Raw genomic sequence first — 72,089 nt, 5'->3', positions numbered from 1 at the left:
ACTCAATCAGAAATAAGTCCAGTGCTTGGCGTAGTGGTACATGCTTGTAATCCCAGTACTTGGAAGGCTGAGACAGGAGGATCACAGATTTGTGGCCAGCCTCAGCTACCTAGTGAGATGGCCTAGTGAGGCCATCTGCAATTTAGTAAGACCCTATTTCCAAATAGAAAATTAAAAAATAGGTCTGGGGTGTAGCCCAGACGTAGAGTGCCTCTAGGTTCCATCCCTAGTACCACAAAAAGAAAGAAAAGAATGAAGAAAAGCAAGCAAGCAAGCAAGCAAAGTGACCTCTCCCACCATACCCATTCAACACTCTACTGGAAGTCCTAGCTAATGTAGTAAGACAAGAAGTGATAAAAGAAAGGAAGGCTGGGAAGGAAGAAACATAACTGTTTCTGGTCACAGATGACTTAACTATCTATACAAAATACAAAAAGATCCAGGCATGGTGGTGCACACTTATAATCCCAGCATTTGGGAGGCTGAGATAGGAGGATCGCAGTTCACAGACAGCCTCAGCTATTTAGTGAAGCTCTCCGCAACTTACTGAGACCCTGTTTCAAAATAAGGAATAAAAAACAGGGCTGGAGGTGTAGCTCATAGGTAGGATGTCCCAGGGTTCCATCCCCAGTACCACACACACACAAACACACACACACACAAACAAATACAAAAAGAATTTCTAAAACTTCTGGAACAAATAATTACAATAAGGATACAAGATACAACATAATATAAAAGTTAGCTATTTTCCTATGTATAAGCAATAATCAGAATCTGAAATTAAAACACAATACCATTTACATTAATACCATAAAAAGAAAGTTCTTAGGAATAAATCTAACAAAATCTGCATAAGATCTGTATGAGGAAAATAAAAACTCTAATAAAATAAAGGCGGTCTAAATAAATGAAAAGATATTCCATGTCCATACACGGGAAGACTGAACACTGTTAACATTTCTGACACACTTGACTTATAGTCTCATGATCTCAACAAAAATTCTAGTAATTTATTTTGTGGATATTGATAAACTGATTCTAAAATATACATGAAAAGACAAAAGACCCAAGAAATACAACACAGAAGAACAAAGTCAGGAGACTAACACACCCAACTTCAGAACTTATTATAGCCGGGAGCAGTGGCATATGTTTCTAATTCCAGCACTTGGAAGGCTGAGACAGGAGGATCACAAGTTCTTGGCCAACCTCAGCTACTTAGTGAGGCCCTCCGCAACTTAGTCAGACCCTGTTTCAAAATAAAGAATAAAAAATGAGGTTGTGGGTGTACCTCAGAGGTAGAATGGCTGGGTTCAATCCCCTGTACTGCAAAATAAAAACTTACTATAAAGTTACAATAATCAAGACAATATAGTATTGGTGTTATGGTAAATATAGAAGTAGATGGAATCAAAATAGAGCCTGAAAATAGAGGCACATAAACATAGTCAACTGATCTTTGAAAATTAACAAAGTCAATTAAATAGAGAAAGAAAGCCAGGCGTGGTGGCACATGCTTGTAATCCCAGCATTCGGGAGGCTGAGACAGGAGGATCACGGTTCGTGGACAGCCTCAGCTAGTTAGTGAGGCCCTCCATAACTTAGTGAGACCCTGTTTCAAAATAAAGAATAATAAAATAGGGCAAGGGGTATAGCTCAGAGGTTGAATGGCCCTGGGTTCCATCCCCAGACCTGAAAAAAAAAATGGAGAAAGAAGAGAAAATAGTCCTGGAACAATTGGACATCTTCCTGCTAAAAAAATAAAATAAATCAACCTAAACCATTGGCCTTACACCTTTTCCAAAAGTTATTTAAAAATTGAACACATTATTGCGTGAGTGGGCAGTCAGGGTCAGGCAGTTTGAATGAAGACAGAACTAGAGCTGGAGCAGGCAGTGGATGCGGTTCCAGAGAACCAAAAATGGCACTGAATATATATTCTCGACATCAGTCATCAGCAATGACCTAAGTCGACATGACATGCTGACCTGGATCAATGAATCTCTGCAGCCGAATCTGACAAAGATTGAACAGTTGTGCTCAGGGGCTGCCTATTCTCAGTTTATGGACATGCTGTTCCCTGGTTCCACTGCCTTGAAGAAAGTGAAATTCCAAGCTAAACAAGAACATGAATATATCCAGAACTTCAAAATACTACAAGCAGGTTTTAAGAGAATGGGAGTTGACAAAATAACTCCTGTGGATAAATTAGTAAATGGAAACTTTCAGGACAATTTTCAATTTGTTCAGTGGTTCAAATAATTTCCTGATGCAAACTATAATGGAAAAGAATATGACCCAGTAGCTGCCAGACAAGATCAAGAAACTGCAGTGGCTCCCCCCCTTGTTGTTCCAGCTCTGAATACACTGAAGAAACCTCTCAGCTCTAGCAGTGCAGCTCCAGAGACCCATTTCAATACAGAGAACTACTGTGACTCCTCAAGCTGGCCCAGGAGTAGCACAGAAGAATCCTGATGTGGGCAATGCGGAGGATGAAGCCCGGAATTGATGCAGAAGGTCAACGTATTGAAACTCACTGTTGAAGACTTGGAGAAAGAGAGATATTTCTACTTCGGAAAACTAAGGAACATTGAATTGATTTGCCAGGAGACCAAGGGGGAAAACAACCCTGTATTGCAGAGGATTGTAGACATTCTCTATGCCGCAAAGGTTTTGTGATACCTGATGAGGTGGGCCCACAGGAGAAAGAAGAAGAATATAAACAGCCTGGACCACTAGAGCAGCATCTGAAATCTTCACTCCAAATCATGGGCTTAACTGTAAAATACTCCCTTCCATTATTCTTAGAGGATTTACTGGTTTCTTTTCATAAGCAAAAAGTACCTCTTCTTAAAAGTGCACTTTGTAGACCAGGCGTGGTGGCGCACGCTTGTAATCCCCGCGCTTGGGAGGCGGAGACAGGAGGATAGCGCAGGTTCGAAGCCAGCCACACTGGCTTAAGAGACCCTGTTTCCAAAAATAAAAAAGTGTAAAATAGGTCTGGGAGTGTAGTCCGGAGGTAGAAGGGCTTCCAGGAACCCCAGTACCACCACCACCACCACCCCCAAAAAAGTGCACTTTGTAGAAGTTTCATTGGTTTTCCAATAACTTTGAGTTAGGAGCTTTTACCATATAGCAGAGCAGTATTAGCATCTAGTTGGTTCACCTGGGGAACAAAGAGGCTGACAATGGGCCTTACCAGGTGGTGCTGGTTACACTGAGAGCTGGAGGAGATGTTTTTATGTGATGCACTGAGGTGGCAACCTCAGTAGAGAAATGTAAAGACTGAATTGAATTTTAAGCTGATGTGAAATCTTGGCAGAGAACATTTTAATAAATAAATGCCTTAAGAGTATTTAAAATATGCTTCCATATTTCAAAATATAGAATGTAATGTGACAGGAGATCTTATGTCTCTGACACTGTGTCTGGGAAGGAAGGGCCAGACTTTGGAACATCTGGAACCTGCTGTCACAGGCCAGCGGGGCTGCTTGAATCCTCCCAGGCCTAAAAGGAAACTTTAAGAAGTTGCTCTGTAAAGCCATTTGTTATCATTCATCAACTGCTCCCTACCAAAAGCAAGGTTGCCTCAATAAACAGAGGGGTATTTCAGCCCTGAGATATTTGAGATAACGTTTCATTAAACATTTCTCTGAAGATTTTTTCGTTTATTCCTGAAAATTCTTTTCTGAAATTTTCAATGTATTGTGTTTTGGGGAGAAATGAGGTGTGTCCAGTTTTTTAATCTAACAATTACTTGGGGGAATTTGTCCACGTCTCTGGGATTCAAATAGAGATTGTGTCCCATTTTGCTGTTTGTATTTACATTAATGTATTTCTCTTCTCTGCTCCCCTTGCCCACTGGAGACCCTCTTTGGCTGTTTAAGTTTGCTGCTTAGCAATGGAATAAACAGCAGGTGGATGACCATGCTGCACGTTTTTGCTGGACCTCTAGTAAAGGGAGTTACCAGTGAAGGCCACTGTGACCTTATCATCTGTGAGGCTGGGGTGTTTTCAGCATCTGCTGTCCACAGCTCCACTCTTAACAGAATACTTTTCCAGTGCACTAAATGTTCAATTTCTTTTGCAGAAAATATAGTACCATGTCTGAATTAATTATTAATATTTAAAATATTTCATTCCTTCACTCTCATTTGTGTTGACCATGGCCTATGTAGTTCCTTTGTTTGGCAGAATTCTGCAAAATGTATGTTACCCACTACTGAGATTGTTCAGCCCTGATATGTTTGTATTGATTTGTTTACAGTGGTAACTTGTCCTAAAATGTGTGTCGAAAATAGGTATTTTATGATAAAATTGCTGTGTAGTGCTTGTTTTGTGTGGGATTCAGGGGAAAACACAGATTCATTGATTAACGATCCCATAAAATGCAAGTAATTAGCCATTGTTTAAATGACAGTGGTGCTATTTCTCTTTTGTGGCCTTTTAGACTTTTGTTACCCTAAAATTCCATTTTATTAGGAACCCATTTTCCACCTGGTCTTTCTTTTAATTTTTTTAATTTTTTTATTGGTATATTGTATTTATACATCATAATGAAGCAAAAAACTTGTGTACACATAAATGCACACATCACCCAACCAACCCTCACCCAGTCCCCACCCTACTCCCTCTCCATCCCTCCCTCTCATGCTTGGCTTAGTGGCTGACTATGATATGAATAAGTACATTGTGCGCTTTAAAGAGTTTCCTTCTCCCCCCTCCCATCCCCACAGTTAGGTTGCCTTATTTGCTCTATAGGATCTCCTTTTTCACCTCGAGTTCCTCCTATGACCCCTTTCACCTTAGCTTTCACATATTAGGGAAAGCATCCAATTCCTTACTTTATGCGACTAACTAATCTCGCTTAGCATAATAATGTCCTCAAGATCCATCCATTTCCCTGTAAATGCTGCAATTGTGTTTTTTTTAATGGCTGAGTAAAATTCCATTTTGTGCATATCCCACAGTTTTATAATCCATTCTTTTTTTTTTTTTTTTTTTTTTTTGGTGGTACTGGGGATGGAATACAGGGGCCTTCTACTTCTGGGCTACACTCCCAGACCTATTTTATATTTTATTTGGAAACAGGGTCTCACTAAATTGCTGAGAGCCTCACTAAGTAGCTGAGGCTGGCTTCGAACCTGCAGGATCCTCCTGTCTCAGCCTCCCAAGCATGGGGATTACAAGCGTGCGCCACGATGCCCGGCTCCATTCATCTTTTGATGGACATCTTTCACCTGGTCTTTCTTAACAGGCTTTTTTCCCCTACTTTTAAAGTTTCTAAATAAGGCCGGGTGTGGTGGCACACGCTTGTAATTCCTGCAGTTAGGAGGCTGAGACAGGAGGATTGCACAGGTTCAAAGCCAGCCTCAGCTACTTAGTGAGACCCCTGTTTCCAAATAAAATACAAAATAAGTCTGGGAGTATAGTCCAGAGGTAGAAAGCCTCTGGTTCTACCCTCAATACCACCAAAAAAAAAAAAAAAGTTTTTAAATAAAATTCTGTATTTCAATAAAATAAAATAAAATAAATAAATATTGAACACAATCCAGGAGGCTGAAACAGAGGATTTCGTGTTTGAAGCCAGCCTTAACAATTTAGTGAGGTTCTCAGCAACTTAGTGAGACCCTATTCCCAAATAAAAAATAAATAAAATAGGGCTGGGGGTGTAGCTCAGAGTTAGAATGCCCCTGGGGTTCAATCTCAGCAACACACACACACACACACACACACACACACACACACACACAAAATAAATAAATAAACAAATAAATAAATAAATAACATGAAAACAGACTTAAATATAAAACACAAAACCATAAAACTTCAAGAAATAACAGGAAAGATCTAGGTAACCTTAGATACCATGATGATTTTATAGATATAACATTAAAAGCAGAATCCATGAAAGTAAGCTGATAAATCAGACTTTGTTAATAGTAAAAACTTCTTCTCTATAAAAGACACTATTAAAAAAACAAGTTAAAAGACTATACTTCTGCCGGGCGTTGTGGCACACGCTTGTAATCCCCACGCTTGGGAGGCAGAGACAGGAGGATCATGCAGGTTCGAAGCCAGCCTCGCTGGCTTAAGAGACCCTGTTTCCAAATAAAAATATAAAAAATGGGTCTGGGAGTGTAGCCCGCCCAGAGGTAGAAGGGTTTCCAAGAACCCCAGTATCACCAAAAAAAAAAAAAAAAAAAAAAAAAAACTACACTTCTACCTTTTAATTACTGGATTTTTAATTCTTATGTTCTATAAGAAATAGTGGATAATATAGTATATCATCTTAAAATCATATTTTGTCTTAGCTTAAAAACTTTCATAATCCTGGGATTATGCATCTTGCCAGTTATGACTAAAAATTTGAAAAAGATAACAGCAAATCTTTGAAATTTTCCACATTTGATCTCATTCAGTGATAGCCTACTCATTTCAAAAGACAGTCGTTTAATTCGCTTGTGGGGAAGCCTATAATTATTGTCTAATTTGCAATGTTTCTCATCACCAGATCTGTTTTCTATTTTTGTAAAAAAATATCACTTTCGTTGTATTGGTTTATCTTTTGACATATGGTAACCACGGTTCTATGAAAGGTAAAGGAAAATTCCTAAAAAAAACATGCAAACCTTTATACTGCCTCCTTCTTAGGACCATACATTTTTCTAGCTCTTATCAAGTATAACAATTTCAACTTTTTTTTTTACTGTACTTATGACCTTTTGTTTTGTTTTTGCAGTACTGCAGATGGAACCCAGGGGCATTCTACCTCCAAGCTCCACCCCCAGCCCTATTTTTATTCTTTTTTTTTTTGAAACAGGGTCTTAGTGAGTTGCAAAGGGCCTCACTTAAGTAGTAGCTGATGCTGTCCACGAACAAAGATCCTCCTGTCTCAGCCTCTCAAATGCTGAGATTACAAGCATGTGCCACCACGCCCAGCATGACCTAATTTTTTTATGGTATATAAAAAAATAATTTGTGAACATGATATAAAAACTCTTTTTAGGCTTCTGATATTATTTGATACTGTACAAACTTTATTAAATCAAGATTAAAGGCCTACATGACAGATTTGTGTTCACATGAGCAGCTTTACAAACAAATATGCTATGATATGACTGTACACCATAATTTATTATAAAGACCTTGGTAATATATACATAGCTTTCTCTTTTGTTACTGTAGTTTGTATGATTTTTTTTTTTTTTTTTTTTTTTTTTGGTGGTACTGGGGTTCCTGGAAACCCTTCTACCTCTGGGCTACATTCCCAGACCTATTTTTATACTTTTTTATTTGGAAACAAAGTCTCTTAAGCCAGTGCACATGGCTGGCTTCAAACCTGCCCTATCCTCCTGTCTCCGCCTCCCAAGCATGGGGATTACAAGTGTGTGCCACCAGGCCCGGCAGGAAGATTGCAGATTTAAGGCCAGCACATGGCACAGTAATTTAGCAAGATGCTGTTTCAAAATAAAAATTATTTTTAAAGGTTGGGCATGTAGCTCAATGGTAGAATACTCCTGGGTCCAATCCCCAGTACCAGGAGGAGGAAAAAAAAATTTAAAGCTTTGCCGGGCGTGGTGGCGCACGCTTGTAATCCCTGTGCTTGGGAGGCAGAGACAGGAGGATTGCGCAGATTCAAAGCCAGCCGCGTGCGCTGGTTTAGGAGACCCTGTTTCCAAATTTTTTAAAAAATGTAAAAATAGGTCTGGGAGTGTAGCCCGGAGGTAGAAGGGCTTCCAGGAACCCCGGTACCACTAAAAGAAAAAAAAAAAAAAAGCTTAGTAGTACCCACATCAAATACTGTCTATTATTCTATGCATATTTTTATAATCAAATGGTAATACCACATATACAATCTTCTCAACAGTACCAATTACTGAAAAAATGCACTACTTTCCAAATTATTATTAAACAAATGTTTCTGCAAATATTAATTTATATCTTCCAAAAGTCAAAGCAAATCAAGTAAAACAAATGCCTTTGTTTCTTGTCCCTGGCTTTTCCCATACATTGAAATTAATGATAGTGGGCATGGTGGCACACACTTGTAATCCCAGCATTTGGGAAACTGAGACAGGAGGATCCTGGTTTGCTGACAGACTTAGCTACTTAGTGAGGCCCTTTGCAACTCAGTGAGACTCTATTTCAAAATAAAGAATAAAAATAAAAAAAATAGGGCTGAGGGTGTAGCTCAGAGGTAGAATGCCCTGGGGTTCCATCCCCAGTACAGCTAAAAAAAAAAAAAAAAAAAAGAAAGAAAGAAACCAAACCTAACAGAAAAACATGTTGTTAAAAGTTTGAGATTATTTTTAACTAGAACACTTCATTCCATGCACTATTTGCCACTCTTGCTGGCTTTAGTACAGAGAATTGCTGGGACCAATGGTCTAGGTCTAATAATGACTAAACAAAGTGAAAAGAATTTTGCAACTCTGGTAGCATAATTCAGTGAGAGCTAGCAGCTGGTTAGAAAATCAAAACCAAATCAACCAAAATAAAAATTATCTCCTAAAATTATTTAGGACAAGCAAATTGTTCCTTGAATTCATCCTTAGGCATCCCAGATTAATATATTAGAATCGACATTCTGGTTTTCATGTATAAAGACTGCTATAAAGCAGTGAATAAGGTGCTTCAAGATGTTTTTTCAGTAACAGAGATAGTGTTATGCTGATTTGATGCTGCTGTTTAGTGTCTGATGACCCAGAACTTCCTCCAGAAGAGAATATTACAAACTAGTGTACATGGGAAATGAATTTATGACTCTGACCTGATTGGCACCTTGTTAATCAAACACTGCTTCCAGCAGCCAGGCAGTGGTACACACCTGTAATCCCAGTACTTAGGAGGCTGAGGCAGGAGGATCACAGGTTCAAGGATAGACTCATCAACTTAGTGAGGCTCTCAACAACTTAGTGAGACCCTGTTTCAAAATAAAAAATAAAATAGGGCTTGGGGTATAGCTCAGAGATGGAATGTCCCTGAGTTCAATACCCAGTATCACATCAACAAAAAAAGTACTTCCATATATTTATAGACAACCTGTTATCACCAGGTTTTGTGCTAAGTGTTTTGTGCACAGTATCTATTAAACTTCACAAAAAACTTTTAAAGTAGATACTGTCCCTAACTGTCCAAAATCTTACATCTAGTAATGAAAGATCTAGGACTCAAAAGTAAGTCCGCCTGTCTCAAAAGGCTTGCTTCCCTGTATATAACAAAACTATACTACTAAAAACCTTTAAGTGAATTAAAAGGTATACTGTAGAAAGAAAGAAAAAGAGATGTATTGTTCTTCATTTGAACACAGTATTTTTAAACTCTGAACATTTACATTCACAAATAATTTAAAGTTATCCTGATAATGCAAAGATGGTTGGGTCTACTCTTAGAGACATTCTTAGACATAATTATTCCACTTCATGATAGCCCAAAATCAATACAAATTAAGTAGAGACTATACTTTGAATTTTGATCTTATAGACTAGCAATATGCCATATGAAACTTTTTTTTTCTGTACTAAGGATGAAACCCAGGGGCAAGCTACTACACCCCCAGCCCTATTTTTTAGTCTTGTGGGTTTTTTGTTTTTGTTTTTTGTTTTGTTTTGTTTTGTCTTGTTTTGTGGGTCTGAGGAGAAACCTAGGAGCATCTGACCTCCGAGCTACATCCCCTGCCCTATTTTTAACTTTTTATTTGGAAACAGGGTCTCACTAAGTTGCAGAGAGCCTCACTAAGTAGCTGAGGCTGTCCACGAACCACGATCCTCCAGTCTCAGCATTCCAAATGCTGGGATTACAAGCATGCACCACCACAACCGGCTAGTCTTTTTATTTTTTTGAAACAGATTTCATTGAGTTGTGAAGGGCCTCACTAAGTAGCTGAGGCTGTCCAAAAACTGCGATCCCCCAATCTTTACCTCCTAAATGGTGGGATTACAAGCATGCGCCACCACACCTGGCCCACGTGAAACTCTTGAATTTTTTTTATTTGTTTTGTTTTGGGTACTGGGGATGGAGCTCAGGGACAATCTACCTCCAAGCTACACCCCAAGACCTTTTTTTATTTTTTATTTTGAAACAGGGTCTCAGTTCCTGAGAATCTTGCTAAGTTGCTGAGGCTGGCCTTGAACCTGTAATACTCCTGGCCTCCCAACTCCTGTAAAGGGTCTTGCTAAATTGCTCAGGCTGGTCTCGAACTTACGACCCATCAGCCTCACAAGTACTAATGTTACAAGTGTGAACAACTACATCTCATTTGAATTTTTTTTTAATATATTTTGTGCTACTGGAAATTTAACCCAGAGGTGCTTTATCTCTGGCTACCCCTCAGTATTGTTTTATTTTTTATTTTGAAACAGAATCTTGCTAAAGTACTGCTTGCTGGCTTTGAACCTGCAATCCTTCAGTCTCAGCTCCCAAGTACTGAATTACTGGTGTGCATCACTACACCTTGCTTGAAACTCTCTTGATTCAGAGCAGCAGTATTAAGCCAAAGCTCCCAGACAACCAAGGAGTCATGAAGGGAAACAACTGATACTCCACAGTGTACTACACTGCTAAAATATGATATTCTGTAGATTAGGTGTATCAAATGTAGTTTTGTAATTTTTTTTTCAGTACTGGGGGCTGAACTCAGAGGCTTTCCACCTCCGAGCTACTCCACCAGGCCTATTTTTCATCCTTTATTTTGAAATAGAGTCTCACTACATTGCAGAGGGCCTCACTAAGTAGCTGAGGCTGGCCACAAACCTGTAATCTTCCTATTTCCGACTCCCAAGTACTGTGATTAGAAGCGTGAGCCACCATACCTGACTCAAATGCATTTTTTTAAGCCAGGCTTGGTGACGTACATCTGTAATCCTAGTATTTGGGAGGCTGAGACAGGAGGATTGCAGGTTTGAAGCCAGCCTCAGCTACTTAGCAGGGCTTTCAGCAACCTAGTGAGATCCTGTTTCCAAATAAGAAATTTTAAAAATCAGTCTGGGCACATAGCCCAGAGACAGAATACCTCTGAGTTCAATCCCCAGTACCACCAAAAATAAAGCATTTTTTACTTACAATATTTTCAACTTATGATGGGTTTATAGAACATAAGATCATCATAAGTCAAGGGTCTATAATTTTTAATCAAATTCTTATTCAAGTAATAAGAAGAAAATAATGCCTTTTATTATTTCTTAGACTAAAAACTATGGTATGTATAGAATATAAGCTTTTTGTGTGTGTGTGGTGCTGGGATGGAGCCCAGAGGCTTTCTACCTTTGGGCTATACTCCCAGACCTAGACCTTTTTTGTATTTATTTGGAAACAGTGTCTCACTAAGTTCCTGAGAGCCTCACTAAGTAGCTGAGGCTGGCTTCGAACCTGCGTGATCCTCCTGTCTCAGCCTCCCAAGGACTAGGATTACAAGGGTACACCACCATGCCCAGCAGAATATAAGCTTTATATGAACTATAAAACAACTTTGGCTTTACAGACTATTAGCTAATAAAATACAGTGTTTGTTTACATTACTGTGGGCATAACAATAACAATTTTTAAATGCTATATTAAAGACTTCCTACATCTAGAATTAGAGATGATCATTAAATAAGAAGAAACTGTGAAAAAGAGAACTGTAGCAGGCAGCACTGGATTAAATAATAGTGAAAGCAACCTCTTCAAGACCATAATAACAAGAAACTTTAACAAATATTTATTGACAACTCTTAGTAAGAGCTAATTTCTTATCTCTAAACTAGTAACTAGGAATGCAGAGATACCAAAACAGCTCAAAAGACTTACAATCTTATCGAGCAAATGGACTTGGAGAAAACTATATTTCAAAGCAAAGTGCCAAAAATATCGATGTAAAAGTGCTTAGTGAGCAGCATAGCTTCCCTAAGAAGTACCATTTCAGCCAGGCCCAGTGAGGCTTTCTTTGGATGAAGGAAGAGATGGTAGAGTGGGCTGGGTAGGGCCATACAACCTAGGTTAAGGGACAGCATGGCAAACCCAGGCACACAGTGTGAGGAGCTGGAATGACAACAGTATCTAATGTATTGGAGAGCTACAGCAAGAGAACAAGTCTAAAAAATGTAACTTGGGGTCATATTATAGACAAGCCTCACTATCATCTAAGTATATTTTACTTGTGGGAAACCACAGCAAATTGATCAGAAGACTACTTCAATAGTAGCAACATCTCCCCATTTCAACCTCTAAGCAAGGGCTCTGGTTTAGATACCTGGGCTGGGATACTGGCTCTATCACTGATTTAGCTGTGGACTTCAGAGTTTAAATTCTTTATGTTTCTGTACATTAGTTTCCTCATACACAGCTGGAAGTTAAATAGTATCAATTTCTTAAAAGGTATTAGGATGATTAAATTAAATAGTACACATCAAGTGTCTAAATATCAACACCATGAGCCCTGCATAAACAGTAGTTATAATCTACATATTACCAATTTCAGCCCAGTACTGAAGAACTAATGAGATAATAAGAATAGTTCCAAAAAAGGAAGTCCCCAGAACTATGAATTGTAGGTCTACTAAGATTTTTAAAAGGAAGTGTAGAATTATCAGATATATTTTTGTAGATATATTTATATAGATATTTTATAAAACAGTCATTTGAATAAACCCTATAGTCCTATTATAGTTCTAAGTTCAGAAAATTAATTTTAATTGTATTAGTTCATTAATGTCTCAAGTTATTATTTCTCAAGGTTGTTCTAAAAAAGAACTCCTATGTGATGAATTATTTTTTCACCTCTCACAATGTCTAACATACTTCGGCAATAAAACATCCTAAATTTAGGTGAAATCCTGGGAATTTTTGTTACAGCTGTTAGCAGAATAACACAAAAGTAAAAACCTGTGATGTACGAGTCTTTGCAAGAGGAGAAGTGCATGCTTCTTGAAACTGATCTTCATTAATTCCAATTTCTTTGAGGTAACTCTCTAACAGCTTTTCAACCTAAAAAGAAAAGATTTAGCTTTTATAATTTACAAAGAAAAGTTCTAAATGACAGTTTGCCTATGAAATACTAAGTTTAGAAAAGCTTAATTAAATGTTTTGCAAATATTAATCTACATAATATTACATTAAGTGGTAATAATAATGTTTTCATAATAACAAAAAATTAAGGCTGAGCGTGGTGGCACACACTTGTAATCCCAGCATTCAGGAGGCTGAGACTGGAGGATCGCGGTTCCTGGACAGCCTCAGCTACTTAGTGAGGCCCTCTGCAACTTAGTGAGACCTTGTTTCAAAATAAAGAATAAAAAAATAGGGAAGGGGTATGTGTATCTTGGAGGTCAAATGCCCCTGCGTTCCATCTCCAGATCTGAAAAAAAATGACTAAAAAATTAGGGTTAGGGTTATAGCTCAGAGGTAGACTGTCCCTGAGTTCCATCCCCAGTACTGCAAAAAATAAAAATAAAAATTTTGCAGGGACTCCCATGACATTTTATTTCCTCTACTAAAAATAATTCAAGCCAGGATTATAAACCAATATAGCACAACTTTTCTGCTATCCAGTCACTTTCAAAAATCACAAAACAACTATAACTAAGTGAAAGACTAATGCTTCCCAGGAGGTATCAGCCAAATAACAATAAAATTTAAATATCAAATGCAAGATCCCCATAACTATGGTAAAAAACCATTCCTTAGAGTCTAGAGAAGAGATACAAAATCATAAAAATTAGATTTTCAGGGCACCTGTGGAGTCTAATATAACTGAAAGTACTCTTAGAATTAACTGGATATTTGTGAAATTAAAGAATTTTAATGAAACAAAATCCATTTTTTTTTTTTTTTTTTGGTGGTACTGGGGTTCCTGGAAGCCCTTCTACCTCTGGGCTACACTCCCAGACCTATTTTCTGGATTTTTGAAACAGGGTCTCTTAAACCAGCGCGGCTGGCCTCGATCCTCCTGCCTCTGCCTCCCAAGCGCAGGAATTACAAGCGTGCGCCACCACGCCCGGCCAAAATCCATTTTTAAATGTAGAAAAGCAACAAGTATTATTATCCTAATTGCCTTTTAAAATTGGTGAAAAAGTACTTACTAGTTCTTTGTATTCCTGATGAATCTCCGTGTAAGTCAATTTGCTTTCTTCTTCATCATCAAAAACTAAATGTATAAGAAAGATTACACAGTATAAAAAGTAATTTCATTAATGCAAGCAAACAAATCCACTTTATAGATGGAACTATCATTCTGATAATATGATAATATAGCTCTTCAGCTTTATATTTCTGGGATTTTTTTTTTTTTTTTGGTGGTACTGGGGGTGGACCCCAGGGGTTTTCTACCCCCAGGTTATACTCCCAGACCTATTTTATACTTGGAAACAGGGTCTCACTAAGTTGCTGAGAGCCTCACTAAGTATCTGAGGCTGGCTTTGAACCTGTACGATCCTCCTGTCTCAACCTCCCAAGCGCAGGGATTACAGGCATGCACCACCATGCCCAGCTGGAATTTTTCTTAAAAAAAAAAAAATAAGTATATGAATCTAGTGTGTGTGTGTGTGTGTGTGTGTGTGTGTGTGTGTGTGTGGACTGAGGATTGAACCCTGGGAGCATTTTACCTCTGAGCTACACTCCCAGACCCATTTTACTTTTGTGTGTATGTGATGCTGAAATTTGAAACCAGAAGCATTCTACCTCTGAGCTATAATCCCCCAACCCTATTTTATTTTTATTTTTGAAACAGGGTCTCACTAGGTTGATGAGAGTCTCACTACTTGCTGAGGATGTCCTCAAACCTGTGGATCCTCCTGTCTCAGCCTCCCAAATATTGGGATTACAGGCATGCGCTACCACTCTCGACTTTGACTTTTTTTTTTTGGTGGTACTGGAAGTGGAACCCAGAGGCTTTCAACCTCCGGGCTATACTCCCAGACCTATTTTTATATATTTTTTTATTTGGAAACAGGGTCTCACTAAGTTGCCGAGAGCCTCACTAAGTAGCTGAGGCTGGCTTCGAACCTGTGCGATCCTCCTGTCTCAGCCTCCCAAGCGCGGGGATTACAAGCATGCGCCACCACGCCCAGCTGACTTTTACATTTTGTTTTGAAACAGGTTCTCACTAAGTTGCTGAGGACCTTGCTGAATTGCTGAGGCTGGACTTAAACCTGCACACAGCAATCCTCCTATCTCAGCATCCCAAGTACTGAAATTACAGACATGTCACCATGCCTGGATTCTTCATAAGCTTTTTTTTTTTTTTTTTCAGTCTGCCTCATAAACTTTTAATGGAATGTTATGTTATTAAACATTAAATTCTTTTACAGTCAGATGTGGTGGCACATGACTGTAATCCATACATGGAAGGTTGAGACAGAGAGGTCACAGATTTGCAGCCAGCCTCAGCATTTAATTAGGACCCTGAGCGCTTAGCTAGACCCTGTTTCAAACTTTGGGGGGGGAAAAACCTTTTACAATCATCTCCACATTGTTTTATTGTACGAGATCTTTTCTGATGCAATTTTTTGATTTTGGTTTTGGGTGTGTGTGTGTGTGTGTGTGTGTGTGTGTGTGTGTCTGCACGTGTGCACGGGGTCTGTGTGTGTGTGTGTGTGTGTGTGGTACTGGGGATGGAGCCCAGGGGCATTCTACCTCCACACTACGCCTCAAGCAGCATTTTTTATTCTTTATTTTGAAATAGGGTCTCACTGAGTTGCAAAGGACCTCACTAAGTAGCTGAGGCTGGCTGCAAACCACGATCCTCCTGTCTCAGCCTCCCAAATACTGGGATTACAAGCATGCATCACCACGCCCGGCTTGATGCAAATTTTACTGACAGTGAGTAGGCTATTTTTTTTTACCATAAATAATGAAACTAAAGTAAATGTTTATTGAATGATCACACATGTGAAAGAATGCAGATGAGAAAGGTATATATTTCCTCCAAAACCTATAATCTAACTAGGAAACTAGGTAACATTCATGAATTAAAAATAATAAATTCTTTTCAATCCCCCAGAATGATCTTCTAATATGAAAACCTAACTTCTTTAATTTTCAGGTTAAAAACCTTCAACAACTAAGTCAGATGTGGTGACACACACTTATAATCCCAGTTTTGGGGAGGCTGGGACAGGAGGATCGCAGGTTCGCAGCCAGTCTCAGCTACTTAGTGATGCCCTCTGCAACTTATTGAGAACCTGTTACAAAATAAAGAATAAAGGCCGGGCGTGGTGGCACATGTTTGTAAGCACAGGGATTACCCTGTGCTTGGGAGGCAGAGACAGGAGGGTCGCGCAGGTTCAAAGCCAGCTGCGCTGTCGTAAGAGACCCTGTTTCAAAAATATAAAATAGGTCTGGGAGTGTAGCCCGGAGGTAGAAGGGCTTCCAGGAACCCCAGTACCACCAAAAAAATAAAAATAAAAAATAAAAAACAGGGCTGGGGGTGTAGCTCAGAAGCAGAAGTTCCCTGGGTTCAATCCCCAGTACCAAACAAAAAACAAAACAAAACAAAAAAACCCCAAACCTTCAACAACTGCTCGTTGCCTAGAAAATAAATACAAAATCCTTTGAAGGCCAAACAAGACCCTTTAGGTTGCATATCTCATCTCTGAGCACTCCAAATTCCAAATATTACCCTCCTAACAGTAAACAACTACTGGTAACATCTCCAAACACAACATATACCACTTCAAACCCCATGCCTTCGCTCAAGCCTTTCCTGCTACTTTTTACCTTTTCTCCATCCCCTCCTCCCTTTCCCCCAACCATTCTAAAAGATTAGAATGACATAAGCCTGTAATCACAGCTACTTCAGAGGCTAAGACAGGAGGATTTTGGTAAGTTCCAGGCCACCCTGGGAAACTTAAGAGAAACCCTGCCTCAAAATTAAAACAAAATAAAAATAAAAATAAGGAGGACTGGGAATGTAAGCTAGTGGTAAAGTATCACTGGGTTCAATCTCCAATAACACACTAACACACACACACACACACACACACACACACACACACACACACACACACGATACTGCCAAGTGTCACTGACCTATCCCACTGATCCTTATAAACAAGTATAATCTCTCTCACATAAGACGGATATACAAATGATGGAGGGATTTTACTACTGAAGTCTTGCCTAGGTAAATAACCAAGATAACAGGTTAAACCATTCGTTTATATGGCATAGTTTCTGATCCTTTTTCTGTGAATGGGGCCCAATTTGTCTCAAGGAACTGAATTTAGAACTCCAAGTTAAAGTGATCAGAAACCAGAGGTGCCTCTCTTTCAAAAGGGAATATTATGCCACACCTGCATGCTTCGTTTATTAGGAGCCCAGATACACACCACTACCACCCCATGTTTGTATGGCTGAGAGTCAGGGAGCTCAACAGGAGAATAAGGCAAGCCACACAGACCGCAGACTCTGATCCTGCTGGAGCAGTCACATGCCCTTCTTAGCATGTCAATTGTTTTCGGGGTGAATTCGTTTAAATTTTTAGACTGACTCCACTGGGGGAAATGCTAGGGATGAGGAGGAACTCAGAGGGGCAAAATGAAGCTCCTCTTCCCAAGAACCCGGGGAAGTTGTTAAAGAAACCCACCCAAACAGTCCACCTGGCCAGGGCAGAGGTGGGGATGGAGTGAAAGACGCCACAGAGGATTAGTCTTAATAGGTTTCGGACCTGGGCTTGAGCCAGGGTGAGGAGGAGTCTCGGTTCCCACTTTCAGGTCTGCAAAGGAAATCACCGGCGGAGTGACCGCGAGTCCTCCCGCATAACTACCCTAAACCTGGCCGCCAGGGCGCAAACGGAGGGCATTAGATGGTTTGTGGTGCCCACCTCCCCCGAAGACCGCTGCTGTGAAAGGCAAAAGAGATCGTTCGCTCAGGCTCTGGTTTTTACCTTCACATTTCTGCTCCACAAAGTCTAAGATGGGGATGGACCAGTCGGGGCCTCGAAGGAACCCCGCGATGCTCTCCACCACCCATTCCACCTCCTCCTCTTCTTCGGCAGCCATCCCGCCCTCACCGGGCGACGCAGATCCCTGCGCCAAGCTCCCGGTGCCTACTAAGACCCTTCGGCCTCCGGGAGGGGAGCCGAGGGAGCCGAGGAGAGGGAGACGGGAGAAAGAGTTGCCCGGCAGCCGCCCGGCCACCGGGATGGGGAATACAAACCAGTTAACGTAAAACGGTCGTTATGGCAACACGCGTAGCTGCCCGGCTGCGGCCCGGAAGTAAAGCCAGCTTCATAGGCCGGCACACCTGGCGTTTGAAGAACGTTTCCTATTGGCTGAAAAAGAATAGAATCAGAGATAGCCCTACACTCATTGGCCCACAGCCTCTGGGACTGTGCGCAGACGTGGAGGCTTTGGCGTTCCCTCTTCTGAGTGTGCCCGGGAGTCGTGTTTTAAAATGGCCCTGATTTCGCCTTAATTTCAGCATTTGGGAGGCTGAGACAGGAGGATCGCGGTTTGCGGACAGCCTCAGCTACTACTTAGTGAGGCCCTTTTCAACTCTGTGAGACCCTGTTTCAAAATAAAGAATAAAAAATAGGGCGGTGGGGCGGAGACCTCAGAGGTAGAATGCCCCTGGGCTCCATCCCCAGTACCGCAAAAAAAAATTAAGAAGAAAAATGTTTTAAAATGGCGCACTGAGGGTTTCCGTGCTCCTGCGATTAATAAGGCTTCCGAGGGCTGCAGTCCCAGCCCCTCAGTACCGATCAGCTTCAGACCCACTGGCCAAGATGCGTTTATAATTAGGTTTTCTGGAACTACAAAGCCAAGCTAAGCAGCTCTGGCAGGTTTGCTAATTGGCTCTCCACTCCCTCTGCTTGCTCAAGTCCAGGCTGGGCTTTCACCGCTCAAGGCTGAATTATGGTAACTACAATTAGGAGCTTTTCCAGAGCAAAATCAGAGTTCATGTTCACTTAAATGTTGTGACACCAAATATTTTTTTCTGATAAAAAAGATTTATGAAGTGATCTTAAAATGTGGTGTCAAGGTGCTTGAAGCCCCCAAAATATCTTCAAGCAACTTTACATATTTATGTAATTGGGGTCCTTATATATACAGATAAAAAACTTTTTCCCTCAATGTAGCTTCGTCTTGCCAGGCATGGTGGCTCATGCCTATAATCCCAGTACTTGTTCTGTACTTAGGAGGCTGAGACAAAAGGATTACAAGCCTTCAAGAACAGCCTCCACAATTCAAACTCTCAGCAACCTCAAGACACCCTGTTTCAAGATAAGAAAAAAAAAAACCAGGCATGATGGCGCACACTTGTAATCCCAGCGCTTGGGAGGCTGAGACAGGAGGATCACACAGGTTCGAAGCCAGCCTCAGCTACTCAGTGAGGCTCTCAGCAATTTAGTGAGACCCTGTTTCCAAATAAAGTATAAAATTGGTCTGAGAGTATAGCCCAGAGGTAGAATGCCCCTGGGTTCCACCCCTAGTACCACAAAAAGAAGGAAGGAAGGAAGGGAGGGATTTTTTAAAAATAGGGCTCTGGGGTAGAATGCCCCTGGATTCAACCCCCAGTACCACAAAATAAGACATAAAAAAAGGACTGAGGGTATAACTGGAGGTCGAATGCTCCTAGGTTCAACCCCCAGTACCAACACAAAAACATATATACATACACACACACACACACACACACACACACACACATTTTTTTTTTCTTGGCACTAGGTGTTATGGTTTAGGTTACTGTCGCTGTGGGTTCTTGTTCTTGCTAGTTTAGAAAAAAGGGACTGCTGCAAGCTTAAACAAGGTTTTATTATTACAGAGAGAAGGTTGAGAGGAATGGAGCAAGAAAAAGCACCATGTTGGACATGATGGAGTGTCTCAGAAGTGAGACATTATTTGCCTTTGAAACCTCAGTCTTTATATCAGAATTTATTATCTAGTGTCCCTCCTATCCTGCTAACCAATAATCTTTCTTACCTCCAAAAAAGTAGGGCTGACCTGCTCCGTTATCCTTGTTGTTAGCTGTCGGGGGCCCTTTTTGTTCATCCTCACAAGAACATGCTAGTCTGACCCGAGTGATTATAAGGCTATATGGCCCACATTGTTGTTTCTTCATTTTTAACTCCTTAAAAGGAAAGCCTTGAGACTTGTGTCTTTGTGTAAGTTTTAGCATCTTCAGGTCTTACAGTAACTTGTCTGCTTAATAGCCCCTGTAGTTACTGGCTTGTTTTGTAACATGGAGTGTGGCTTTCTAAAGTAAGAAGACTTTAAGTACTTTTGCATTATTAATAATAATCAGTATTAGGTTAACACAGCCTACTTTTTTATCTTTTAATTTGGTCTGAACTATGAGTGTCTGTGTAACTCCTTCTAAGGCAGGGATCTATATTTTTAGTATTCAGTGTTCTGCATCCTATCTTAGTTGAAATGACCATCTGGCCCTAACAGCCAGCTATTAGAAGAAAGGGTCAGCCTTGGCTGTAGCTTTGGCCAACAGCCTAGAGACAGAGAGAAAGGATTTTATTTTTTTATTTTTTTTGCCTACATATATTTTTGGCTTATTAGCAATTAATACTACCCTTATTAGCAATTAGTACTGTTCAATCCCTATCACGGAAATTGAATCCGGGGGCATTCTAACTCTGAGCTACACCCAGCCCGATTTTTTATTTATTTGGAAACAGTTTCACTAAGTAGCAATGGCTGGCTTTGAACCTGCAATCCTCTTGTCTCAGCCTCCCAAATACTGGAATTAAAAGTGTGCACCACCACACCTGACTATCCTTATCTTTTAATATAAAAGAAATTCAAAAAAGCAGAAAAACTGCATTCTTTACAGCTGCATAGCTATAAGCCACACCTTTTTTTTTTTTTTTCAGTTATCCATTCCCAGATGGAGCCCAGAGGTATTCTACTTCCAAGCTACACACCCAGCCCTTTTTTTTTTTTTAATTCTTTATTTTGAAACAAGGTCTCACTGAGTTGCAGAGGGCCCTACTAAGTAGCTGAGGCTGTCTGTGAACCGGGATCCCCCTATCTCAGCCTTCCAACTGCTGGGATTACAAGCGTGCACCATTACACCCAGGTAAACTACCCTTTAATCTATTTTTATTTCATGTGTGTATGTACACAAAATATTTCACTTGTTTACCTAAATATGATCATTAATGTGTAGTGGAGTTTTTTCTTTCCATTGTTGGGTAAGCCATAAATTATTCAACCATTTTTGTTTCAGCAAAAATCTGAAATAAACATTGTGTCTGTAAAAACTGCTAGTTTAAGCCAGGTGTGGTGCTGCATGCTTGTAATCCCAGTATTTGGGGGGCTGAAACAGGAGGATCTCATGTTCACAGCCAGCCTCAGCTACTTAGTGAGGAGCTCTGCAACTTAGTGAGATTTTGTTTCAAAATTAAGAATAAAAAATAGGAGCCAGGCATGGTGGCTCATGCTTGTAATCCCAGCATTCAGGAGGCTGAGACTGGAGGGTCTCAGTTCGTGGACATCCTCAGCTACTTAGCAAGGCCCTTTGCAACTCAGTGAGACCCTGTTTCAAAAATAAAATGACTAGGGCTAGGAGTGTACCTCGGAGGTAGAATGCCCCTGGGTTCCATCTCTAGTAAGAAAAAAACAAACAACAACAAAAAAATAGGACTGAGAGTGTGGTTCGGAGGTAGAAATGCCCCTGGGTTTAATCACTAGTTCTGGGGAAAATTTTTTTAAACTGCTAGTTTAACTTCAAGAGACAGATTTGAATAAAATTGTTAAATGAGAAATATACCTTGATATATTTAACCAATCCTCAATTACTAAAATAAACTACTAGTATGTAGCTTTGAAATGACTAAACACACAGTTTCTACATGATGCTTTTGTTGTGGAGTTTGTTTTTTTATTTTATTTTTTTAATTTTGTTATTGGTGCACTGTATTTATACATCATAATAAAGCAAAAAACTTGTGTACACATAAATGCACACATCACCCAGCCAGCCCTCTCCCAGTCCCCAACTCGCTCCCTCCCCATCCCTCCCTCTCATGCTTGGCTTGGTGGTCGACTATGATATGAATAAGTACATCGGGCGCTTTAAAGAGTTTCCTTCTCCCCCCTCCCATCCCCACAGTTAGGTTGCCTTATTTGCTCTATAGGATCTCCTTTTTCACCTCGAGTTTCTCCTATGACCCCTTTCACCTTAGCTTTCACATATTAGGGAAAGCATCCAATTCCTTAAGTTTTGTGACTGACTAGTCTCACTTAGCTTAACGTCCTCAAGATACATCCATTTCCCTGTAAATGCTGCAATTGTGTTTTATTTAATGGCTGAGTAAAATTCCATTGTGTACATATCCCACAGTTTTGTAATCCATTCATCTGTTGATGGACATCTTGGCTGGTTCCACAGTTTGGCTATGGTGAATTGTGCAGCTATGAACACAGATACAAATGCATTAGTTTAGTAGTTTGGTTTTCTTTTCTTTTGGGTAGATATAGAGAAGTGGTATTGCTAGATTGAATGGTAAATTTGTTCCCATTCTTCTGAGGATTCTCAAGTGCTGAAGAGAAGTGGTGATAATGTATATCCTTGTCTTGTTTCTGTTTTTAGGGGGAATTCTTGAAGTTTTTCCCCATTTAATATGATGTTGGCTGTGGGCTTATTGTAGATTGCCTTTATGATATTGAGATATGTTACTTCTATTCTGATTCTCTGCAGTGCTTTTATTATAAATGGATTTTGGATTTTATCAAATGTTTTTCCAGCGTCTATTGAAATAATCATGTGATTTTTGTCTTTGGTTCTGTTTATATAATGAATTACATGGATTGATTTTGGTATGTTGAACCAGCCTTGCATCCCTGGGATGAACCCTACCAGGTCATTGTGTATGATTTTCTTTATGTGGTTTTTTTTTTTTTTTTTTGGTGGTACTGGGGTTCCTGGAAGCCCTTCTACCTCCGGGCTACACTCCCAGACCTATTTTTACATTTTTATTTGGAAAAAGGGTCTCCTAAGCCAGCGCGCACGGCTGGCTTCGAACCTGCGCGATCCTCCTGTCTCTGCCTCCCAAGCGCGGGGATTATAAGCGTGCGCCACCACGCCCGGCTTTATGTGGTTTTGAATGAGTGTTGCTTGTATTTTGTTTAGCAGTTTTGCATGCAAGTTCATCAAAGATATAGGCCTGTGGTTCTCTTTCCTTGAATTGTCTTTATTTGGTTTTGGTATTAATGTGATGTTGGCTTCATAGAATGTATTTGGGAGAGTTCTGTTTTGTTCTATTTCACAAAATAGATTGAGGAGTATTGATATCAGCTCTTCTATAAAGGTTTTCTAGAATTCCCTTGGGAGACCATCTGATCCTAGGTTTTCTTTGATAGTAAGCTCTTTATTGCTGTTTCAATCTCTTTGATTGTTATTGGTTGGTTTAAGTGTTCTATATCTTCTTGACTCAGTTTAGGAAGGTTGTGTTTATCTAGAAAGTTGTCAGTTTCCTCCAGATTTTCCATTTTGTTGGACTATAGTTTTTCAAAGTAATTCTGAATTCTGAATTCTGAATTCTGTTAAGATAAGCAGCCCAGTCATGCCAAAGATGGTGGCTCTCCGACTTCTCTTCCAGATTGTGCTGATTACCTCATAGCCAGCCAAAGGGGGGCACAGGATGCCCAACAACTAGACCTCTGATAACACACCCACTGGGGTATGAGCCACCCAATCAGTAAATGCCCCGTACTTTATGCGATCTTCCGCTGTAAGCGGAAGCCCCCTCCTCCCAGCTGCCTGATATAAAAAGGAGCTGGGCTGTCTTAATAAAGCTCTTGCTTGCTTGCTTATCTCTGATGGCTGGCCTTAGGTCTTTTCCTGCGCCAACCCCCCTCCATTGGTCCCGAAGACCCCCGATCCCCTTCAGATTCTTTTTTTAGTTAGGTTGGCTAGTGGTTTGTCTTTCTTGTTAACTTTTTCAAGAAACCAGCTTTTTTTTTTTTTTCGGTATTTTTTTATTCTCTACTTCATTAATTTCTGCTCTAATTTTAATAATTTTCTGTCTTCTACTGGCTTTGGAGTTCAATTGTTTCTGCTTTTCAAGGGCTTTGAGGTGTCATTAGGTTATTTATTTGATGATTTTCTGTTTTTTCTTATGTGAGCACTCAGTGCTATAAATTTTCATCTTAACACTGCCTTCAAAGTGTCCCAGAGGTTTTGATATGTTGTATCTTTATTTTTGTTTGTTTCTAGAAATTTCTTGATTTCACTTCTTAACATCTTCTATGACCCATTCTTCTTTCAGAAGTATGGAGTTCAGCCTCCGCATGTTCATGTGGTTTCTCTGGATCTTCTTATAGTTGATTTTTAATTTCATTCCATTATGGCCTGAAAAGACACAGGAAAATATGTCATGTTTTTTGAAATTGCTAGTGCTCACTTTGTGTCCCAGGATGTGATCTATTTTGGAGAAGGTTCCATGAGCAGCTGAGAAAAATGTGAACGCCGCTGTAGTTGGGTGAAATATACTGTATGTGTCCAACAGGTCCATTTGATTAATGGTGTTCTTTAGTTCTAAGGCATCTTTACTGACCTTTTGTCTAGAAGATCAGTCTAATGGTGTCAGAGGGTTGCTGAAGTCTCCCAGTATTATTGTATTGAGATTTATGTGTGTTTTAATGTCACAGAGAGTTTGTTTTATGAAAGTAGCTGCACCTATGTTTGGGGCACAGATGTTGATTATTGTTATTTCCTCTTGTTGGATTGTTCCTATTACCAGTAAAAATGACCTTCTTTGTCTCTTCTAATAAACTTGGGCTTGAAGTCTAACTTGTCTGATATCATAGTTGCTACTCCTGCTTGCCTTTGAGTTCCGTTAGCATGGATTACTTTGCTCCAGCCCTTTACCTTAAGTTTGTTACTATTTTTATTGTAAGGTATGTTTCTTGTAAGCAGCAGATGGATGGGTTCTGTTTTTTAATCCATTTTACCACTTTATGTCTTTTTATTGGGAAGTTGAGGCCATTTACATTCAGTGTGATTATTGAGAGATGATTTTTAATTCCTAACATGTTAAGATTTTATTTCAATTTGAAATACCGTTTGTCCTTTTTTGCTTAGTTTTCTGCTGGATAGAAGTTCTTGTTTCTCTGGTTCTGGTGTGTATTACTTATTTATTTGTAGTTAATCTCTGAGTATTTTCTCTAGTGCTGGTTTTGAAGACATAAATTCCTTCAGCTTCTGTTTGTCATCGAAGCTTCTTATTTCCCCATCTAATTTGAAAGATAGTTTTGCTGGGTTGGAAATTTTTGGCTGGAAGTTGTTTTCTTTCAGAGTTTGGAATATGTTACTCCAAGCCCTTCTGGCTTTCATGACTTGGTTTGGGAAGTCTGGAGTGATTCTAATTGGTTTGCCTCTGAATGTCACTTGGCATTTTGTTTTTATTGCCCTTAAGATTCTCTCCTTGGCTTCTACAATTGGTCGTTTTGATGTGGGGAACCTTTTCTCGGATCTTATCTAAAGGGAGTTCTATATGTTTTCTGAATCTGTATATTGACCTCTTGCTCTATGTTTGGGAAATTTTCTGCTATTACTTCTTTGAAGAGATTGTTGATCCCTTTGGTTTCACCTTCCTTTCCCTCCTCTATGCCAATAATTTAGGTTAGCTCTTTTAAGATAGGCCCATATTTCTTCAGTGTCCAATTCCTTTTGATGAATTGTTTAAAACTATGTGTTTTAAACTATTGTTATAAACTATGCATTCATTTTTAGAGTGATCATCTTCTAGGAGCAAGATTCTATTCTCCATTTGGTCTAATCGATTGTTTATAGTTTGAATTGATGCCTGTACTTCAATAATTGCATCCTTTATTTCTTTCAGACTCTCTCTTAATTCTTTTCTAAAACCCTGAATTATTTCTACAGTTACACTCCTGATTTGATCTTCTGGAAATCTCTGCATTTCTGTGTTATCAGGTTCTGTTATTATGGGATTGTGAGAGCTTATTGCTCAGTTAGGGTCGAATAGTATGAGTATATGAGTTTATTAAAGTACTATATACTAGAGATTAGAGATAGTACCAATGTAGTAGAATTCTAGTAACCAATGTAGAGTTTCTGGTATAGTGATATGAACTGGATTTAATACAAGACAATTGAGTGATAAAAAGAAAAGATAGAAGAGTAATAGAGAGGAGAGAATAGATTTGTACAAGGGAAGAAGCTTGGGAGAGGATTTGGTATGAGGGTTAAAAACAACAAATACAAACAAACAAAGCAAAATAAAAATCATAAAAACAAAGCAAAACAAACATAAAAAACCCACAAACTCTCTCCAAAAAAAAAGAAAAAATAATCAGGTATACACACAAAAAAAAAGAACAAAAAATCCCAAACAATCCCAACAACGAATTGATGCAACTCTACAAATAAATTCAGCAGTCTCTCTCTGTGTAGATTCCACGTGCTACTGGCACCTTTCCCTCTCTGAGTCTGGTTCTCTGAGACTTCTCAGTCTATGCAGATGGTCGATATCAATGCGGTTGGATTTAATATTGAGTGAAGGTCACCCTCCACACTTTCCACAGATTCAGAGTCTAGGTATCTTCCTGCCTCTGTTGGTAGCGTATGCCTTTGAGACCAAACTCAATGCAAGAGTCTCAGTTCTTCACAGCTATGGCTGGGCTAGTCTGACTTCTCCCTGTTCACCACAATTGGGATGTCTGTTGTGTTCCTGGCAATCCTATTCATTGGATTTAGAGTTAAGCGTAAGACTCCTCCCACACTTTCCAATGATCTGAGCCTGATTCTGTCTGAGCTTCTGAAATGATCAACAGCAGATCCCACTCCCACCTTCTCTGGGTTCTTCTCCAGTTCACCACAACTTCACTTATTATGCTCTGGATTTCTGGTGGGGGGGGTAATCTCCGCCACCACCGCTCCTTCCCTGAGTTGTATTGCAAAGTCTCAGAACCAGGAAGTTAGTCACAGCTGCACCAGACTCTGAGGAAGCCAGACTGGGTGCTTTCCTTCAGGAAACTGTGACTAGGGTTTAGTCATTTCTGCCACCCCTACTTCTGCACTGCATCGAACTGCTAGATCTCAAACCCAGGGATTTTATCAAAACTGGTTGAGCCCCCTGAGGGTAGAACACTGGAATTTCTCCTGTAGGGGTCACAATTTCACTTACGATTGTAGTGTGGGCTGGGCTGGAGCTCTTGTGAGCATGGTGAACTCGCCGCCGCAGTTGGCAATATGGCACTGAAGCGATGCCCTCAGTTGTCAGGCTGGTATATCTCCCCTCTGGTTTTGAGCGCTACTCTGAATCCCTGAAGAGCATGATGGGCTTGGCCTCTGAAAATTTTAGTCCATCTTTGCACTAAAAGAACTGCTGAATTACATCCAACTGGACTGCAACTGGTTGCTTTAGCTCCTTTCCTTTTCCTTTATGGAGTCTGGTTCTGTGAGGCAAGATGGCATCAATGCAGCAGCAGCTGCTGCAGCAGACCAGTTTATTTTCTGCTTCTCCAGTTGTTCTAGTCTTCTTTTCCTCTGTCCCTTGTATTTATAGCTTTTATTTCTCTATTGATAGTATTTTCTGGCTATGTAAGTTGTTCTTTTTGACACAATGGAGATTGAGTATTAGCAGTACTCTTGAAGCTGCTTTACTCGGTAGCCATCTTCCCCTCCCTCCTACCTGTTTTTTGATGTTTTAAGAATGAGCATTTTAGCTGGGTGTGGTGGTTAATGCCTATAATTCCAGTACTTGGGACCTGAGACAGGAGGATCCTAGGCTCAATGATAGCCTCAGCAACTTAGACTCTCAGCAAACTAGCAAGACTGTGCTTAAAAAAAAATGCTTTTAAAGGACAGGCTTGTATCTTGGAGGTAGAATGCCCCTGAGTTCAAACCTCAGTACCATAAAAAAGAAAAGAAAAAAATTTGGACTTATCATATTCCTTGTAAAAATTTAGAATAAGTTCCCCACTCCCTTTGACAATATGATTGAATGTCTCCTCCACTGGAGAAGAATAAAGTCATACTTTATTCGAATTCACCCCCACATGAGTTAGTGACTGAAATGTTGAAAATGGAGCTAGGGAGTTGCAAAGGAGGTTAAATACCAGCCAGATTATCAAAAACTACTGCATTATTCGGACCTGGAATCCTCAAGGAGTCAGCAGGCCGTGGGGGAACGGACCAACAAGCCACACATCTGGACAGTCTCACCTAGTCCCAATCAGCCAGCTGAGTCACATGGTGGAGTGGAAGCACCAATGTATTATAGGCATGCCAATTCTCTCAGGACATCTGTAGTCTCACAACCTCTGGAGTATGTCTCGCGATGTTTGGAGTCTCAAGGCACCTGGGTTCTCACAATATCTTCGCTTCTAGCTTCTGAGGTCTTCCTCCTGTCCCCACTGAGGGGTCATGTTGGGGGAGGGGGGACCCGACCTATCATCCCGGCCTTTTGGAGATAATGGGCGGAGATCGAGTTCAAGCTACTTCTTGCTATCAGGGGACATTGTAGGGGGTCCCTTGGCTGAGAGAGGTTGAGTCCTTTGGAAGGGGGCAGGTGGGAGTATGGCTGCAATGGGAGTCAGAGGTTACCCTGAACAGCTTGGTAATATGTATTCAAATAGATGAGGAGCTATTAAAAGAAAAGGCATGCCAGGCTTGGTGGTGCACACTTGTAATCCCCATGCTTGGAAGGCAGAAACAGGATCGCACACGTTCAAAGCCAGCCTCACTGGCTTAAGAGACCCTGGGAGTGTAGCCCAGAGGTAGAAGGCCCCTGGGTTCTATCCCCAATACTACCAAAAAAATAAAAAAGAGAAAAAAGAAAAAAAGAAAGGCAAATTGTGAGAGCAAGTCCTGGGAAAGGCAGGAGCCCCTCAGCTATTGGCCCTTGCCCAGAAGGGAAGGAGCACAGCAGCTGCTGGCCCTTGAAGCCCTTCCAGATATGAGGTAGATTGTAGATGTCCTGGTTGAAGCAACTTGAGGAGTACTTGATCCCCTGGCTTAAGGGCTTTGACTGCCAGGTGTGGAGCCACTTTTCCACTCCCAGGTCGGGGAAGATATCAGATGCTCCCTAAGAAGTTGCCTGAGAAAAGACAAGAAAGGGAGCTAAGAAGCCAAAGAAGGGGGTCCAACGGGAGAGTGTGATTAAGCAAAAAAGGTGACCATACAGCAATTCAAAGGGGCTTATGAAGGTGGGGCTTCGAGGGGTGGACCATATGTGGGCCAAAGCCAGTGGTAGGAGTTCAGGCCATGATACCTGCAACTCTAGGGAGAGTTTTATTAGATGGTTTTTAAGAATCCCATTCATTTTTTCTACTTTTCCTGATGACTGCAGTCTATATGGGATATGGAGCTTCCAAACAATGCCAAGGGTTTGTGCCACCTGTTGAATAACCTTAGAAATAAAAGTTGGTCCATTATCAGACTATAAAGAATTAGGAACTCCAAACCAAGGGATGATGTCTGAGCATAGAACATTGGCCACCGTGCTGTCTGTCTCATCCTTTGAGGGAAAAGCCTCTACCCAACCTGTTAGGGTGTCTACCATGGTAAGAAGATATTTTAGTTTTTTGTGAGAAGACATATGGGTGAAGTCATTTTCCCAGTCCTGTCCTGGCAAGTGTCCTCTCATTTGGTGGGTAGGGAAGGAGGGACAAAGGCGTCCTTGGGGAGAAACAGCAGTGCAAGTAGAACAAGATGCACTGACTTTACTAATCAACTGTTGCAGGAGAGGAGACTAAAACAAGGGGCTTAGGAAATGCTTAAGCGCCATAGGTCCCACGTGTAGGGAATTATGTATTAGGCTAATGACTATCTCCAGCCTGAGCCTCAGGCAGAGCAATTTTGTCCTGTAAAAGTGGGCCTGTAGTAGGTGGGCAAGAGGGCTTGCTGTCAATCCCCTGTACTGAGATTGGAAAAGGAAAACTAGGACCTGAAAACGATAGAAGGACTGAGTAGGCAACCAAAACAGAGATTGGCTTACCTGCTACCTTGAGAGCTACCCTGAGCTGGCAAGGAAGATCGAGGTTGAGGAATCCAGGAGCTGTCAGTCTTTGTCCAGGCTGAGTAAGGCCAGTGGCAGGGCCTGGTCTGGAAAGGTGGTCCCCCTGTGTTGAGGCACGTGGGACTCTCCGCTTTTCCAAGGGCACTGTTCCAGTGGCCCTCCTGGTTATGCACCGGGCATGCTTCCGTTTGTGGATATGCCTTGCTGCACTTAAAGAAGGCTCCTGGAGGTAGTTGTTGTTGCTGTCCTCCACCCTTAGATGGCGCTCCAGAGGCTGACCTGCCACCGCTGGCCTCAGGGCAGCTACCAGGGATCTGCCTTTTGGTGAAGATGGAGTGTATGTTCCACCCCCGCTTGTTCCTTTCTGGAATTAAAAACTTTAAATGCCATGTTAACCAAGTCTCAGGGGTTTGAGAAACATCTTCAGCCTTTTTAAATTTTTTCCAAATATCAGGGGCTAATTGCCCAATAAAATGAGTTGCCAGTACCACATATCCTGCCTCAGTAGATGGATTTTAGAGGGTATAAAGGGTAAAAGCCTCCTGAGTTGGTTCATTAAGGGAGGATGGTGGAGGTTGGGGGAAAGGAGCAGGTTAGAGTGGGAGGCTGCCCTGGAATAGGATGGTGGCCGGGGCAGTGAGGAGAGATCCTGTGGATCAGGGTCCTCAGAAAGTGGCGCCTGAAACCCAGCCAGGTCAGACTCCGGCACTCACATGTCACCACAAAATGGCGACCATGCCTGTGACTCAGCAAAATTGCAGGCTGGCGCGGGCAACTGTGAGTTAGCCTATAACCCAGAAAGACCACCAGGTGGCATCTATATGCTGCCACGTGGTGACCAAAATGGCAACTGTGACTGGCGGGACCCCAGCCAGCATGACTTGGGCAGTAAAGCAGGGGGGTGGGTGGAAAGGGAAAGTCAGGAATGCACACACAAAATAGCTTGAACATAAAGGACTTCCGACCATTTACCGGACTGCTTACAAAAGTTGCTGAGATTGGTCAAGATCTTAAAATCTAAACTGCCACCCTCAGGCCACCATGACCCATTATCTAACTTTTAACCATTCTGGACATAACTCTCCTACCAAACCTAGAGTTTGGAGATTAGATTTTGGAGGTTTGGCTCCCTATAATTGGTCCACAGGCAAGAATGAACAACAGGTCACAGACGTCCCTGATAATTCTGTTAAATGTCCTGGAACGGGGGTCCTCAAACTGACACCCAGTCATCACTGGAGTCTCAGATGAGTGGTCCCAATGAACCAGAAGACAAGGGTCCCCAAGCGCTTGGTTTCAGGTCCCAGTGGACAGGTATTGAACCCAAGTCTGGAGGCAGAAAGCCAGAACCCACTGACCAAGGGAAGAGGGAGCTTACCTAGTGCCAAAACACAAGTGGAGCAGTGCCGCCCAGCATTGGTGGCTGTGGCCCCGGGCAGGGATTGGGCAGCGACAGAAGTGCTGAGCGGCACTGGCAGGTGTGCAGCTGACAGGCATGCAGTAGGTGCCGGGCGCATGTGGAGGGTGGCAAGGCTGGGCCACGGGGCCCAAGCAGCAGGCAGCACTGGCGCTGGTGGCAGCCGGATAGGTCGTAGTTCTAGGCGCTGGAGCCTGCAAGCGGCAGCAGGAACAGAGCCTGCATGCCATGGCGGCAGCAGCAGTGGTGTCAGTGGGTGGAGCTGTGTCTGTGAGCAGAGCACCAGCAGCTCTCGGTCAAGCAGCTGGCTGGTCAGAGAATCTGGTACTCAAAAAAGAAAAAAATTACGAAAAAATCCTCCCAGGTTTCATATACCAAATGTAATTTTGAAAATGGAGTTAGTGAGTCGCAAAGGAGGTAAAATACCAGCCAGGTTATCAAAATCTGCTGCTTTATTCGGACCTGGCACCCTCAGGAAGTCAGCAGGCCATGGGGGAAGGGACCAACGAGCCACATGTCTGGAGAGTCCCATGTAGTCCCAATCTGCTGGCTGAGACACGTGGTGGGGCAGAAGCACCGATGTTTTATAGGCATGCCGATTCTCTCCGGACATCTGTAGTCTTGCAACCTCTGGAGTATGTCTCGCAATGTTTGGAGTCTCAAGCCACTTGGATTCTTGTGATATCTCTGCTTTTGGCTTCTGGGGTCTGCCTCCTGTTCCTGCTAAGGGGTCACATAGGGTGAGGGGAGGGGGAACCTGACCTATCAGTGACCTCAAATCCTGGACTTCAAAATACACATAAACAAACCAGGTGTGGTGACACACACTTGTAATCCCAGTACTTAGGAGGCTGAGGTAGGATTTAAGGTTTGCAGCCAGCCTCAGCTACTTGGTGAGGCCCTCTGCAACTTAATGAGACCCTGTTTCAAAATAGAGAATAAAAAATAGGGCTGGGGTTGTAGCTTGGAGGTAAAATGCCCCTTGGTTCTATCCCCAGTACCACACACACACACACACACACACACACACACACACACACAGTTTTATATTTTGCATGTAGACTTGACTTTTTTATTTTTAGGTATTGGGGATTGATTTTTCTCCATCTGTATTTGCAAGTAGAAAAAGGGTTTCATGGTATGAGGGCAGAGTGTGTTCGGTAATGGCTGTCTTTATGTTTCTGGATTAATCCTCATATTCAAGGGCTTATTTCCATCCTACAAAAATCATCATTCTAATAACAATGATGAGGGATATCAGGACAGAGGCCATTATTCCCTTAATTTATTGAACAATTGTTCCATTAGATTAATAAAGGGATCATTTTTTCCTGAATTTTCAGCAAGTTCTACCTTCCAGCTACACCCTCTGCCTTCTTTTTTATTTTCATTTTGAAACAGGATCTCATACATTTATTAGAGTCTCACTACTTGCTGAGGCTGTCCTCAAACTTGTGATCCTCCTGTATTAGCCTCCCATGTTCTGGGTTTATAAGCGTGTGCCACTATGCTCAGCTCCATGTAGACTTTAAATGGAAGATAGTTAATTAATTATTTTTCACAGTGAATACCCATGCTCCAAACACCACTTGCTGGAAATTGATGTGGTAAAGATGTTGTGGTATTTTAATTACGGAGAAGAGGTAAAGGAAAGAAGCATATTATCATTCTTAGGCTGAAATCCTGTGGCAACAGAGGTGGATTACTATCATTTATTGCTCTGTTTTTCTGTCTTAAAAACTGGCTTAAAAATAGAAGTCCCACTTTGTTCTGTTGCCAGTTTCTGCCTTTCATAAAGAAGCTACTTGTGTAATTTCCAATCAGTCTGGAAGCCACGAACTGCTATCAACTGCACTTCACAGTACTTGGCATTACAGGCTTTATTTTCAATCTTTTCTTTCAAGTGTTTTCCAATTCCAGCACAAGCAGAGAACTGTGATTCACAACTTCTCTTTTCTTTTGTTTTCGTGTGTGTGTGTGTGTGTGTGTGTGTGTGTGTGTGTGTGTGTGTATGTGACTAGAGATTAAACCCAGGAACATTCTACCTCCAAGCTAGACCCCCCAGCCCTTTTTTCTACTTTTTTTTCCTAAAATAGGATCTTATTAGGTTGCTAAGGCTGGTCTTGATTCTTTTCTTTTTTTCTTTTTTCTTTTTGCGGGCCTGGGAATGGAATCCAGGGGCATTCGACCTCCGAGCTACACCCCCAGCTCTATTTTTTATTCTTTATTTTGAAACAGGGTCTCACTGAGTTGCAAAGGGCCTCACTAAGTAGTATCTGAGGCTGTCTGCAAACTGCGATCCTCCTGTCTCAGCCTCTCAAATGCTGGGATTACAAGCGTGCACCACCACACCCAGCTGGTCTCAATTCTTTAGTCTCAGCATCCCGAGTACTGCAATTACAGGCATACACCACAACTCATGGCTTCCTTTTTCTTCTTAATTTTGTTCCTAAATGTGGACAATGTGAATTCCTTCAAGCCTATAAATTTTCTCATTTCAAAATATTTTATTTTAAGCCGGGCATGGTAGCACATGGTTGTAATCCCCGCGCTTGGGAGGCAGAGACAGGAGGATCATACAGGTTCGAAGCCAGCCGCGTGCGCTGGCTTAGGAGACCCTGTTTCCAAATAAAAATATAAAATAGGTCTGCGAGTGTAGCCCGGAGGTTGAAGGGCTTCTAGGAACCCCAGTACCACCAAAAAACAAATTTTTTTAATTTTAATTTTCTCCTTAAAATGCAAGGCTTTGTCATTACTTGACACCACTACTTGACATTCCTTTTTTTTTTTTTTTTTTTTTTTTCTTATGTTACCAGGGATTGAACCCAGGAGCATTCTATCTCCTAGCTACAACTCTAGTCCTTTTTATTTTGGGGTTTGAAATAGGATCTCTTTGTATTTCTGATACTGACCTCAAACTTGTGATCCTCCTATCTGAGTCTCCTGTTAGAAAAGAATTTTAGGTAAGCCAAAAAGAAAAAGAAAAAGAAAACAGCAAAAACTAATGAAACCCAAAGTAATTGGGCAAGAGAATTTACTTCTGCACAGAAGAGTGCAAGCACACTGGGCAGACAGTTGCTCAGCCTTTTATCCCCTAAAGCATAGGCTGAAGTAAGACTTCACAATCTGTTTAACTAATTTTCAGTGAGCAGATTTTACATAAGGAGAAATATGAAACCAGTACATCCTAGAGTGGAACATACAGACACATGAATAAATGTTACAAAATGGGTGTCTAAATGATAGTCACAAAATGGAAGTCTGCCAGTTCCCATGTGATCTTGTGACTTCCATAGGAAAGATTGCTTTCCTTTCTTAAAATTTTCCCCTCTTCTATTATATACTTCTATGCTTTTCTTCAAATTCTGTTAACATGAACTGATTTTCTCTATCTGGGTTTGCAAGTAGAAAAAGGTTTTCATGGTATGAGGGCAGGCTCTTTAGTAATCGCTGTCTCTATGTTTCTGGATTAATCCTCATATGCAAGGGATTTTTTGCATCCTACAAAAATCATTTCAATAACAATGATGAGGGATGTCAGGATAGAGGTCATTATTCCCTTTATTTACTGAACAATTGTTCCATTAGATTAATGAAGGGATCATCTATTCCTAAATATTCATCAAGTTCATTTGTTAGGGTTGTTAATCCTTGTAGAATTTTCCATGTCATCTGGCCAGTAGCATCTATTTGTTTAGCTATTCCCTTTATAGAATATAAATTATTAGTGATGTCCTCTGCAACTCAGTGAGACCCTGTTTCAAAAACTAAAGAATAAAAAACAGGACTGGGGGGTGTGGCTCAGAGGTAGAATACCCCTGGGTTCCATCCCCAGCACTGAAAAAAAAAAAGAAAAAAAATATATAATTAACCTACTTTTCATTTTTAAAAAACAACACAATATACAATTTAGCATATTAACTACTAATACCCTGTCCATTAATACTAATAATTGGGATTTTATAAGGGTTACAGGGTTATCCATGACTATCTGTCTTTTGTTTTTACATATTTGTAAATCATCTGTAAATCAAGCATCAGGTTTAGTTTTATAGCATTTTAAAGACTCACTCAGAAGTTTCGGGCATCAATGCCATATTATTTCTCCTGTGATCCTAAAGGCAGAAGCACCATTAGAAATTATAATTTATAATATAGCCGAGCGTGGTGGAACACGCTTGTAATCCCAGCACTTGGGAGGCTGAGACAGGAAGATTGTGCAGGTTCAAAGCCAGCCTCAGCTACTTAGTGAGGCTCTCAGCAACTTAGTGAGACCAAATACAATATAAAATAGGTCTGGGGGTGTAGCCCAAAGGTAGAAAGCCCCTGGGTTCCATCCCAGTACCACACACAAAAAAATAGTTCTAATCTGTTTTCTTCTTAAATTAATGATAAACCCATATAACCTAGTAGAGCTATTTTCACAGGTGTTAAGCATTCTTGTCTTTTATTTCTTTGTGTGTGTGCTACTGAAGATTAACAGAGGGTCACTCTACCTATGAGCCATACCCCCAGCCTTATTTATTTATTTATTTATTTATTTATTTATTTATTTATTTGATACAGGATCTCATCAAGTAGCTAAGGATCTTGCTAAATTGCTGAGGCTAGGCCGGAACCTGCAATCCTCCTGTCTTACCTCCCATGTACAGGAATTGGAGGGTGTGCCACCATGTCTGGTTTATCTCCTATTTATACTCTTGTATAAATTAAGTTATTCATATACTCAATCTGAGCAGAATGATGATGGGAGTGGGCATCACTTCAGGTATACAACTAGCAGCCCCAGTCATCTATGGGTGACTCAAGTATAGTTTCTTTCTAACTTCACTGGACAAAGACACATCCCTGCTAGTCAAATAGTCTCGGTCTTTTGGCAGAGGAGAGCTTTGTCTTGCTGAATTTCCTTTATTTCTTGTAGCTGGTGCAACAATACTGATTCATAAGTGGCTTCTATTTCAGCTAGCTCTCTACATTCAATATACTTCTTCAAGGGTTCTGGGACAGCCTTGGCTAACGATTCCACATCAACTTCTTCCTACTTCAAACATCTAGAGTGCTTACAGGGAGACTTCAAATAAGACTTATAGAAAACTGTGAGATTAACTTTTTCCATGTGGAGCTAGAAAACTCAGTGGATTTTAATGCAGAAATTCCTTCTTCTAAAGAAGACGTCATCAACAAGCTTTTTTGTATCATAGGCTGGTACACACAGCCAGCTTCCTTATATCCTCAGAATCTGAGACGACTGCCAGTATTATCAGGACACAGTGATACGTGGAACTCCACCTAGCTGGTAAACATTTGGTCAGGTTCGCTGGTGCCCAAGGTGGTGAGATCATCAATCAAGACTCCTATGTAGCCTTCTGTTCAACTAATAATAAAGGGTGGTTTTCCACTCACCCAAAGACTGGTGTTGATTACAGCCATTGCACCTTGAGCTGCAGTTTCCTCATAGCCAGTGGTGCCATTTATCTGTCCAGCAAAGAAGAGCCGTTGAACCAAGTGAATGTCAAGGGAAGGAGTGATCCGATGAGAAGCTAAATAATCATACTGAACACCACAGCCTGGCTGAGTGATCTTTGCTTTCTCCAGGCCTCTGATGCATGTGATCCTTTTCTCCTGCAGCTCAGCTGGCAGTGTTACAGATAGCCCCTGTGGATAGATGAGGTCAGAATCCAGTCCTTCTGATTCCTTCTGATTCTGGAAATCAGTCCTTCTGATTCTGGAAAACTCAAAACCTTTGATTCAATGGAGGGACAGCACTGGGGCCCTCTTACGTCTTCCTTAACATGACTATTCAGGTGAAGTTCTCCAGCACAATCTCATCCACTCTGGAGTTGGGTCAAATAACACAGCAGCTGATCTTCTGGCTTAATCCTCTTTGACAAAGCTGAAGGTATGGATGGATTATCTGGTATGTGTTTGTTTAGAATGCTGAAAGTAATGGTTTCTTTGGCAATTTAGGGTGAAGTCCCAGTCTTAAACCTTCCCACAATGAACCCCAACTTCTCCAGAGTCTGAGCCAGCCCAACAGAAGGCTGATCCCCTAAATGTTCTGCAGGATGCATCTCCAGTCCAATGACAGTCATGCCTCTCAAAAATGTCCTGGTCATCAGGATCACACTCTCTGCATACACTGTGCCTCCATCCACCAAAATGACTCCCCTGACAGGCATTACCCAGAATTCAAGCTCTGGCTCTGTGAGAACAAGGTCCTCTACAGTAGCTCCCTCCTGAATGGTAAGCAGCAGTGTGTGCAGGATTTTTCTGCGTATTTTGTATATATAGTTTTCTATCAATTTGAGCTCTCAGTCCCCACACAGCTGGTCCCTTACACCAGTTTAATACTTTTTTTTTTTTTGTGGTACTGGGGTTCCTGGAAGCCCTTCTATCTCCGGGCTATACTCCCAGACCTATTTTTACATTTTTTTATTTGGAAACAGGGTCTTCTAAGCCAGCGCGCGCGGCTAGCTTCGAACCTGCGCGATCCTCCTGTCTCTGCCTCCCAAGCGCGGGGATTACAAGCGTGCGCCACCACGCCCGGCACAGTTTAATACTTTTTAATGTACACCAGACTAGACCCCCGGTTGGCCTTGATTTCCAGCAGGTGTCTTCTGCTCACTACCTGGAAGTTGCCTGGGTGGAGGGTCACCAATCACACACCACTTTCTCTTAAAGCCAACAAGACCTGAGAGAGAGAGGGAGGGAGGGAGAGAGGGAGAGAGAGAGAGAGAGAGAGAGAGAGAGAGAGAGAGAGAGAGAGAGATGGATGGAGAGGTTCAAAGGGAGAGAATCCCGAATGAGTAACCATTTAGATTTAGAGTGGCTTGTCTAGAGGATTATATGCTTCTTTGGGCTTCCTTTCCTAATTGAAGCCCCAGAGGCAGTTTCCTGGGACTTGGTGTTCTTTTTGTGTCTCCTTCTCCCTAGCCTCTGCCATGTGCAGCCGTGGACCTTGCCCCTCTCAGAGTGACTTCATCTGCTTTGTGCATGAGTTTGTTCACCTTGGAGAATCTCAGCAGTTCGTACCTTCAACCATTTTACTTTCTTCAACAACATTGTCTCTCCAGAAAGGGACATGTGCTTTCTGGCCAAACTGCACATCTATAGTCTTTTTGCTTTACTTTTCATTTCCAAAATTCAGTGTACAAAAACCAATACAATTAATTAGCTAGACTGGCAAAAATAATTTTTGATAACATCTTTTACTTTTACTTTACTAAATTTAAATAAACTTATTAAAAGAATTTAGATCCACTCTTTTTAAGTTTATGAGCACTTAATTATCTATAATTAATATATCCAATCCTCATGTGGCCTAAATCAAAGTTAGCCAATAGTAATATGTGCTCCTGGGTCCAGATGAAACAACATTTAATCACTCTTTGTTCTTTTTTGCCCCGAGTCCACTGATCATCTCCCCAGTATTATAGCATTAGGCTTAAGGGAGTATCAGAAAGAATTTTGTCTTTAATTTTGTTATTTTTAGGTACCTTTCTTTTCTATTCCTGGTAGAAGGCTCAACCATCTTCTTTTTGTGGATATTTATTTATTTATTTATTTATTTATTTATTTATTTATTTTGCAGAACTGGGGGGATGGAACCCAGGGGCATTCTACCTCTGAGCTACATGCCAGAACTTTTTTTTTTTTTTTCAGTCCTGGGGTAAAATCCAGGGGTATATCAAAAATGGCGACTGAAGGACACAGCACTTCTCAGTAGCTGAAACAAATAAAGTTCAACTACTTAGAAAGCAGTGTCTTAATCAACAAAATAAATACATCCCAGGAACCAAAACAGATCCAGGTACCTCGGTGGAAACCCTGAACTTGAAGAAGGAAAAGAACAAAGATCGGACACCAGACCTGCTGCAGATACAATCAGGACGCCCGCCGGCGGGCTGCCTGCACAGGCTGCCTGCCTGCCCAAACTGCACTCCCGAGCCCTGACTGAAATCACCGTGGCAAGATAATCCGAGACTGAAAACAGACATAGGGCCTTATCTTAAGAAGCGAGCAGCACCCATGTCAGAATTCTGTGTGCTCACCAGCGACTGGATCACAACAGCACAGGGACTCCCACGGACGCCTGGGTCAAGGAAGCCAGGTACCTGAGTGCGTCCAGGGAAATTGCAGGTCCTAGCGTGCACCCCAGCCCCAACCCCAGCACTGGCCCGGGACATCTGTCCCACACCTCAGAACCCAGCACTGTCCTCGCGCACCCTGTCTGTGCCCCGGACCCCTGCTAGTAGTCAGTGCCACCCCTAAAATCGGAGCTTACCTTGTGTGCCTAGGCCCCACCCCCCACTGGAGCCCAGACACCCACCTTGCCGGAGGCCTGCTTTCCAGGCGGTGAAAGCTCTGTGCGCCCGTGAAATCTCCTCGGGCCCCCAGCTTCTACGCCCCACGGGAGGCAGAGATCATTGCTGGACACCGCACAGCACCTATGCCCCCGTACCCTTGTGCACCTATCCTGTGCCTCTGGCCCACCGCTGGGAGTTCCTGACACCCGGTAGCCTGATACTCAGTTCTAGTCTAGAGCACAGCTCAATGCACCTTGGAGGAGCATAGCAGCAGGCACTAGGCAGCTGCACCCACTCACACCTGGGTCCAGTAATAGCAGCGCACCCAGCCTGCACTCTCGGAATAGGCAGAGCTCTGGCAGTAAGTGTGGGCATCCAGGAACCAGCATCCCTTTGCCCAGGGTACATCTTGGGACCACACCGGCTAGCCCAGTTAGAATCTCCAGAGACACAGGAAAATCCATCGAGACACAATATCTGCACAGGACCTCCGGGGTAGGTTCCAAGTCTACTTTGGACATCCTCCACTCCTGCTATAGGGAAGCACAGGCCAGAGTCTAGGGTGGTGAATGCAGAGGTGCTGACTCCAGGTTGGAATTACGCAGAACCTGGGAATTGTACAGAACCTAATAATAGTGATACCAGACATCCTGACACATAAACCCAAAGCAGTTAAAGAAAGGTGTCCAAACACCCAGAGTGACCTAAGAAGATAAAAATAGAGTGCAAAGAAAACTAAGAGACATTGGATTATATTCTGAAAGCTACCAAAGCAATCAGATACGCAAATATTATATGGACCTGACCCCATATTCGTAAATAAATAGGACTGTTTTTTTTTTTTTTTTTTACTTTTATTGTGGATTTTTTTGTTTTGTTTTGCTTTTACAGTGCTTTTGTTTTGGTATGGTTATTGCTGTTTTATATTTTTTTCTTTCCCCATCCTTCTTTTACTTTAACTTGTTGGGATATATATATATATATATATATATATATATATATATATATATATATATTTGATAGTTTGCCTTATTTTCTGATTTCACACAGCTGCTAGTTCCTTTTATTTTATTCTTGTCCTTTTTTCCTCTTTCTTCCTCTTTCCTTTTTTTGTTCTCCTCCTTTGATTAGTTTTTCCTTTCTTTTTCTTAGATTACATAATAGTCTTGGTATCTTGTGTGGATTTTTTTTTATGTTTGTCTGCTCCTTCCATTACCCCTCGTACAAGCTTCCCCATACTAATCTATATACTCTTCTCCCCCAAAACTTATCCCCATAATATACCTCCTTATTTAATACTCAAAGTATTTCATATCTCCATACTTACTCTACTAACGACAAGAGTCCTACTAGTTAACTCTCTCTCATTCTCAGCAAGATATTACCTTATCATACTTAAAGTCTTTCTCAACCTAAACATATCCTCTACCTAATCCAACTCCTTTACCCATCACCCCAGCTCCTCCCACATCACCCACCCTCAACAATGGGAAAGCTCTGCTGACTTGCCGATACCCCTAAACTCCTAATATTAAGATTGGACTAAGCATAATACTCACAAACGATGGGTAGAAATCAGAAAAACAGGACAGCGAACGCTATAAATATGAGAACCAGGAATTATGAAGAGACAGCAGAAATCACGAATACTGACCTACTAGAAATGCAAGAAGGGAAGTTCAGAATCTTGATGTACAATATGATGAAAGGATTTGAAACAAGTATAGAGGAGGTGAAAGATGAGTTAGAAACACTAAAAAAGAATCAGAAAGAGGTCTGGAATGAAATGAAAGAGGCAATAAGTGAAATGAAGACAGCAATAGAAAGAAATTCTGGAAGATTAGATGAAATAGAAAACAGAATATCAATATTAGAAGACAGTACATCCCAAACTGAAAACACAGTCAGCGATATACAGAAATCTTTACAGCAACAAAACCTAAACAACCAGCAAATATGGGATAATATGGAGAATCCTAACTTATGGATAATAGGCATTGAAGAAGGGATAGAGGTACAGACCAAGGGCATCTGTAATCTCTTCAAGGAAATAATCTCAGAGAATTTTCCAAATATGGAAAGAGACGTGGACCTGCTTGTTCAGGAGGCATACAGAACTCCACTGAGACAGGACCAAAGAAAGACTACTCCACGCCCCACATAATAACCAAAATGACCAACATAGAGGCCAAGGAAGGAATCTTAAAAGCAGTGAGAACAAAAGGACAGGTGACATATAGAGGCAAAACAATAAGAATCACCCCAGACTATACAATCCAGGTCATGAATGCTAGGAGAGACTGGTATGACGTGATTCAGACCCTGGAAGAAAATAACTTCCAACCAAAGCTCATTTATCCAGCAAAACTACTATTCAAGATCAGTGGTGAAACCAGAGTCTTTCAGGATAAACAGAATCTCAAAAAATTCATGAATTCAAAGCCAACACTAGAGAAAATTCTTAAAGAAATAAACCATAAGGAAGAAAAAAGAAGCAGACTTCAGAATCAGAGAAGAGAGGAAGTTAATAAGTGGTCCATTTAAGTAAAGAAGAAAGATCAAACCACCCAAGAATAGACAAACACAAAATGGCAGAAAACAAAAATCATATTTCAATAATATCTCTTAATGTCAAAGGACGTAACTCACCAATCAAAAGACATAGACTGGCAATGTGGATTAGAAAACATAATCCAAATATATGCTGTCTGCAAGAAACTCACCTTACAGCCAAAGACATTCACAGACTGAAAGTGAAAGGATGGAAGAAGATATACCATGCCAACTGTGACCAAAAAAGAGCAAGGGTAGCAACCCTGATATCCAACAAAACAGACTTTAAACTAGAACACATCAAAAGAGACAAATCAGGGCACTTCCTTTTATTAAAAGAAACAATACACCAAGAAGATATAATGATAGTAAATATTTATGCCCCAAATGTGGGTGCAACCACATTTGTAAAACAAACCTTTCTGGACATAAAATCCCAAGTAGACCCAAATACAATAATTCTGGGAGATTTTAATACGCCTCTCACACCACTGGATCGATCTTCAAGGCAAAAGATGAGTAAAGATGCTTTAGAACTAAAGGAAACCATAAACCAAATGGACCTAATAGACAATTTCAGATTATTTCAACCAGGAACTACAGAATGCACATTCTTCTCAGCAGCCCATGGAACCTTCTCCAAAATAGACCACATCCTAGGACACAAAGAAAATACCAGCAAATTCAAAAGATGTAATATAATTCCTTGCATTTTTTCAGACCACAACGGAATAAAAGTAGAAATCAACAACAGGAAACTCGAAAGAAAGCATTCAAATTCATGGAGAATGAATGATACACTATTGAATGATGCATGGGTAAGAGCAGAAATTAGGGAAGAAATAAAGAAATTTATGGAAACAAATGGAAACAGAGACACAACCTACCAAAATCTATGGGACACCATGAAGGCAGTATTAAGAGGAAAGTTTATTGCATTGAGTGCCCACATAAGAAGGCCAGAGAAGCACCAAGTAAAGAACCTGATGACACAACTCAAGGATCTAGAAATCCTGCAACAGTCTATTCCCAAAGCCAGCAGAAGACAAGAAATCATCAAAATTAGAGCAGAAATAAATGAAATAGAGAACAAAAACAATTCAAAGAATCAATAAAACAAAAAGTTGGTTCTTTGAAAAGATTAATAGAATTGATAAACCCCTGGCCAACCTAACCAAAAGAAAAAGAGAATCAACTCAAATTATCAAAATTAGAAATGAAAAAGGAGATATCACCACAGATAGTGAAGAAATTCAAAAGATTATCAGAAACCACGTTAAAAATTTATACTCCAATAGACTTGAAAACATGGAAGGAATTGATAGATTTCTAAGCACAGTTAGCCTTCCTACACTCAGCCAAGAGGATATAGCAAGCCTAAACCAACCAATAACAACCAAAGAAATAGAAACGGCAATAAAAATTCTTCCACCAAAGAAAAGCCCAGGCCCAGATGGGTTTCCAGCTGAATTCTACAAAACCTTCAGTGGACAACTAATACCAATACTTCATAACTTGTTCCGGGAAATTGAAAGAGATGAAACTCTCCCAAATTCCTTCTATGAGGCCAGTATCACATTAATCCCCAAACCAAATAAAGATACCTCAAGAAAGGAAAACTACAGACCAATATCCTTAATGAACACAGATGCAAAAATTCTAAACAAAATACTAGCTATACGCATTCAAAACTATATCAAGAGAATAATACATCATGACCAAGTCGGTTTCATCCCAAAAAAACAAGGCTGGTTCAACATACGCAAATCAATACATGTTATTCACCACATAAATAGAACCAAGAACAAAAACCACATCATCATAGCAATACATGCTGAAAAAGCATTCGACAAAATCCAACACCCATTTATGTTAAAAAAAAAAAAAACACTGCAAAAAATTGGGATAGAAGGAAAGTACTTCAACACCATTAAGGCACTATACTGTAAACCCAAAGCCAACATTATATTGAATGGGGAAAAACTGCAAGAATTTCCGCTAAAGTCAGGAACAAGACAAGGATGCCCACTATCACCACTCCTTTTCAATATAGTCCTTGAGCTCTTGCTGTAGCAATAAAACAAGAGAAGGAAATCAAAGGAATTCACATAGGAAGAGAGGAATTAAAATTATCCTTATTCGCAGATGATATGATCCTTTATCAGGAAGACCCAAAGAACTCAACCAAAAGACTTCTGGAGCTGATTGGCAAATTCAGCAAAGTCGCAGGATACAAAATCAACCTAAAGAAATCAGTGGCTTTTCTTTATACCAACAACGAATCCACAATGAAAGAAATAAAGAAAACAAATCCATTCACTATAACCTCAAAACCAATAAAATACCTAGGAATAAACCTAACCCAAGATGTAAAAGACCTCTACAACAAAAACTATAAAACATTAAAGAAAGAAATTGAAGAAGACCTTGGAAGATGGAAAGATCTCCCATGCTCATGGATAGGCGGAATAAATAGCATCAAAATGGCCATTCTGCCAAAACTGATCTATAGGTTCAATGCAATTCCCATTAAAATACTAGTGACATTCTTTAGAGACCTAGAAAAATCAATCATGAACTTTATATGGAGAAAGAAAAGGCAGGCTCCTATCCCGGCCTCGCTGGCCCCAGCACCAGCCTAACCCCTCGGCAGGCTCCAATCCAGGTCTCAGAGGCCTCAATAACGGCCATGCCTCACGGAAGGCTCTGATGCCGGCCACTGGCCCCGGCACTGGCCTAACCCCTCGGCAGGCTCTGATCCTGGCCTCAGAGGCCCCAGCACAAGCATTGCCTCACGGCAGGCTCCGATCCCAGCCTCATTGGCCGCAGCACCAGCCTAACCCCTCGGCAGGCTCTGATCCTGGCCTCAGAGGCCTCAATAGCGGCCTTGCCTCACGGAATGCTCTGATGCCGGCTAGTAGCCCCAGCACCGGCCGAACCCCTCAGCAGGCTTGATCCCGGCCTCGGAGGCTCCAGCACCAGCCTTGCCTCGCGGCAGACTCTGATCCCAGCCTCGCTGGCCCCAGCACCGGCCTAACCCCTCGGCAGGCTCCGATCCCAGCCTTGGAGGCCCCAGCACCGGCCTTGCCTCAGGCAGGCTCCGATCCCAGCTTTTCTGTGTTCGTCGCCGGCCTCACCCCTCGGCAGGCTCTAAATCGAGCACTCTCTTCACCTAACTATTTGTCCCACGTTCTCGAGGGTGCATGGTGGTGGTAGCATTCTGCCTCTGGGGTAATTACTTCAAAGGTTCCAGATGTAATGCATCAGATCTCTGCCTCCCCTGAGTACTGGCCACTGCCATTGCCACTGCTTCCACCATTTCAAATCTTTCCCAAACTCTTTTTCCACTCTGAATGTTGTCCAGTCTTCCTAAGCATGCACAATGGTAGCATTCAACCTTTGGTGTAATTTCTCCAAAAAAGAAAAATAATAATAATAATAAGGTTGGTAGGCTCCGATTTCTGCTTCTTCTGAATACAAGTCTCCACCGCCAACACGGAGACTGCTTTCAGCACCGCCTTTCTCCTTGGTCTCTGCTAAAGTCTCTCTCCTTACAGGTGATGTCCAAGGTTCTTAACAATGTAGAGAAGAAGCAGTACTCCTTAGCAGGGAATTTTTCCAATAATTCCAGTTCATTTGAATAAGTTTTGTCTGCATCTCCAGTATCCTGGCATCCGTCACCTCCTTGACCCCTCTCTGATATTTTCCTTTTTTCTTTTTCTTTTCCTTTTTTACAGGATCCTTCTGGGCGGAGAGGGGGGTCGCCTAGGGGTGCCCCGCCAGCACCTGCCCACCCGCCCAGAGTTGGGGCCAGGGGCCCGGACCAGGGGGTCCTTCCGGGTGGAGAGGGGGTTTGCCTAGGGGTGCCCCACCAGCGCCTGCCCACCTGCCCAGGGTTGGGGCCAGGCACCCGGACTACGGGGTCCTTCCAGGTGGAGAGGGGGGTCGCCTAGGGGCGCCCTGCCAGTGCCTGCCTAACCGCCCAGGGTAGGGGCAGGGGCCCGGACCACAGGGTCCTTCTGGAGGGAGAGGGGGGGTCGCCTAGGGGCGCCCCACCAGGGCCTGCCCACCCACCCAGGGTCGGGGCCAGGGGCCCGGACCCAGGATAGATTTTTTTCTGGAAAAAAATGTATGATAGTTTCACCTTAAAAAAAAGAAAAAAAAATCCTCTGGTAGGAAAGAAAGCAAAAAGAAATATTGAAATGTTATCTCTAAGTGATCAAAAGTTTGATATCAGACAAATGAATCGGTTATGTGAGATTATGATTGTTAATTTTGGATAAATTGCTATAAAATTAGATGTCAACCACTAAGCCAAGAATGGGAAGGAGGGAGGGGGAGGGAATGGCGTGGGGTAGGGGCTAACTGGGCATGTGTGCATGTATGTCTACACAAGTTTTTTTTTATCCCATTATGATGTATGAATACAGTGCACCAATAAAAAATAAATAAATAAATAAATAATAAAAGAAAAATAATAATTACATGAAAAAAAATAAAGTTGGACCCTTACCTAACACTATATACAAATATTCACTCAAAATAGATAAAAGATCTAAGTGTAAATCTTAAGATTATAAACTTTTAGAAGAAAACCTGGGTCTAATGCTTCACAACATTGAAATTGCCAGTGATTTCTTGGATATGATTTCAAAGGCAAAGGCAACAACAGAATAAACAAACAAAATTCCTAAAAATAAAAAAATATTGTATATCCAAAGACAATGTAAACAGAGTTAAAAGTTACTGATAGAATGGGGTAAAATATTTCCAAATGCTATATCTGAAGGTATATTAATATTCCAAATAGAAATCCTAAAAATTAGCAACAATAAAAGCAAACAATACAATTTAGAAATAGGTAAATGACTAAAATAAATAATGAATCTCCAAAGATTTAAACCAATAAACACATGAATATATTCATCTTTGCTTAGTTGTCTGCTGGATGGAAAATCTTTTTTCTCTGTTTCTGGTGTGTATTACCTATTCTTTGTAGTTAATCTCTTTGAGTATATTTTCTCTAGCGCTGGTTTTGAAGACATAAATTCCTTCAGTTTCTGCTTGTCATGGAACCTTCTTATTTCCCCATCTAATTTGATGGATAGTTGTGCTGGGTAGGAAATTTTTGGTTGGAAGTTGTTTTCTTTCAGAGTTTGGAATATGTTACTCCAAGCCCTTCTGGCTTTCATGACTTGGTTTGGGAAGTCTGGAGTGATTTTAATTCATTTGCCTCTGAATGTCACTTGGCCTTTTGTTTTTGTTGCCTTTAAGATTCTCTGCTTGGCTTCCACATTGGTCATTTTGACAATTATTTGGCATGGGGAACCTCTTCTCTGATCCTGTCTAAAGGGATTTCTATATGTTTCCTGGACCTGTGTAACGACCTCTTGTTCTATGTTTGGAAAATTTTCTGCTATTATTTCTTTGAAGAGATTGTTGATCCTTTGATTTCACCTTCTTTTCCCTCCTCTATTCCAATTATTCTTAGGTTAGCTCTCTTAAAATTGGCCCATAATTCTTCAGTGTGAAAATCCTGCTGTCTGATTTTTTTTTCTAAGTTATAAATTATGTGTTCATTTTTGGAGTGATCATCTTTTAGGAGCAAGATTCTATTCTCCATGTGGTCTAATTGATTGTTTATACTTTGAATTGAGGCCTTTTCCTCAATGATTGCATCCTTTATGTCTTTTAGACTCTCTCTAAATTCTTTTCGAAGGTCCTGTATTATTTCTACAGTTATATTTCTGATTTGATCTTCTGGAGATCTGTGAATTTCTGTGTTATCGTGTTCTGATAATATGGGGTTGTGGGTATTCATTGCTCTATTGTTGTTCCTCTTTCCCATGATTTCAGAATTTTGTGCCTTCCCTGGATCACTACGACTTCACTTAGTGTGCTCTGTATCTCGAGTCTATGGTAATCTCAGCTGCCACTACTCCTTTACTGGGTTGTATCACAAAGTCTCAGACCCAGGGAGTTTATCGAGGGTCCATGAGACTGTGTGGGTGCTGAGTTGGGCATTTTCCCATGGAAGCTGCGACTAAGGTGTGGTATCTCTGCCAGCACTACTCCTTCACTGGGTTTGACTGCAAAATCTCAGACCCAGGGAGATTATCAAAGTCCCTGGGCGTGCAGTACAGGGATTTCTCCTTTAGGGGCCACAATTTCACTCAGGGTTATTGTGCGTGTTGATCAGGAGCTGTCAAGGGCGAGGTGAACTGGCTGTCACTGCTGGCAATATGGCACCGCTGCCACGCCTTCAGCTGTGAGGCTGGAGTTGCTGGCAATATGGCGCCACTGCTACGCCCTCGGCTGTGAAGCTGGCGTATTTCTTTTCTGGTTTTGAGCTCTGTTCTGAGTCCTTGGAAGGTGTGATGAGCTTGACCACTGGGAGTTTTAGACGTTCTTTGCAGTGAAAGAAATGCTGAATTACACCCAAATGATCCGCAGCTGCTCACTTCAGCTCCTTGTTTACCTTTCCTCTCTGGATCCTGGTGCTGTGAGGGAAGATGGTGCTGGCGTGGCCCCGCTGCTGCATTGCGGGCTTGTTTTCTGGTTTCTGGTTGTTCTTTTCATCTTATTTTTCTCTGTCCCTTGTGTTTACATTTTTTATTTCTCTGCTGATGACGTTTTCTGGCTATGAAAAGTGCTGATTTTGTGGCAATAGAGATTGAATTTTAGCAGGACTCGTAAATGTTGCTTTTCTCATTCACCATCTTTCCAGAAGTCCAGCAGTATCATTTTAAAATATAATTTGTTAAGCATATAGAGCATTTCTAATGAACCATCTAATTGCTATGCCAAATGCTGTGAATTTAGCTTTCAAGAAAATAAAAAAAAGGTTACTGCTTAATGCTGAAAATTGCCTGTATTCTGGCTATATAAAGACTTTTTAGAAATTCTTAATTATAGGTTTTTTGAAAATATTCTTACTTGATTATTTGGCTTATATAACAGCAAAGGACTAGAGAAGGTTTCCATGGGATTACAAATAAATAAATACCTGCCATATCTTCAAATTCTCACAATGCATCCTTAGATTTTTAAGTTGCATTTACAAATGTAGAATCACAGAATTTCCATTCTCTTTTCAGTTTCTTTTTTCCCCCCTATTTCTCCAAATGTTTCAGCAGCTCAGTTTGAAACAAAGGAAAGGAAATAACAAAATTGCATAGACTTTTCAAATCATAAGTAAACACTTTCATTTGGTATAAAATGTGATAAGCTGAAATCCTTTCTTTACTCACTGAGTATGTACCATGCAGAGCACTATGCTGGACACTATGATTACAGAGCTCCAGGCAGAATGCATTCTGAATCACAACCTTATGGCAGCACTTACCTTCAGAATAAGCTGTGGTTTATTTCATCTTTTTTTTTTTTTTTTTTTTTTTTTGCGGGTCTGGGGATGGAACCCAGGGTCATTCAACCGCCAAGCTACACCCCCTGCCCTATTTTTTATTCTTCACTTTGAAACAGGGTCTCACAAAGTTGCAGAGAGCCTCACTAAGTAGCTGAAGCTGTCCACAAACCGCGATCCTCCAGTCTCAGCTTCCCAAATGCTGGGATTACAAGTGTGAGCCACCATGCCTGGCTTCATTTCATCTTTAAATGATCAGGGTGTTTTGGTCAATTATTTCTTCTTTTTAATTTCCTTTTTTTATTCATTAGGGATTTCCATTATTTTATTTTAATGATTGTGTAACATTCCTACTGTGTTTCTTCCCTTTTACCTTTTATTATTTACTGAGATGGATTGTTCTATTTGTTTTCCTTTGTGATTTCTCACCCATTTTTATGATTTTTCATCTAACTACTGTATTTATGACTTGGAGAAGACAGGTAACTTATGAACCTGTTTTTATGTGCCTTAGCTCTGGTTTTTGTTGCCATTTGTATCAGATATTTCATAATTGATTATGTGATATATAATTTAAAGAAATTTAGCAATTACAATTTTAAAAAGGGTGAGATAAATATAAAGAAAGATTGAAGTTCTAACACTCCTTCTCTCTCTCTCTGATTGCCAGTAGATCATTTTTCACCCACTGTGGAGGTTACTAGTTTGGGCGTTAGCTTCCTATGACACAAAAGAAGCTACAGAATGTCCTATTTGTTTTTGTTCCTTTTAAAATATTCTGGGGAAGATGGTAAAGAATTTCTAGGTTTATTTTTTTGGAACCCAGGATGTTGAGCTCAAGACTCTCAAATAAAAATCCTCATTCATTTTCAGAGTAGGGCTGGAAACCAACCATTATTTGAAAGTTAACAGGGGTTTATACTTAATAATCTAGACTTTTCAGGATGGCAGAGTACACATTCATTCATTTATTCATTCATTGTGTGATACTGGTGATTGAACCCGGGGATGTTCAACCTCCAACCTAGCCCTAGCCCTATTTTTAATTATTTTTTAACAGGGTTTCACTAGGCTGATGAGAGTATCACTACTTGCTGAGGCTGACCTTAAACCTAAAATCTTCCTGTCTTGGCCTCTTAAGTACTGGGATTGTGCATGTGTCACCATGCTGGCTTTTTTTAAAAAATCACTTTTGCTGTTGGAAAAGTATTATATGTGCATTGAAAAAACTGAACACTTTATAACTACATAATGAAAAATATGGAAAATCTTTTATTTTTCCTACCACCTAAATAAAACTACTGTAATTGTTTGGTTATAAGCTTCCAGATTTTTATAAATGCACATATCTTATTATTTTCCTATTTATACAAGTTCCTCTCCTCCTCCTCTTCCTCCTCCTCCTCCTGCTCCTCCTGCTCCTCCTGCTCCTCCTCCTCCTCCTCCTCCTCCTTCCTCTACTTCATGATACGGGGGATTAAACTCAGGGACATTCTACCTCTGAGCTACACCCCAGCCCTATTTTATTCTTTTATTTTGAAACAAAGTCTCACTAATTTGCAGAGTTTCTCACTAAGTTGCTGAGGCTGGTGGTGCATCTGTGATCCTCCTATCTTAGCTTCCCAAGTACTGGAAACAAGTTGTTTTCTTAATTTCCCAAGAATATATTTTTGTATTTTTGTTTTTTGCAGTACTGGAGATGGAACCCAGGGGCATCCAACCTCTGAGCTACACCCCCTGCTCTATTTTTTATTCTTTATTTTTAAACAGGAGCTTACTAAGTTGCAATGGGCCTCACTAAGTACCTGAGGCTGGCTTTAAATCTAAAGTCCTCCTGACTCAGCCTCCCAAGTCCTAGGATTACAAGTGTGTGCCACCATGCCCCGTTTCTTTTTAATATAAAGAGTGTTCTTTTAAAAGTATGCATGTCATTTCCCTATAAAATGTTTCTTAACTTACTTATTTAGTACCTTATACTCTTTTCCAAAATTTTGTTCTTATAAACAATGCTATACTATACATCCATGTACCTATATTTTTGCATTGTGTGTGTGTGTGTATGTGTGCGTGTGTGCGTGCGTGTGTGTGTGTTTGTGTGACTGAGGACTGAGCCCAGGGGCATTCTACCTCCGAGCTACACCCCCAGCCCTATTTTATTTTTAATTGGAAACAGGATCTCACTAGGTTGATGCAAGTCTCACTACTTGCTGAGGCTGTCCTCAAACCTGCAGTCCCATCTTAGCCTCCCAAATACTGGGATTACAAGCATGCACCACCATGCCAGGCTACTATTTTTGCATTCTTGTCTAAGAAATTTCATAAGAAACAGTAGAATTCTGAGTACAAAAATACAAAACCTATTTTGTGGTCTGTGGTATGAGGTAGTCTACCTCTGAGCTGGGGATTGAACCCAGGGGCATTTTACCTCGGAGCTATACCCCCAGCCAGATTTTTAAAAATTATTATTTTTTTATTTAAATTTATTTATTTATTTATTTTATTGGTGCAATGTATTCATACATCATAATAATATAAAGAAAATATTTTTGTAGATATACATGCACACATCGCCCAGTTAGCCCCTACCCGATCCCCACCCCGTTCCCTCCCCATCCCTCCTTTCCATGCTTGGCTTAGTGGTTGACATCTAGTTTTATAGCAATTTATCCAATATTAACGATGATAATCTCACAAAACAGTTTCATTTGTCTGATACCAAGCTTTTCATGACCAAAAGATAACAGTTCAATATTTCTTTTTGCTTTCTTTCTTACCAGAGAATATTTTTTTCTTTTCTTTTTTTTTAGGTGAAGCTATCATACATTTATTTATTTATTTATTTATTTTTCAGAAAAAATTTATCCTGATATGGAATATGGACTCTAGATACCCAAAACAATCTCAAAGAAGAACAAAGCTAGAAGATGTATATTTTCTGATTTCAAACCATATAAACCTACAGTAATTGAAACAGTGTAGTACTGTTCCAGAGGCAGATATATAAACCATTGGAGTTAAATAAAAGCCTAGAAATAAATTCTTCCATATATTGTCAAGTTATTTTTGACAAGGTTTCCACGAACATTTGGTGGAGGAAATAATAATATTTTAACTAAATATTGTTGAAAAATAATAATTACATGAAAAAGAATAAAATTGGACCCTTACCTAACATATTTACAAACATTAACTCAAATTAGATAAAAGACCTAAGTATAAATCTTAATACTATAAACTTTTAGAAGAAAGTCTGGGTCATAAAACCTCACAACATTGAAATTGGCAGTGATTTCTCAGATATGATTTCAATGGCACAGGCAACAAAAGGGTAAATAAACTCCCTAAAAAATAAAAAAATATTGTATATCCAAAGACAATGTAAACAGAGTTAAAAGTTACTGATAGAATGGGATAAAATATTTCCAAATGCTATATCTGAAGGTATATTAATATCCCAACTAGAAATCCTAAAAATTAGCAACAATAAAAGCAAACAATACAATTTAGAGATAGGTAAAAGACTAACATAAATAATGAATCTCAACAGATAAACAATCTTAGTTGTCTATTGGATGGAAAATCTTGTTTCTCTGGTTCTGGTGTGTGTTACCTATTTCTTCTTTGTAGTTAATCTCTTTGAGTATTTTCTCTAGCGCTGGTTTTGAAGACATAAATTCCTTCAGTTTCTGTTTGTTGTGGAAGCTTCTTATTTCCCCATCTAATTTGATAGAAAGTTTTGCTGGGTAGGAAATTTTTGGCTGGAAGTTGTTTTCTTTCAGAGTTTGGAATATGTTACTCCAAGCCCTTCTGGCTCTCATGACTTGGTTTGGGAAGTCTGGAGTGATTCTAATTGGTTTGCCTCTGAATGTCACTTGGCCCTTTGTTTTTGTTGCCTTTAAGACTCTCTGCTTGGCTTCCACAGTGGTCATTTTAACAATTATGTGGCGTGGGGATCCTCTTCTCTGATCCTCTCTAACGGGAGTTCTATAAGTTTCTTGGACCTGTGTATCGACCTCTTGCTCTATGTTTGGAAATTTTTCTGCTATTATTTCCTTGAAAAGATTGTTAATCCCTTTGGTTTCACCTTCTTTTCTCTCCTCTATTCCAATTATTCTTAGGTTAGCTCTCTTAAAATGGGCCCATATTTCTTCAATGTCAGATTCCTGCTGTCGGATTTTTTTCCCTAAATTAGAAACTATGCGTTCATTTTTGGAATGATCATCTTCTAGGAGCGAGATTCTATTCTCCATGTGGTCTAATTGGTTGTTTGTACTTTGAATTGAGGCCTTTACTTCATTAATTGCATCCTTTATCTCTCTTTGGCTCTCTCTGAATTCTTTTAGAAACACCTCTATTATTTCTAAAGTTATTTTCCTGATTTGATCTTCTATAAATCTCTGCATTTCTCTTTTATCAGGTTCTGATGTTGTGGGGTTGTGGGCATTCATTGCTCCATTGTTATTCCTATTTCCCAATATTTCGGAAGTTTGTGCCTTCTCTGGGTTCTTCCCTGGGTCACTACGACTTCACTTAAGGTGCTGTGGATCTCAAGTCTATGGTATCTCAGTTCCCACTACTCCTTTACTGGGTTGTATCGCAGAGTCTCAGACCCTGGGAGTCAATTGAGGCTGCTTTAGACCATGGGGGGTGCCAGGTTGGGCGTTCTCCTATGGTGTAATAGCTCTGCCACCACCACTCCCCCACTGGGTCAAGTCCCTGGGAGTACAGTACTGGGATTTCTCCTCTAGTGGCCCCAATTTGACTCACTGTTGAGTGCGCAATTGGAGCTGTGGTGGACTCGGTGAATTCACTGCTGCTGCCGCTGGTAGCAATATGGCGCCGCTGCCACGCCCTCAGCCGTGAGGCTGGCATATTTCTTTTCTGTTTCTGAACTCCACTCTGGGTCCCTGCTGGGTGTGCTGAGCCCAGCCCCTGGGAGCTTAAGATGCTCGCTGCGCCGAGAGATCTGCTGAATCCCGCCCGGCTGTTCCGCAGTGGCTCACCTCGGCTCGCTGTCTGCCGCTCCTCTCTGGAGCTTGGTAGGCTGTTGAGTGTGTTGGTCTGATGCCGTCTGGTGAACTCGCTGCTGCCGCCAGCAGTAAGGCGCTGCTGCCACGTTATGGGGCGTGAGGCCGGCGTATCTCCTCTCTGGTTTCTGAACTCCGTTATGAGTTCCCTTCCTCTCTGGAGCCTGGTGCTGCAAGGCAAAATGGCGCCCGCTGCTTCACACCACGGCTCCGGCTGCAGCACTGCGGTCTGGTTTCTGGTGTCTCGTTTTTCCAGCCCTCTTTTTCTCTGTCCTTTAAAATTACATTTTTTGTTTCTCTGCTGATGGTGTTTTCTGGCTATGAAAGGCGCTGATTTTGTGGTCATAGAGATTGGTTGTTAGTGGGGCTCGTAAGCCCCGTTTTGCTCCGTTGCCATCTTCCCGGAAGTCCTCTAAAAATTATTATTATTATTATTATTTTTAATTTTGCAGTACTGAGGATTGAACCCAGGGGCACTGTACCTTCGAGCTACACCTCCAGCCCTATTTTTTTTTTTTTTGGTCTTTTTATTTTTGAAACAGGATCTCACTGAGTTTTGGAGGGCCTCACTAAGTAGCTGAGGCTGTCTGTGAACTGCAGTCCTCTGGTCTCAGCCTCCCAAATGCTGGGGTTACAAGCATGTGCCACCACGCCCAGCTTAGATTTTTTATTCTTTATTTTGAAACAGGGTCTTATTAAGTTGGGGTATGCCTCACTAAGTAGCTGAGATTAGCTGAGAACCCAGATCCTCCTGTCTCAGCCTCCCAAATATTGGGATTACAAGCATGTGCCACCATGCCCAGCCTTTATTTTTATTTTAAGACAAGGTTTCACCAAGTTACCCCACACTGGCCTCAAACCTGAGATCCTCTCGTCTCTACCTTAATAGTACTGGGGAAACTTTTTTATTTGGGGCATGTACTGGGTATTGAATCTGAGGGATTCTACCTCTGAGCTACACCCCCAGACCTATTTTTGTTGCTATTGTTTTTTGTTGTTTGTTGTTTTTTGTTTTTGCAGAACTGGGGGATGAACCCAGAAGCATTCTACCTCTGAGATACACCCCAAGCCCTAATTCTTATTATTTTATTTTGAAATAGGGTTTCACTAAATTGCAGAGGGCCCCATTAAATCTGAGACTGGCCATGAATCTGCGATCCTCATCCTCCCAATTACTGGGATTACAAATTTGTGTGCCACCATGCCCAGTTTATTTTTGTTTTGAAACAGGGTCCCACTAAATTGCAGAGGGCCTCACTAATTTGCTGAGCCTGGCTGTGAACCTGCCATCCTCTTGTCTCAGCCTCCCAAGTATTGGGATTACTACAGGCCTATGACACCACGCCCAGCTGGAAAATTTTTTGTTTTGTTTTGTTTTTTTGTATTGGAGATGAAACCCAGGGGTTTTCCACCTCTGAGTTGCACCTCTATCCTATTTTATTATCTTTTTTTGTGTGTTTGTGTGGCACTGGGAATGGAACCCAGGGGCATTCTACCACGGAGCTATACTCCCAGCCCTATTTTTATTCTTTATTTTGAAACAGGGTCTCACTAAGTTGTGGAGAGCCTCACTAGGTAGCTGAGGCTGGCCACAAACCTTTGATCCTCCTGTCTCAGCCTCCCCAATACTGGGATTACAAGCATTTGCAACCATGCCCAGCTTGGGAAACACTTTTTTTAAAAACAATTTTTCCATTGATATTATTGAATAACCTCCAAAAGATGCTGCTAACCGCTGGATGTGGTGGGGCAAGTTTATAATCCCAGTATTTGGGAGGCTGAGACAGGAGGATTGAGGTTCATGGACAGCCTCAGCTACTTAGTGAGACCATTTGCAACTCAATGAGACCCTGTTACAAAACAAAGAATAAAAAATAGAGATAGAATGCTCCTGGGTTCCATTCCCAGCACTGAAAAAAAAAAAAAAGATCATACTATCTCTCACCAAAAATTGGAGTGCTTATTTTTCAGCACCTTCTATGGCATTAAAAATTATCAACATTTTAATGCTCCTTTGGTCTGGAAGGCAAAAATGTTTGTTTTATAAATTGCCTTTGTTTAATTGTTAGTGAAATTGAGGATTCTTTAATAATAATTGGCCATTAATATTTTGTGGGAACAATGAATTTGTATTTTATTTCTATAACTTGTTATTATGGAAATTTGCAAGCATATACACAGAAGCACCATGCTTCTTTTTCTTTTCTAATCTTTCCTTTTTTCTCTTTTTGGTGCTAGGGATTAAGCCCAGAGACATTCTTCCTCCAAGCTATACCCCCAGCTCCATTTTATTTCTTATTTGGAAAAAAGGCTCTCACTAGGTTGCTGAGAGCTTTGCTAAATTGCCAAGTCTGGCTTTGAACCTGCCATCCTCCTGTCTCAGCCTCCCAATTACTAGGATTGCAAGTGTGAGCCACCACACTCAGCTAGCACCATGCGTCAATAATTTTTCTGCAAATATTTTGCAGAACCCAGACTTCATATAACTTTGCAAAGGAAGAAAGGAATAGACAGTGTCAATTTAATATCTTTTGACTCAGGCACTCGCCTTTAGTTTTATTGGCTATCCAGAAACAATTGTGAACTAAAGCAACACCAACAGCCAACTAACTCTAGGCAGCTTTGCAGCTGTGGAAATGTAGTTGCGGATTCAGGCCACCAGATGGCAGACCACTGGGGGGAAAAAAAGAAAAGTTTATGCCTACCAAGATCCTGCTTCAGAACCAAGTGTGGTGGTGCATGCTTGTAATCTCAGTACTTGGGAGACTGAGACAGGAGGATGGCAGGTTTGCGGCCAGCCTCGGCTACTTATTGAGGCCCTTTGCAATTCAATGAGACCCTGTTTCAAGATAAAGAATAAAAATAGGGCTGGGGTATAGCTTGGAGGCAGAATGTCCCTGGATTCAATTCCCAGTACCACAAAAAGAAAAAAAAAAAAAAAAGAAAAAAAAATCCTTCTTAAGCATGGCCCAGAGGTCAGAAGGAACTTGCTTTCTCAATAGTACTGACAATATTTTAAAATACAGTCATGGGGAAATGGACCAAGATGGCGGTAGCAGTGGCCAGTATTTGGGAGAGGCAGACAGATCCAATCCAATCTACCTTGAACTATTGAAGAAATCTCCAAAAAGTGGATTGCTCCTGCCACACATACTCAGGATTTCTGGACAACATACTCTGTAAGAAAAATGTTCAGGGTGCATCAGAGGGAGTCCTACATGGCCGGGCAGGCCTGCTGCACTGCACGTCCTAGGAGGCCTAGGCACTCATGGCCTCTGCACTTCTCTACGCAGCGCGGGGGACAGTGATGTGCTTGGAGCAGCAGATCCTGCTCTCTGTGGTGAAGCTGTGGGCCTCTGCCAATGGAAGGGAGACAAAATTTATTACTGCTAGATATTCAGGCTACCAGCTTTTGCAAATGACATGTACTGTTTTCTCCTACAAAAAGAAGTGGAAGAAAAAAAGCTAATGAAAACACTGTATTTTTGCAGAATATTTTTATCAGTGACACAGAATGGGTAGTTCCTGTTTTTAATATTCTGCCTCAGATAGTTTTATTAGCTAGGTGGGGATAGAAGCCTAAAACTGCCAATAAATCAGAGATAGCCACAAACATTTTTTTAAACAGGGGTCCAGTAACAGCATATGTATATAAGCACAGCCAATTGGAGACTAATCTGGTGGTGCTAGGACCCTGAGAATACCATCCACTGGAGCTGTGCCTGGGATGGTACAGCTTTCTTAGTCACCTAAAGCTCTCAGAGACACTTAGCCATTCAGGCTTCTAAATGCAAAATTTAGACTTTAGTGCTCCGCCACTGGGAGTTCAGGGCTGCTGGGCGCACGAACTGCCAGACTAACGGGGTGCACACAGCTGCCCTGTGGACAGTTGGGAGCTGTGTCTGTTTACTGATTGTGGTTGCTAATGGCAATGCTTCCTAGGTGCTGCCGCTAGAAGCAAGCTGGCTTATCTCCCTACACTATTTAAAGGGACATTTTCCCCTCTCCTGGAGATTCTGCCATAGCTAAGCAGTGGCAGGAGGTTCTCCATGATCACAAAGAGCCCATTGACACCGATAATTCAGTCATCCACCAGGATCCAATCACGTTTAGGGGAGGGTTACTAACCTTCAAGATGCAGTGGCTTTAGGCCACCATCGGCTGGAGTTGCCATTGGCTCCAAAGACAGGGAGCCCAATGTTGGGCGCCAAACTGTTATGCTTGAGGGAACTGTTTTGGGGACACTGGTGGGCTCCCGGAAACTGTTCCAGTAGCCGCGGGTTCTTGTTCTGAACTAGGTATAGATTAAACACTAGTCCAAACTCTTGCTGAAAGTTTTAATGAGTTTATTATTACAAAGATGGAAATATAGAATATAGTTTAATACAGCTCTATACTATCCCTACCCAGAATAGTATAGGGGGGTGACTTGAAAAGATGTCATCGAAGATTCCTGAATACAGAGTATTTTATAACCAGTCTTCTGACCTGACTAGATCTGTTCTTTCTCCAGGGCAGGTCTTTTGGTATGGAGATACCTTCCTGTAGACCTGCACCATCTCTGGCACAGACACTACATCTTTTGTTACACTCCAAATGTATTGTTTATCAGGAGTCTGGGATTCCCCCACATCCTTGAGGAAGTTTGCTTCTCTTAGAAACGTAAAACTACCCTAGGCTTTTGGGCTTCTTCTATTCTCTCGCTAATTACCCTTGGTTCCTGGAAATCTGTAGCCCTTTCCTTGAAGCTCTAGGGGTTTTTTTGTTTGTTTGTTTTTTGTTTGTTTGTTTACTACTGAAGATATATTTTGAAAATTGAAAATATTTCCCAATATTGGTACATTTTACATTTTGATGCCTCTTCCCATCAAATGCCTCTTTCCTGGTACACCAGGATCTGCTGGGTGGCAAGGCCAGTGTGGAGGCCTGCCAGGCGGCAAGGGCGAGGTCAGTGCCAGGGCCTGCTGAGCAGTATGGCTGATGCCGAGGCCTGCTGCATAGCAAAGCGCCAGCAGGTCCCTGCAATCATGTGGTCAGGAAGCACTTGAAGCTGCCACTGCCTCATCCATCTCCCAGCAGATTCCCACATCCAAGTGACCTCTATTAAAAAATTGGGTGTATCCAGGTGTGATGGCGAACACTTGTAATCTCCGCACTTGGGAGGTGGAGACAGGAGGATCTTACAGGTTCGAAGCCAGCCTTGCTGGCTTAAGAGACCCTGTTTTCAAATAAAAATATAAAAAATAGGCATCTGGGAGTGTAGCCTGGAGGTAGAAGGGTCTCCAGGAACCCCAGTACCACCAAAAAAAAAAAAAAAAATGGGTGTGAGTGGATCATCTTATCAAAGTCACTCACCTTCAGGATTTTAGCAAATGGAATTCAGTGTGAAAAATAAAAGGACAGTTATCCAAAGAAGAGATTAAACTGTAACTGATTGGATGTGGAGAAGTAGAAACTCTAATACATTATTGGTTGGGATTGCAAATTAATGCAATCACTTTGAAAAACAGTATGGAAGATCCTCAGAAGAATGAAAACAAACTTACCATATGACCCTGCAATACCACTTATGGGTATCTACCCAAAAAAATGAAACCCAAACTACCAAACCAATGCACAAGTATCTATTAAAATTGATGCACAATTCATCTTTCCCAAACTATGGAACCAGCGAAGACGTCCATCAACAGATGAGTGGATTACAAAACTATGGGGTATATATACAATGTAACTTTATCCACCAATAGTGGAGAACAAAATTATGGCATCTACAGAGAAATGTCACAAAAAATAAGATGCAAAAACTAGGGAGAAATTGGTATTAGGAGGAACTCTAGACGAAGAAGGGACACTATAGAGAAGCAATTAAGGTGACCTATCTGAGGGGATGGAAGGGGGGAAGATGGAAACTCTTTAAAGCCTATGATGTACTTAAACAAACATATCAATCACTAAATCAAGCATGAGAAGGAGGGAGGAGGATGGAATGGGATGGGGATTAGTTAAGGGCTAATTGGGTGATGTATGCATGTATATCTCCACAAGTTTTTTTTTTTATCCCATCAAGATGTATAACTACAATACACGAATAAAAATATATTAAAAATAATTAAAATATACTAATGTATTTAATTATCTGGTAGTAATTCATTTTATTTTATTTTAATATCAGATAAAATGTCTTGTTTTATTTTTTCATTTTTTATGGATTTTATTATCATCCTTAAGGCTTCTAAAATAATATTTTTATCAGAATTGCACAAAATCTATAAGATAATTTGAAAAAAAATCAAGATCTTTATATTTTTTCCAGTTGAAGAACATGATGTTCTCCTCATTTATTTCTCTATTTTTATCTCTCACTCAGTACTACAGTTTTCCTTAGGAATATGCACATAATTCGTTAGGTTTACTTGGGCCAAGCATGGTCAAATGTGCCCGTAATCCCAGCTATTAGTGAGGCAGAAAGATCTCAAGTTCAAAGACCAACGTGAACAACTTAGTAAGACTTTGTCTCAAAATAAAAAGTAGAAAAAGATGAAAAAGTAGCTGAGGCTGTCCACAAATCTGTGATCCTCCTGTCAGCCTCACAAACGCTGGTATTACAAGCATTCGCCACCACGCACAGCTCTGATTTTGTTAATTCTAATAGCTATGAGTTAATTGTTTTTTGTTTGCTTTTGTGGGGTTGGGGATGGAACCAGGAGCATCTGACTTCTGAGCTACACCTCCTGCCAATTTTTTATTCTTTATTTTGAAATAGAGTCTCACTAAGTTGCAAAGGGCTTCACTAAGTAGCTGAGGCTGTCCGCAAACAGCGATCCTCCTGTCTCAGCCTCCTGAATGCTAGGATTACAAGCATGCACCACCATGCCCAGCTGAGTTAATTGTTTTTAATCTTTTTCCTGCAATCATATAATCTGAAACATGGCATAAAATTTGTGTTTTCAAACCAGGTATAATGGTGTATGCCTGTAATCCCAGCATTCGGGAGGCTGAGAACGAAGGATCTCAGTTCATGGACAGCCTCAGCTACTTAGTGAGGCTCTTTGCAACTCAGTGAGACCCTGTTTCAAAATAAAGAATAAAAAATAGGGCAGCACCAGGTTCCAGAGAGGAGGGGAACTCATAACGGAGCTGAGAACCAGAGAGGAGATAAGCCAGCCTCACGCCCGAGGACGCGGCAGCAGTGCCTTACTGCCGGCGGCAGCAGTGCCTTACTGCCGGCGGCAGCAGCGAGCTCACCAGACAGCTCCAGACAAATGCACTCAACAGCCTACCAGGCTCCAGAGAGGAGCGGAGGACAGCAAGCTGAGGTGGCCACTGCGGATCAGCCGGGAGGAATTTGGCAGATTTCTCAGCGCAGGGAGCATCTTAAGCTCCCAGAGGCTGGGCTCAGCACACCCTGTAGGGACTCAGAGCGGAGCTCAAAAACAGAAAAGAAATACGCCAGCCTCATGGCCGAGGGCGGGGCAGTGGCGCCATATTGCCACTGGCGGCAGCAGCAGCAAATTCACCGAGTCCACGACAGCTCCATCTGCGCACTCAACAACAGTGAGTCAAATTGTGGCCCCTAGAGGAGAAATTCCAGTACTGTACTCCCAGGGACTTGACCCAGTGGGGAAGTGGTGGTGGTAGAGCTATTACACCATAGGAGAACGCCCAACCTGGCACCCCCCCATGGTCTAAAGCAGCCTCGATTGACTCCCAGGGTCTGAGACTCTGCGATACAACCTAGTAAAGGAGTAGTGGGAACTGAGATACTATAGACTCGAGATCCACAGCACCTTAAGTGAAGTCGTAGTGACCCAGGGAAGAACCCAAAGAAGGCACAAACTTCTGAAATCATGGGAAATAGGAATAACAATGGAGCAATGAATGCCCACAACCCCACAACATCAGAATCTGATAAAACAGAAATTCAGAGATTTCTAGATCAAATCAGGAAAACAACTTTAGAAATAATAGAGGTGTTTCTAAAAGAATTCAGAGAGAGCCAAAGAGAGATAAAGGATGCAATTAATGAAGTAAAGGCCTCAATTCAAAGTACAAACAACCAATTAGACCACATGGAGAATAGAATCTCGCTCCTAGAAGATGATCATTCCAAAAATGAACGCATAGTTTCTAATTTAGGGAAAAAAATCCGACAGCAGGAATCTGACATTGAAGAAATATGGGCCCATTTTAAGAGAGCTAACCTAAGAATAATTGGAATAGAGGAGGGAAAAGAAGGTGAAACCAAAGGGATCAACAATCTCTTCAAGGAAGTAATAGCAGAAAATTTTCCAAACATAGAGCAAGAGGTCGATACACAGGTCCAAGAAACTTATAGAACTCCCGTTAGAGAGGATCAGAGAAGAGGATCCCCACGCCACATAATTGTTAAAATGACCACTGTGGAAGCCAAGCAGAGAGTCTTGGCCAAGTGACATTCAGAGGCAAACCAATTAGAATCACTCCAGACTTCCCAAACCAAGTCATGAGAGCCAGAAGGGCTTGGAGTAACATATTCCAAACTCTGAAAGAAAACAACTTCCAGCCAAAAATTTCCTACCCAGCAAAACTTTCTATCAAATTAGATGGGGAAATAAGAAGCTTCCACGACAAACAGAAACTGAAGGAATTTATGTCTTCAAAACCAGCGCTAGAGAAAATACTCAAAGAGATTAACTACAAAGAAGAAATAGGTAACACACACCAGAACCAGAGAAACAAGAGTTTCCATCCAACAGACAACTAAGATTGGTTATCTGTGGAGATTCATTATTTATGTTAGTCTTTTACCTATCTCTAAATTGTATTGTTTGCTTTTATTGTTGCTAATTTTTAGGATTTCTAGTTGGGATATTAATATACCTTCAGATATAGCATTTGGAAATATTTTATCCCATTCTATCAGTAACTTTTAACTCTGTTTACATTGTCTTTGGATATACAATATTTTTTATTTTTTAGGGAGTTTGTTTACCCTTTTGTTGCCTGTGCCATTGAAATCATATCTGAGAAATCTGCCAATTTCAATGTTGTGAGGTTTTATGACCCAGACTTTCTTCTAAAAGTCTATAGTATTAAGATTTATATTTAGGTCTTTTATCTATTTTGAGTTAATATTTGTATATGTGTTAGGTAAGGGTCCAATTTTATTCTTTTCCATGTAATTATTATTTTTCAACAATATTTAGTTAAAAGATTAGTATTTCCTCCACCAAATATTCATGGAAACCTTGTCAAAAATAACTTGACAATATATGGAAGAATTTATCTCTAGGCTTTTACTGAACTCCAATGGTTTATATATCTGCCTTTAGAACAGTACTATACTGTTTGATTACTGTAGCTTTATATGGTTTGAAATCAGAAAATATACATCTTCTAGCTTTGTTCTTCTCTGAGATTATTTTGGGTATCTAGAGTCCATATTCCATATCAAGATAGATTTTTTCTGAAAAATAAATAAATAAATGTATGATAGTTTCACCTAAAAAAAAAGAAAAATATATTCTCTGGTAAGAAAGAAAGCAAAAAGAGATATTGAAATGTTATCTTTAAGTCATCAAAAGCTTGGTATGTGAGATTATCATCATTAATATTGGATAAATTGTTATAAAACTAGATGTCAACCACTAAGCCAAGCGTGGGAAGGAGGGATGGGGTGGGGACGGGGTGGGGATTGGGTAGGGGCTAACTGGGCGATGTGTACATGTATGTCTACAAAAGTATTTTCTTTATACCATTATGATGTATGAATACATTGCACCAATAAAAAAAATTAATTAATTTAAAAAAATAGGGCAGAGGTAGAATGCCCCTGGGTTCCATTTCCAGACCTGTAAAAAAAAAAAAAAAAAAGAAAAAAGAAAAAAGAAAAGAAAAAAATTGTGTTTTCATCTTTCCATTGTTTTTTTTCCTTTAATATTAGTTACATTTGCTAAAAGGTGACATAGAAGCCAGTCCAACTATAGCCAATGCCTATAATCCCAGCATCTGGGAGGCTGAGACAGGAGGATCACAGTTTGCAGACAGCCTCAGCTACGTAGTGAGGCGCATTGCAACTTTGTGAGATCCTGTTTCAAAATAAAGAATAAAAAAAATATGACTGAGGGTGTAGCTTCGAGGTAGCCCTGGGTTCCATCCCCAATACCACACACACACACACACACACACACACACACACACACACACACAAAATATATAAATGGGTATTGTGTTTCATAAGGGTGCCTTTTCAATGTTTACTTAGAGGATCATATAGTTTTTATTTAATCAATTAGTGTGGTTACTTTATTAACATCTTTATATTGTTAGCTTTCCATTTTGAGATAAATTATCATTTATCTCAATGGTTTAAAGTTTACTATATTTTAAATTATTTTATTTTTTTCATGTCTATACTCACTATAAGATTTGTCTTGCTTAAGTTTATGTTACCAAAACTTTTTGGTATACCACATTTCTATTGGATTATAATGTCAGGGCTATGCTTAGCTCATAAAAGACCTGGAAAATATTTAATTATTTTCTGTGTTTTACATTCCAGAATAGATTATTTTATCTATTTCATTATTATTATTATTATTATTATTATTATTATTATTTTATATTCCTTAGCCACTACCAAAAATGCTTTTTGCAGTTAAAAAGTGAAAACAAATAAGCAAATTTTTATACTAAAGTAGAGATCTTTTACAACTCAAAACCTTAAAGAACTGTTAATAAGAACTATTAATAAAGAACTGTTATTTTTCCACCTTAACATATTATAGAAATGCCTGCTAAACCTATTAAATTAAAGGTTATTTCTGTCTGAGTGTGATGTGAGGTTTTTTTTTTGAAAATTTAAAGAAGTTTATTAGAAAGATAGAAATACAGAAAATAGAAATACAGCCCCATGCCCAAATGGCATGGGGGGGGGTGACTCAAAATAAATACACCCTTGATATGAGTTATACTTTCACATAAAACAGACAAAATCTTTTCTTTCTCAGCCATACTGCTCAATCAAGGACAGAATAAAAGATGCCCAGTGATTTAGCACCTGAAATGTTATACTAAGTCCAAAGTTGCTGCATACTTATTTTTTGCAATACGCTATTGCATTTCTTAGGCGCTGGTAGATAATATTCACAAAAAGCCATTATTTTTTTCTCCTAGCTAGTAGATATTACTGTTTATTTTCTTCTTGGTTTTTGGTACTGGGGATGGAACCCAGGAGAATTCTACCTCTGAGCTATACCCCCAGCCCTATTTTATTCTTTAATTTTGAAACAGGGTCTCACTAAGTTGCAGAGGGCCTCACTAAGTTGCTGAGGCTGGCTTTGAAGCTGTGATTCTCCTGTCTCAGCCTTCCAAGTACTGGAATTACAAGGATGTGGCACCAAGACTGGCTAATGCTATTAATATTGTTACTATTTTTTATTTATGTTTTATTTTATTTTTCTTTATATTTTATTTTTTAATTTTATTTATTTCTTTATTTTGCCGTACTAGGATTCCACCTCTGAGCTATACCCCCAGCCCTAGTTTTTTTTTCTATTTTATTTATTTTATTTTATTTTATTTTTACAGTACTGGGAACGGAACCCAGTGGCACTGTACCTCTGAGCTACACCCCCAGCCCTAGTTTTTAGTCTTTTTATTTTGGATACAGGGTTTCACTGAGTTGTGAAGGGCCTCGCCAAGTAGCTGAGGCTGTATGCAAACCATGATCCTCTGGTCTCCACCTCCAGAATGCTGGCATTACAAGCATGTGCCATCATGCCCGGGACCCTATTTTTTATTCTTTATTTTGAAACAAGGTCTAATTAAGTTGTGGAGGGCCTCGTTAAGTAGTTGAGGCTGTCTGCATACCTGCGATCTTCCTGTCTCAGCCTCCCAAATGCTGGGATTACAAACATGCGACACCACTCCCAGCACTACTATTAGTATTTCAAGGAAGTGGGTTGTTTATTTTTTTATAATGGTGTTTGAGAAGACAATCAGGAATTTGGCCCCTTTTGTAGCTAGTTGTATATCATGTCTTTAGAAGTAACTCATAGATAATTAAAAAAATACTTGTGGCCTGGCATTGTGGTACATTCTTGTCATCTCAGTACTTGGGAATCTGATACAGGAAGATCAAGACTAACCTCAGAAATTTAGTAAGTCCCTCCACAATTCAGTGAGACCATTTCAAAATAAAAGGATAAAATAGGGCTGGAGATGTATCTCAGAAATAGAATGCCCCTGGGTCCCATCCCCAGCACACCCCCCAACACATACAAAGTAGTTGTGATGACTAGATGTGGGGGCATATGCTTGTCAATCCCAGTTCTTGGGAGACTGAGACAGGAGGATCACAGGTTCAAAGCCAGCTACAGCAATTTAGCAAGGCTATCCACAAGTTAACAAGACTGTTTCCAAATAAAAAATAAAATAGGGCTGGAGGTGAAGCTCATAGGTAGAATGCCCCTGAGTTCAATGGTTCAGCATACACACACACACACACACACACACACACACACACACACACACAACACACACACACACAGTAGTTGTGGTAAACTTCCAGATAAATAATATTTATGAAACTTAATTATGACCATGCCACATGCAACTGGTTGTACTCCGAACAGCCGGGGCCAACAGAGCTTGCTGCACTGATGAAAACGGTCCATTCCTGTGTGCTCAGTGTGTCTCTTATGTTCTGACTCCTGAGAATCGACATGTGGCCAGAGCAACTGAGGAAATGAGTTCTGTTTTTTTAATTTAATTTTAATTAATTTAAATTTTAGTAGCCACATGTGGCTAATAGCTGCCTTATTAGACAGTACAGCTTCAAAGTAGGAAATTTAATCAATACGGGGTGATTAAATATTATAAGTGTTGCTGGACATGGTGACACACATATAATACCAGCAACTCAGGAGGCTGAGGCAGGAGGATTGCAAATTTGAGGCCAGCCTGGGAAATTTAGAGAGACTCTGTTTCAAAATAAAATAAAAAGGGCTGGATCTAGAGCTTAGTGCTTGCCTATGTGCAGCCCTGGGTTCAATCCCCAGTATGGAAAAAATATATATAAATGTTTTATTACTGAATGTTTCCCTATTATACATAATTAAATTTTACCTACTAGTGTTTTGACAACTTATAATCAGTACCAGTCTTTGTTCACCAAAATTATTTATACTTAGGTTTTAAAAATGTAGTTTAATGCTTTCTATCTGAGCCACCTTTTTGTGCTAAGTTGAGAAGCGTGTGTGTTATCAATTAATGTGTCCTTGCTTCTCTTCCCCTTTGTTGACATGCCTTCAGTTCTGTTCTTATAAATTTGTATGCAACCCCACTGATTTTTGCTAGTTTTTTTTAAATGCTACTTTGCTTTAAATACTGCATATGAACATTTTGCCATGTATATTATGAATGATTATATCAATAAAATCATTATGGGTTAAAAAAATGATCCAGAAGAACTTGCAAGAGCTACTAGCATGTGTGAGGCCCTAGATTCAATACCCAGTACTGGAGAAAAAAAGGAGGAGGAGGAGGGGGAAGGGGGAGGGGGAGGAAGAGGGAGAATAAGAAGAAGGAGAGAGGGAGAAGAAGGGGGAAGAAGAGGAGGAGGAGGAAAACCTGCAAAAATTTTATTAAGAACTATAAAAATAGACAGCCATGGTGGTGCACACCTATAATTCTGGTACTTGGGAGACTGAGACAGGAGAGTCCCAGGTTTGTGGCCAGCAACTTAGTGAGACCCTATTTCAAAATAAAAAATAAAATAAAGCTGGGGTTATAACTCAGAGGCAGAACACACACACACACACACACACACACACACACACACACACTATACATATTTGTATTTTAATATGAAAATTGTGGCAATAACATTGAACTGCTTTACAAAGGTGAATTCATTACTATAATTATACTGTAAACTTGCTAAAAATATGCATTTCGCAGCCGGGCGTGGTGGCACACGCTTGTAATCCCACCATATGGGAGGCTGAGACCGGAGGATCGCGGTTTGCGGACAGCCTCAGCTACTTAGTGAGGCCCTCTGCAACTCAGTGAGACTCGGTTTCAAAATAAAGAATAAAAGATAGGGCAGGGGGTGTAGCTCGGAGGTCAGATGCCCCTGGGTTCCATTCCTAGACCTGCAAAAAAAAAAAAAAAAAAAAAGCACTTCGCTATACACCAGTTCTTTTGTTTTTTTGTTTTGTTTTGTGGTACTGGGGATAAAACCCAGGGTCATTCTACCTCCAAGCTACACCCCCAGTCCTATTTTTTTATTCTTTATTTTGAAACAGGGTCTCACTGAGTTGCGAAGGGCCTTGATAAGTAGCGGAGGCTGCCTGCAAACCAAAACACTCCGGTCTCTGCCTCCTAAATCCTGGGATTACAAGCTTGAGCCACCAAACCCAGCCTACTATACACTAGTTTTACATGTAGCCTCCATATCCAGCTCTCTTATTACTAAAATGTTAAGATTTGGTGATTATACTATTTTAACAATCTTACATATGTTGATTCTCATATTTCTGCAGAAGCATTGTGAATGTATATTTAAAAAGCATTATGATTTTAAGTGAATTATTTCAATGAGTTATTTTTTTGATTAGCAGATCTTAAAGTACTATTTTATTTTTTTAATTTTTTATTGGTGCATTATATTCATACATCATTATGGGGTAAAAAACTTGTGTGTACATACATGTACACATCACCCATTTAGCACCTACCCAATTCCCACCCCATTCCCTCCCCATCTCTCCTTCCCTTGCTTGGCTTAGTGGTTGACTTAGATATGTTTAAGTACATTGTGTGTTTTAGAGAATTTTCTTCTTCCACCCTCCCATCCCCTCATTTAGGTTCTCTTATTTGTTCCTCTATAGGATTTTCTGTTTCATCTAGAGTTCCTCCTATGACCCATTTCTCCTTAGCTTTCACATATTAGGGGAAACATCTGATTTCTTATTTTTTGTGACTGACTAATCTCACTTAGCATAATGTCCTCCAGTTCCACTCATTCCCCTGAAAATGATGTAATTGAGGTTTTTTTTTAATGGCTGAGTAAAATTCCATTGTGTACATATTCCACAGTTTTGTAATCCATTCACCTGTTGTTGGACATCTTGGATGGTTCCATAGTTTGGCTATGGTGAATTGTGCAGCTATGAACATAGATACACATGCATTAGTTTGGTAGTTTGGTTTCCTTTCTTTTGGGTAGATACCCAGAAGTGGTATTGCTGGATCAAATGGTAGATTTATTCCCATTCTTCTGAGGATTCTCCATACTGTTTTCCAAAGCGGTTGCACTAATTTGCAATCCCACCAACAATGTTTTAGAGTTCCCACTTCTCCACATCCTTGCCATCATTTGTTGTTGTTTGTGTTTTGAATGATTGCCATTCTGGTTGGAGTTAGGTGAAATCTCAGGGTAGTTTTGATTTGCATCTAATTGCCAATGATGTTGAGCATTTCTTCATGCATTTGTTGGCCATTTGAATTTCTTCTTTTGTGAAGTGTCTATTTAGTTCGCTTGCCCATTTTTTATTGCATTATTTGTTTTTTTAGTGTTGAGTTATTTGAGTTCTCTGTATATTCTAGACATTGGTCCTCTATTGGAGGGGTAGGTGGTAAAAATCTTCTCCCATTCTGTTGGCTCTCAGTTGAGGTTCTTGATAGTTTAATTTGCTGAAAAGAAGCTTTTCAGTTTCATGCAATCCCACATGTTGATTCACCTTTTACTTTGTTGTGCCTTTGGGGTCTTGTTGAGAAAGTGCCTATGTGTTGCAGTGTTGAACCTATGCCCTCTTCAAGGAGCTTCGAGGTCTCTGGTTTGATTTCCAAGTCTTTGATCCATCTTGAATTTACTCTTGTACAGGGTGAAAAAGTGGGATTAATTTCCAATTTTCTGCATATGGTTAACCAGTTTTGCCAACACCATTTGTTGAAGAGGCTATCTTTTTTCCAGTGTATGTTTTTGGTCCCTTTGTCAAAAATCAATTGGCTGAAAGTGTGTGGACTAGTTTCTGGGTCTTCTATTCTGCTCCATTGGTCTATGTATCTGCTTTTGTGCAGTACCATGCTGTTTTTATTACAATGGCTTTGTAGTATAGTTTAAAGTCAGGTATTGTGATTCCTCCTGCATGGCTTTTGTTGCTGAGAACTACTTTGGCTATTCGTGGCTTTTTATTATTCCAAATAAATTTAAGGACTGATTGTTTCTATGTCTGTGAGGAATGATCTTGGTAGTTTAATGGGCATTGTGTTGAATCTGTAGATCACTTTTGGAAGGATGGCCATTTTAATGATATTTATTCTGCCAATCCATGAACATGGAAGATCTTTCCATCTTCTAAGATCTTCTTCGATTTTTTTAATGTTTTATCATTTTCTTTGTAGAGATCTTTTACTTCCTTAGTTAAGTTTATTTATTTATTTATTTTTTGTTATTATTATTATTATTATTATTATTTGGCGGTACTGGGGTTCCTGGAAGCCCTTCTATCTCCGGGCTACACTTCCAGACCTATTTTATATTTTTTATTTGGAAAAAGGGTCTCTTAAGCCAGCAAGGCTGGCTCCGAACCAGCGCAATCCTCCTGTCTCCGCCTCCCAGCGCGGGGATTACAACCATGCGCCACCACGCCCAGCCTTGATTAAGTTTATTAAGAAGACATTTTTCATGTTTGAATAATGGGCTGAAAATAAGCCTTGAGTTTAATTCTCAGTTGTGTGTGTATGTGTGTGCATGTGCATGTGCAGGAGCACACACGTGGTACTGGAAATGGAACCCAGGGGAATTCTACCTCTGAGCCGTACTTCCAGACCTCACTATGTTGCTGAGGCTGGCTGAGAACCTGTGATCCTCCTGTTTCAGCATCCCAAGTACTTGGATTACAAACGTGTGTGCCACTACGCCCAGCTTTAGTTTTTCTTCTTTACTGGGGGGTTACTGGGGATAAATCCCAGGGGCATTCAACCTTTGAGTTATATCCCCAGCCCTATTTTTTATTATTTATTTTGAAAAAGAGTCACACTGAGTTGTGAAGAGCGTTAGTAGCTGAGGCTATTGCGAACCCCAATCCTCCTGTCTCAGGCTCCCTAATGCTGTAGATCACTTTTGGAAGGATGGCTATTTTAATGATATTTATTCTGCCAATCCATGAACATGGAAGATCTTTTCATCTTCAAAGATCTTCTATTTCACTTTTCAATGTTTTATAATTTTCTTTCTAGAGATCTTTTATCTCTAGAAAGTTGTCCATTTCCTCCAGATTTTCCATTTTGTTGGAGTATAGTTTTTCAAAGTAGTTTCTGATAATCCTCTGGATTTCTACACTGTCAGTAGTAATGTCTCCTTTTTCATCTCTGATCTTCATAATTTGGGTTGATTCTCTCTCTCTCTCACTTTTTTTTTTTTTTTTTTTTGGTTAGGTTGGCTAGTGGTTTGTCTATCTTGTTAATTTTTTTGAGAAACCAGCTTTTGGTTTTGTTGATTTCTGTATTG

General features: G+C 40.5%; 1 protein-coding gene and 2 pseudogenes across 3 annotated transcripts in view; 1 reads left to right on the top strand and 2 right to left on the bottom strand.

The window, feature by feature from the left end:
- Positions 1-17,981, bottom strand: part of CFAP36 (cilia and flagella associated protein 36) — a gene marked incomplete at both ends in the record, with an annotated part of 49,066 nt that extends 31,085 nt beyond the window's left edge. The window contains 3 exons of the mRNA XM_080711259.1: positions 12,868-12,969; positions 14,064-14,128; positions 17,867-17,981. Coding sequence (XP_080567385.1) covers positions 12,868-12,969; positions 14,064-14,128; positions 17,867-17,981 — 282 coding nt within the window. The remainder of the gene's footprint in view (positions 1-12,867; positions 12,970-14,063; positions 14,129-17,866) is intronic.
- Positions 1,925-12,852, top strand: LOC308274385 (microtubule-associated protein RP/EB family member 1-like; annotated as a pseudogene). Its single transcript has 2 exons — positions 1,925-2,783; positions 12,838-12,852. The product of its transcript is annotated as a microtubule-associated protein RP/EB family member 1-like (transcript).
- An 18,155-nt stretch (positions 17,982-36,136) lies between the features above and the next one.
- LOC308273976 (protein MTO1 homolog, mitochondrial-like) lies at positions 36,137-67,298 on the bottom strand (annotated as a pseudogene). The gene is made up of 3 exons: positions 67,182-67,298; positions 58,721-58,886; positions 36,137-37,693 (listed from the first exon to the last, which is right to left on the bottom strand). The product of its transcript is annotated as a protein MTO1 homolog, mitochondrial-like (transcript).
- Positions 67,299-72,089: the final 4,791 nt, after the last annotated feature.

Source organism: Muscardinus avellanarius (assembly GCF_963383645.1).
Source record: "Muscardinus avellanarius genome assembly, chromosome: 15".
Lineage (NCBI taxonomy): Eukaryota > Metazoa > Chordata > Mammalia > Rodentia > Gliridae > Muscardinus > Muscardinus avellanarius.
The sequence above is the reverse complement of the archived record's forward strand: the minus strand, read 5'-3'. Positions and strand labels throughout refer to the sequence as shown.